This window comes from Arachis stenosperma, chromosome 5 (genome assembly GCF_014773155.1).
Source record: "Arachis stenosperma cultivar V10309 chromosome 5, arast.V10309.gnm1.PFL2, whole genome shotgun sequence".
Classification (NCBI taxonomy): domain Eukaryota; kingdom Viridiplantae; phylum Streptophyta; class Magnoliopsida; order Fabales; family Fabaceae; genus Arachis; species Arachis stenosperma.
This window is the reverse complement of record NC_080381.1, coordinates 21,122,669-21,194,757: the sequence shown is the minus strand read 5'-3', so window position 1 is coordinate 21,194,757 and position 72,089 is coordinate 21,122,669. Positions and strand designations below refer to the sequence as shown.

The 72,089-nt window shown below is 33.0% G+C and overlaps 5 protein-coding genes and 1 pseudogene across 7 annotated transcripts; 2 read left to right on the top strand and 4 right to left on the bottom strand.

Annotated features, from left to right (window-relative positions):
* Nucleotides 1-6,701: 6,701 nt before the first annotated feature.
* Nucleotides 6,702-7,166, top strand: LOC130980548 (uncharacterized mitochondrial protein AtMg00860-like). Its single transcript, XM_057904214.1, has one exon. It carries the CDS (start codon nucleotides 6,702-6,704, stop codon nucleotides 7,164-7,166), a length of 465 nt encoding a protein of 154 aa, XP_057760197.1.
* An 8,390-nt stretch (nucleotides 7,167-15,556) lies between these two features.
* LOC130982585 (eukaryotic translation initiation factor 3 subunit C-like) lies at nucleotides 15,557-19,426 on the bottom strand. Of its 2 annotated transcripts, none has more exons than XM_057906621.1 (4): nucleotides 19,270-19,426; nucleotides 19,032-19,070; nucleotides 17,138-18,934; nucleotides 15,557-16,677 (listed from the first exon to the last, which is right to left on the bottom strand). In XM_057906621.1, exons 2-4 carry the CDS (start codon nucleotides 19,053-19,055, stop codon nucleotides 15,703-15,705), a joined length of 2,796 nt encoding a protein of 931 aa, XP_057762604.1. In that variant the 5' UTR covers nucleotides 19,056-19,070; nucleotides 19,270-19,426; the 3' UTR covers nucleotides 15,557-15,702. The 2 variants fall into 2 exon arrangements, with proteins under 2 accessions (XP_057762604.1, XP_057762605.1); XM_057906622.1 differs by having other exon boundaries at nucleotides 19,032-19,138; nucleotides 19,270-19,419.
* A 36,152-nt stretch (nucleotides 19,427-55,578) lies between these two features.
* On the top strand, nucleotides 55,579-57,541 carry LOC130979508 (40S ribosomal protein S3a). The gene is made up of 6 exons (XM_057902963.1): nucleotides 55,579-55,760; nucleotides 55,848-55,953; nucleotides 56,289-56,426; nucleotides 56,512-56,697; nucleotides 57,011-57,211; nucleotides 57,310-57,541. The coding sequence occupies exons 1-6, from the start codon at nucleotides 55,702-55,704 to the stop codon at nucleotides 57,403-57,405; spliced, it is 786 nt and encodes a 261-aa protein (XP_057758946.1). The 5' UTR covers nucleotides 55,579-55,701; the 3' UTR covers nucleotides 57,406-57,541.
* A 4,685-nt stretch (nucleotides 57,542-62,226) lies between these two features.
* Nucleotides 62,227-62,958, bottom strand: LOC130981078 (uncharacterized). Its single transcript, XM_057904712.1, has one exon. It carries the CDS (start codon nucleotides 62,908-62,910, stop codon nucleotides 62,305-62,307), a length of 606 nt encoding a protein of 201 aa, XP_057760695.1. The 5' UTR covers nucleotides 62,911-62,958; the 3' UTR covers nucleotides 62,227-62,304.
* Nucleotides 62,959-63,717: 759 nt separating this feature from the next.
* Nucleotides 63,718-65,771, bottom strand: LOC130981079 (uncharacterized). Of its 2 annotated transcripts, none has more exons than XM_057904714.1 (2): nucleotides 65,540-65,771; nucleotides 63,718-64,472 (listed from the first exon to the last, which is right to left on the bottom strand). In XM_057904714.1, exon 2 carries the CDS (start codon nucleotides 64,441-64,443, stop codon nucleotides 63,865-63,867), a length of 579 nt encoding a protein of 192 aa, XP_057760697.1. In that variant the 5' UTR covers nucleotides 64,444-64,472; nucleotides 65,540-65,771; the 3' UTR covers nucleotides 63,718-63,864. The 2 variants fall into 2 exon arrangements, with proteins under 2 accessions (XP_057760697.1, XP_057760696.1); XM_057904713.1 differs by having other exon boundaries at nucleotides 65,414-65,647.
* LOC130981080 (uncharacterized) lies at nucleotides 64,685-65,988 on the bottom strand (annotated as a pseudogene).
* Between the last annotated feature and the right edge of the window lie 6,101 nt (nucleotides 65,989-72,089).

Genomic DNA, 72,089 nt, shown 5'->3' with positions numbered 1-72,089 from the left:
GGAAAGGCGAAGGTGGTCACAGACGCATTGAGTCAGAGATCTTTAACAATTACTTGGATGAAAATCAAAGAAAATGAGCTAGATGATAAGTTTTTGGATCTTAAGCTGGACATTGGTGAGGTTTCCAGAAGAGCTTGTTTGAACCAGTTGCGGATTTCAAGTACGTTTAAGATGGAGATTCAGAGGACTTAGCAAAATGAGCAGAAGCTTCAGCAATTGTTCCAACCATTTGGTGATAAGAGGCGTGAGGATTTCACTAAGGATGGTGAAGGATTGTGGAGATATAACAGGAGGAGTTGCACACCGGATGTCGAGAGTTTAAGGGCAAGGCTTGTTGTCGGAGACTCGCCACAGTGGATTTTCTATTCATCCCGAAAGTGCGAAGATGTAGTATGACTTAAAGAAGATGTTCTGGTAGTCTGAGAAGAAAGGTGACGTAGCTACAGTGGTATCTTAGTGTTTGATTTGTCAGAAGGCGAAGATAGAGCATCAGAAGCCGTCAGGAATGATACAGCCTCTTGAGATTCCTCAGTAGAAGTGGGAAGGAATTGCGATGGATTTTGTGACCGGTTTGACGAGGACCAGGTCAGGATTTGATATTGTTTGGGTGATCGTGGTTCACTTAACCAGATCTACTCATTTGTTGCCAATCCGAATGAACTATTCTATGGAGGAGTTGGCAAAAGAGAACATCGACACGGTAGGATGATGGTGACGAGATGATGTGGCAACTTGTTGGGTTAGCAGCGTCGAAAGTAGGATGCTTCGTGGAGTTACATCGTGTGATTCGGATTCTCGAGGGCAAAAATCTTTTTAAGGAGGGGAGGATGTAAGAACCGAAATTTCCACGAATAAAATCATTTAAATTCCCAAATTGAAATTCGGAAATTTAGGATGAGAATTTGGGGATTTAAATATGATTTTTGAACTCAGTAGGTCCTTCCGAGTCAGAAAATGTGTTTTCTGTGAAAAACCGTGAAAAACTGTGAACCGAAAGTCGAACCGATTGAACCGGTTCAAGTCTGCTCGGTGCTGCATGAGAAGCAGTGAAAACAGGCGAAAACCTTAGAAAAATATTAGAGGTGAAAAATCAGGCGTTAGTGTTAAAAGTTTGGCCCGAAGTTGGGCCAAACGGGCAAAAAACGCTAACGGGATGAACCGAGCCCAAGTTGGGCCCAAGTCCAACATATATAAGGGTTCATTAATGAACCCAAACAGCCATAACACACTCACAAGCACACCCATCAGCTGAGAAAGAGAAGAGGGAGAAGAGACTCCATTAACACTATTCATCATCTTCTTCTTCCCAAGCTCATATCTTGAGCTACGGTGTTCCGATTTGCGTGCCGTCAGCGGCTACGCATTTTTTGTGAAAAGCTCTACAAAACCCTTGTAAGAAATTGGTAAGAAAAGTTCTAAATTTTCCTAGTTCCTCTCCTCTATATTTTGGGTTTTTAGGGTTTTGGATTAAGTAAGTTTTTGTGATTTTGGATGTTTAGGTTCACTCTAATCCTTGCTTAGCACTGGGTTTTGGCTACCAAAACTATTTGACAAGGTAAGAGTCTTTGAACTCTTGTGAAGTTTTGATTTATGATTAAGCCCTAGGTTGATTTGTGATGGTTTATGCATATATAGCTTGTTTGTTGTGAGTTTGGGAGCTTTTGGAGCTTGTTGGTGCTTGTTGGAGTCCTTGTGGAAGCTTGCTTGTGCTCTATTTGGGGTTTTGGACATATTGGGGATCGACCAAGGTATGGTTTTGATTTTGTCTATGTAGTATATAATATTTATGGACACTTAGACTAGTTGACCCTAAGATAGGATTGAATATTGTTGGTGTATGAATGATTATATGTGAATTGATGTTAATTGTGGGTGTCATTGGAATATTATGGATAAGGATGATTATGGGAAATTGTTGGTATTTAATGATTGATGATGAGTAATAATATTGTTGGAATTTAATGATTATAAAGGTTGGTGGGGAATGTCTGATTTATTGTTTGTTGATGAGGGTTGTTGATGTGGTTGATAATGAATGGTAAATATTGATATTGTTGGTAATTGAAGGAAAGTGTTAAGGTTGTTAATAAATGGCTATATTGATGTTGATAGTATGATGTTGGAGTTTGATGTTGAAATTAATAATGATAATGGTTCGTAAGGGTATTATTATGTATTTGATAGTGAGAATTGATGATTATATATGGTGGAGTGGTAACTTGGAGTACGGCAAATGGTAAATTCTGATATGTGAAAGAATTAATGTGGTTTTGGATGGTTTGGGTTATGAAAGTTGGTAAATTGAGATTTTGTGAGTTTTGGTAAAAGTTGACTTTTTGTGAACTTTGTCTGATCATAACTGGTGCCTCGGTTTTCAAAATCTATTGAAACTAGTTTAGAATTAAAGTTTATTGAAAACTCTTCGAATCGATATAAAGTTTGTAAAAATTGAAATTTTATAGAGGAAGCTATGATCATTCAAAGATTAGTGTAAAAATCTGAAATTCTGCAAAGTTGCAGAATTTCATGATTTCTTATGTGTGCGCACGCACACCTCTATGAAAATTTTAAACTGTGCGCACGCACAGACCTGTGCGTCTGCACACGCAGAGGGAGGCTCACTGTTTGCAGCGTTATCATAGCTTGTGCGTGCACACACCGACGAAGAATTGCAACCTGTGCGTATGCACAGCCCTGTGCGCACGCACACGTTGGGAAGGCCAGCCTGTTGGGAGCGCTGGCACAGGTTGTGCGAGTGAACAGAATTTACATATTTTAGTACCTATGCGTACGCTCACTCCTGTGCATATGCACACCTCTATGCGTACGCACACTTTCAAAATCTTCTTGAGCATGCGCACGAACACCCCTGTGCGAACGCACACGCCCTGTTTCACAATTTTAAACTTTCTTTTCAATTAATTCACCTTCCCAACAAGATTGTAAGCTTCTATAACACCATTTTAAGGCTTTTGGGCTTAATTTTGAGTATTGAAATATGGGAAATAGGCTAAGGATTTTAGTTGATGTTTATTATGAAAAATTAGAGAAATAGAGGTTTAGGTTTCTGGTGTATTGAGGATGGGTTGGCAAAGTTAGAAGAGAAATGGGAATATGAATTGGCAATGGTTGAGTTGAGTCGAAGACTCTGAAGGAATTGAAGGATCCATGACATATTGAAAATATTTTTTGAGAAACACTGATGTATCATTATATATTGAGATTATGAGACGCTATACGCCCGATAGGGGCCGAGGTTGGATCCTGCCTGTTGGAGGTAGCGGCGGCGGCATAAAGGCGGTGGTTCATCCCGCTTGCGCTTAGATGTGAGGTCGGTGGCAATAGATCCCGCTCGCATCCCTTCGGATCTCCAATGCGTACAGGCGCACAATCCTGGATAGTGATCCGAGCACTATATCTCGGGGGTACCCATATGATGATTCCGAAGGGCGACGTCTCCATGGAGATGTGTCGGGTTAGTATTTGAACCGACAATGTGATATCACAGCCAGTAGGGCAGGCATTCATCATATGCATTTTCTACCTGTTTGTATGCTTTACCGACTTGATATTGTTTTCCCTATCTGTATAACATGTCTAATTGCTATTTGTATTAATTGCTAAATATGCTTCTACTTGTGTTTTACTTGTATTGTATATACTTGTACTGTTACTGGGATTGAGGATGTTCGGAAGGCGGTAGCGATTGGATCGCACGGCAGATCGGTTTGTGAAGGCTATGGGACAGCGGTGTTTGATTAGAGTAGAAATCCCTTAAGATAGATTACCCTTTTATGGCGCTACGGCTTAAGTTTTGTTAAGGTTTTACATATTATGCTTATTTGGTTTAGAATGCTTTAAGCTTGAATTCTTGTGATAGATATGGAGTCTAGAATTTTCTTTGGCGTCCTGGAGTCTTATATCCTACATCACTGGGCACTGTTACCATACTGAGAACCCCCTGTTCTCATACCATATTTCTGTTATTGTTTTCAGTGCAGGTCACAACCCACCACGGTGAGTTGTCTGGTTGGTGACAGAAGCGGAGGATCTGGATACTCCTTTTGGGTCTTTTGATTTATTTTGAATATGTCTCTCATTTTTGTATTTTGTTTCGCCTAGAGGCTTGTATCTGAGAGAACAAAACTTGTATAAGCTATTTTTACTGTCTGGTTTCATGTATGGTCTGTATATGGCTAGCCGGCTTAAACTCTGCGAGCCGTGGCTAGGTTCTTATGACATTATACTACTATATTTTGTTATATTACATCTGTTTTCTTGTGCTTTAAGTTAGTAGCTTCGTTAGTACATTTTGCGCTTTTCAAAACCTGTTTTTGGACTATATCCTTCATCAGGATTCTAGATAATATTATTCCTCCTATATATCATATGTATGAGCTTAGAACTATCGTAATCTTTTATTAATCTTTGCTTTATGACGTGAGGTAAAGCTTAGGCTAATTGGGGTGTTACATTTAGTGGTATCAGAGCAGTTTGTCCTCGTGAGCCTGAGGGATGGACCGATTGTGCTTCATTACATACTCTGTGTGTCTTTTCTTTGATGTTAATAGGTTATCTACTTGATATTTCAAAGCATGCTTGTTTGTGAGTGCCTGTTTGGGATAATTGAAACACTAAACTTTTGATATTGAGACTGATCACCTCGATATCGATTGTTTGGTGTAGACAGGAAACCCAATGGCCACTCGCGGACGAGGTCGAGCACGTTCACGAGAGAGTAGGAATGAGCAACCGGCCAATAACCATGCCGAGTTCATGGCGGCGATGGCAAGTTTGACGAGCACCATGGAAGCAAATGTTGCTGCAATTCTGCAAGCTGTGCAGAGGTTAGCTCAACCGGCCGGAAACGGAAACAAAAATGGAGAAGGTGCTAAGGACAGCTTGAGAGGTGTTCTGAGAACTCTAGTTGGTTTTCCGAAAGCTGACTCGCTGGTTTTCAATGGTTTGACATACCATACTGAAGTAAACAACTAGTTCCAAGCTGTGGAGCGTGCATTGCTAACTCAACATGTACCGTATGACCAATTCGTGGAGCATGCGGTTTATCAACTAGTGGGAGAAGCTCAGCAATGGTGACAAAGAGAGCGCCAACTACTATACCAACAGAACGTGAATATTTCCTGGGCGTTATTCGAGGAAGCTTTCTACAAGAGGTACCTTCTTGAGTCAATAAAAGAGGCCTGAGAGTTGGAGTTCTTACAGCTGAAGCAAGGGTCCAAGACTATAGCTGAATACACTAGTAAGTTTGAGAAACTTTGTAAGTTCTCGAGAATAAGTCAGGTGCCCTTAAGTCCTATAAAGGCTGGAAATGCGTCAAATATGAAGTAGGGATGAGGGAAGATATCAGGCATGTTGTGGCTCCATCGGAGATTACGGGATTCTTAGAATTGGTGAACGAGGCAAGAATGGTGGAGGATTGCATTAAGAAGCAGACTTTAATGAGAGATACTCGCGGGGGTACCACTAGCAGAGGTCGTGAGAGTTATTTTCCACCAAGAGGCCAGATCTTCAAAAGGGATGGACATGCCATTCAACATCCTCATGTTCAAGGAAACTTCGGAAGAAGCAACAATTCCCAGTTTCGTCGGTCGAAAAGAAATGGTCAATGTTATGCATGTGGAATACCTGGACATATTGCCAGAAATTGCTGTCGTGGGAACAGGCAAGATGAGGGTCAAAATCAACAGTCAGGCCGTGTGTGTAATTTGGGTGCACGCGATGCGACGGGGTCGGATCCTCCGACAAGAGGTAAGCGTATGTTTTGAGAATTATGTTGCCTGGGCCTAAGGATAACTTGGTCCTATCTTTTGCAAAGCCATCGTTAGGGTTACGAGTGCTTAGGGTTTTGTTGGGAGTAAACCGTGGGAAAACATGATTCTAGTGGCGGTAGCCGAGGAATTCGAACTTGTGATGACGGACGATCAGAGTGGACGTGCCGAAATGGGTTACAGGTATGGCTACAAGTCTTGGCGGTTCCCTGGATGGGTGATAGGTGCGGTTCAGCACTAGTGGCAATGGAAGTACCGACTGACGCCTTTGCGGTTTTTAACTATGATTTTGCAGTTTTAAGGTTTAGAATGATTTCTAATTTAGTTTGGAACTTTGGCTTAAATAATTTGGTTTTGAAAGTTAGTCGGAACTCTTGATTTAAGAGATATGGTTTAAACGAACAGTAAGTTCTTTGATTTTGTTCAATTGTGAAAATGGTTTCCCACTTCTCTTATAGAAAGGGATTCAATTTGAGAAGTTTTAATTTAAGGAAATCATGATTTGAAGTAGGCAACTTCCGAGTAAACTATTTTGACTCCTTTCAGGAAACTCAACTGTAATCTGGTCTAGAATGAACTGTTTTGAATGATTTGGTTTCGAAACTAAGATTGGAACCTTGATCAAATGACACGATTTAAAAAGAAAAAGTGAGTCCTAAGATTTTGTTAACTTGTGATTTTGGGTTGTAAATTTTAATTTAACAAAAGGGATTCAAATGGAAAAGGTTTTGATTTAAAGGTTTCAATGAATTTAGGCAAATTATGCTTTAAATTGTTTGATTTACAAATAAATATTTTTTGACTCTTTCGATAAGGTTTAAATAATGGACTCATTTAGATTGAAGTTGTTTTAAAAGTTTTGACAAATATTACAAAATCGGTATTTGGTTTAAGAAAAATTTTGGATTCTTAATGACGATAATCAGAGTGACGCAGCAGAAATTGTACGCTAAGTTGTCGACGTGTGAGTTCCAAAATGAGGAAGTGATGTTCTTAGGTCACGTGGTGAGCAAAGGAAGGATAACCGTAGATCCTTCTAAGATGGAGACGGTGATGGAATGGAAAAGACCGACAACGGTGGTGGAAGTCAGAAGCTTCGTGGGTTTAGTTGGATATTACCGAAGATTCATTGAAGGATTTTCCTGGATTGCATTACCAATGACTAAGTTGACAAGAAAGAATGCGCCTTTTGTTTGGACGTTGGAGTGTGAAAAGAGTTTTCAAATTTTGAAGCAGCAATTAACTTCAGCACCTGTTTTAATCTTGCCGAAACCGTATGAATCGTTCGAAGTATACTGTGATGCTTCTCTGAAGGGTTTAGGTTGCGTGTTGATCGCGTCAACTGAGACCGCAAGAGGTGAACTACCCAACTCTTGACTTGGAATTAGCGGCGATTGTGTTTGCATTGAAGATTTGGAAGCACCACTTGTATGGAGTGAGGTGTAGCATCTTTCTTTGATCATAAGAATCTCAAGTACATCTTTGATCAGAAAGAGCTTAATATGCGTCATAGAAGATGGATGGAGTTGCTTACAGACTATGACTTTTAAAATGCGTTATCACCCTGGAAAGGCGAAGGTGGTCACAGACGCATTGAGTCGGAGATCTTTAACAATTACTTGGATGAAAATCAAGGAAGAGGAGCTAGAGGATAAGTTTATGGATCTTAAGCTGGACATTGGTGAGGTTGCTGGAAGAGCTTGTTTGAATCAGCTGCGGATTTCAAGTACGTTTAAGATGGAGATTCAGAGGGCTTAGCAAAATGAGCAGAAGCTTCAGCAATTGTTCCAACCATTTGGTGATAAGAGGCGTGAGGATTTCACTAAGGATGGTGAAGGATTGTGGAGATATAACAGGAGGAGTTGCACACCGGATGTCGAGAGTTTGTGGCAAGGCTTGTTGTCAGAGACTCGCCACAGTGAATTTTCTATTCATCCCGGAAGTGCGAAGATGTAGTACGACTTAAAGAAGATGTTCTGGTGGCCTGAGAAGAAAGGTGACGTAGCTACAGTAGTATCCTAGTGTTTGACCTGTCAGAAGGCGAAGATATAGCATCAAAAGCCGTCAGGAATGATACATCCTCTTGAGATTCCTCAGTGGAAGTGGAAGGAATCGCGATGGATTTTGTGACCGATTCACCGAGGACCTGGTCAGAATTTGATACGGTTTGGGTGATCGTGGTTCGCTTAACCAGATCCACTCATTTTCTGCCTATCCGAATGAACTATTCTATGGAGGAGTCGGAAAAAGAGAACATCGACACGGTAGGATGATGGTGACGAGATGCTGTGGCAACTTCTTCGGCAACGTCGAAAGTAGGATGCTTCGTGGAGTTACATCGTGTGATTCGGATTTTCGAGGGCAAAAATCTTTTTAAGGAGGGGAGATGTAAGAACCGGATTTTTTACGAATAAAATTATTTAAATGCCCAAATTAAATTCCGGAAAGTTAGGATGAGAATTTGGGGGTTTAAATATAATTTTTGAACTTAGTAGGTCCTTCCGAGTCAGAAAATGTGTTTTTTGTGAAAAACTGTGAAAAATCGTGAACCGACAATCAAACCGGTTGAATCGGTTCAAGTCTGCTCGGTGCTGCGCGAGAAGCAGTGAAAACAGCCGAAATCCTTAGAAAAATATTAGAGATGGAAAACCGGGCGTTAGTGTTAAAAGTTTGGCCCGAAGTTGGGTCAAACGGGCTAAAAACGCTAACGGGTGGAACCGGTCCCAAGTTAGGCCCAAGTCCAACATATATAAGGGTTCATTAATGAACCCAAAGGCCAAAAAAAATTAATGAACCCAAACAGCCATAACACACTCACAAGCACACCCATCAGCTGAGAAAGAGAAGAGGGAGAAGAGACTCCATTAACACTATTCATCTTCTTCTTCCCAAGCTCATATCTTGAACTACGGTGCTTCGATTTGCGTGCCGCCAGCGGCTACGCATTCCTTATGAAAAGCTCTACAAAATTCATGTAAGAAATTGGTAAGGAAAGTTCAAAATCTTCCCCGTTCTTCTCCTCTAAATTTTGGGTTTTTAGGATTTTTGATTAAGTGAGTTTTTGTGATTTTGGATGTTTAGATTCACTCTAATCCTTGCTTAGCACTGGGTTTTGGCTACCAAATCTATTTGACAAGGTAAGAGGTTTTGAACTCTTGTGAAGTTTTGATTTATGATTAAGCCATAGGTTGATTTGTGATGGTTTATGCATATATAGCTTGTTTGTTGTGAGTTTGGGAGCTTTTGGAGCTTGTTGGAGTCCTTTTGGAAGCTTGCTTGTGCACCATTTGGGGTTTTGGACATATTGGGGATCGACTAAGGTATGGTTTCAGTTTCTTCTATGTAGTATATAATATTCATAGACACTTAGACTAGTTGACCCTAAGATAGGATTGAATATTGTTGGTGTATGAATGATTATATGTGAATTGATGTTAATTGTGGGTGTCATTGGAATATTGTGGATAAGGATGGGAAATTATTGGTATTTAATGATTGATGATGAGTAATGATATTGTTGGAATTTAATGATTATAAAGGTTGGTGAAAAATGTGTGATTTATTGTTGTTGATGAGGGTTGTTGATGTAGTTGATAATGTATGGTAAATATTGATATTGTTGGTAATTGAAGACAGGGATGGATTTATTTGTAGGGGTGTGGGGCAATTGTTCCCATTGAACTTTTAAAAACTAATAATAAGTATATATATGTGTAAAGAATTGCCCCATTATGTGTAAGAAACATTTATATTATTAGATATTAATAAAATTATTGTATTAATATAAATTCAAAACAAATATTAATAATAACTAATAATAATTTAATTATTTAATTGCCTAAAATTAAGCTTAACTTTTTAAATATAAATGAGATTATTAATATTTAATATTTTTTTATAATATATATCATTTATTTACTTTTTATTATTTTGTTTAATTTAATTTTGTTTATACATACATATAATATTGTTTTTGTTAAAAAATTATTATAATGTTATAAAGGCTTTTTTATTTAAATAAATTAATAGGAGAACCAAATTACTCGATTTCCCTAAATAGATTTCAAAAACGTTATTTTCTTAAATCATATAATATATAAATCGTCTTAGACTTTTGTGTTTTAAATAATATATGAATCATGTTACCTTGGGACGATTTATGCATGAAATGCATTGCTCAAAAACACATAAATCGTCCCAAGCCTTTGTGTGTTACAAAATGTATATAAATCGTCCTAGGTCACCATGAGTTAGGTTTTTTATCCTAAAGCTCATTACCCTAGCACGATTTTCGTGTAAACTAGTCACCCCTCAAGATCCTAGGACGATTTATGTGTTACTATGGTAAGACACATTAGGCCGAGACGATTTACATTAAAAAACACAAAATTCATGACCATGGAACAATTTATATACTAAAAGATGCTATAAATAAACGAAAACGTTGTATATGGAGCCATAGTTAAGTTGAGAATTTTGGGAAGATGATTGGGAGTGTGTTTTTGCTAATTTATTATCGGAGAAAAATTGATGAAAACACAAGTGATGAGGTGTAACGTTTAGTAGTAAAAAGCAGGTTGGAATATTCGTAAATCCTTCAATGAGTTTAGAAGATTTACAAAATAATATATTACAGAAGTAAATAAAATTACAACAAAAAATAAATAAAATTCATATGAATAAAACCAAATAGAAAAATAAAAAATTTTATATACAACATAAATATAATACAATAAAAGATAAACAAAAAAGAATTTATATAAACAAAAAAATAAAAATTAATAAAATTAATAAAAATAAGAATTTATACAACAATATTTGTTATATGAATAAAAAATACAATAAAAATAAATAAAAATTATATGAATAAAATCAAATAAAAATAAAAAAATTCATAAAAAATATACGTATAAAAAATAGTATAGTAAATGATAAAAAAAATGATATGAACTAAGAAGTAATATGTATTCTAAAAATATAAGATCAGCACACTAAAAATAATATAAAAAATATTTATCATGTAGATATAAAATACAATATGATCTTATATTTTTTATATTATTTTTTTAGTGTTCTAATCTTATATTTTTAGAGTACATACTATTTTTTTAATCATTTATTATACTACTTTTTATATGTATACTTTTTATAAAATATTTTTAAATTATTTATTAATTTTTATGATACTTTTATTTTTTTGTTTATATAAATTCTTTTTTTATCTTTTATTGTACTATATTTATGTTGTGTATAAAAATTTTTATTTTTTATTTGATTTTATTCATATGAATTTTATTTACTTTTTATTGTAAATTTATTTACTTCTATAATATACTATTTCGTAAATCCTCTAAATTCGTTGAAGGATTTACGAACACTTTGACCTGCTTTTTACTGTTGAACGTTGCACCCTCACTTTTTTTTATCAATTTTTTTTTGGTAATGAACTACAAAAACACATTCTCAGCCATCTTCCTAAAACTCTCAACTTAACTATGGATCAATATTTATGGTTTTTATTTATTTATAACCTCTTTTAGCACATAAATTATTTCATGGTCATGAGTTGTATTTTTTAATATAAATCGTCCCAACCTAATGTGCCTTACCATAGTAACACATAAATCGTGCTAGGGTCTTAAGGGGTGACTAGTTACACATAAATCGTACTAGGATAATGAGCTTTAGGATAAAAAACGTAACTCATTGTGGCCTAGGACGATTTATATACATTTTGTAAAACACAAATGCCTGGGACGATTTATGTGTTTTTGAGCAATGTATTTCATGCATAAATCGTCCCAGGATAACATGATTTATATATTATTTAAAATACAAAAATCTAGGACGATTTATATATTATATGACTTAGGGAATCACGTTTTTGAAATCCATTTAGGGGAATCGAGTAATTTGGTTCTTCTATTAATTTATTTAAATAAAAAAGCCTATTATAAAATATTAAATTTGCAATTAAAAATCAAAAAATTATTTGATATTCGTTTAATAGAAAAAAATATATTATTTTGTCTATACCTACATATAAAGATAATTGTGATTGTTTAATTTGAATTTTTATTTTTTTTCACAATTTTTTTGTCGCTCTTGCATAATTTTAGAAAATATTCAGACACCAAAATAAAAAATAGTCAAAATTCTAAATTAGTTCATTCGAGTTATATTCTTTATAGATTTTTTATTTTTTTTATATCATATAAAAAAATCAATATAAATGTAATTTGATGGATATTAGATGTTTGACTAAGCGCAAGTATTAATAATAAATGTATTACTCATGCAATATTATCGAAATATTGAAATGAAAAAAAATTAATTAAATTACTATACTTTTAGATGTATTAATTATATTTATTTATTAAAATTTTGATTAGCTAATATATTACAAAATTTAAATATCTAAATATATTAATATTAATATATATTTTTTATTATTTTATTATATTATTTTGCCCCACTTCTAAAATTTTCTAGATCCGTCACTGATTGAAGGTGAGTGTTAAGGTTGTTGATAAATGGCTATATTGATGTTGATAGTATGATGTTGGAGTTTGATGTTGAAATTAATAATGATGATGGTTAGTAAGGGTATTATTATGTATTTGATTGTGAGAATTGATGATTATATATGGTGGAGTGGTAAATTGGAGTACAGCAAATGGTAAATTCTGATATATGAAAGAATTAATGTGGTTTTGGTTGGTTTGGGTTATGAAAGTTGGTAAATTGAGATTTTGTGAGTTTTGGTAAAAGTTGACTTCTTGTGAACTTTGTTTGATCATAACTAGTGCCTCGGTTTTTAACATCTATTGAAACTGGTTTAGAATTAAAGTTTATTGAAGACTCCTCGAATCGATATAAAGTTTGTAAAAATTGAAATTTTATAGAGGAAGTTATGATCATTCAAAGATTGGTGTAAAAATCTGAAATTCTGTAAAGTTGCAGAATTTCATGATTTCTTATGTGTGCGCACGCACACCTCTGCAAAAATTTAAAACTGTGCGCACGCACAGACTTGTGCGTCCGCACACGCAGAGGGAGGCTCACTGTTTGCAGCGTTAGCACAGCTTGTGCGTGCACACACCAACGAAGAATTGCAACCTGTACGTATGCACAGCCTTGTGCGCACGCACACGTTGGGAAGGCCAGCCTATTGGGGGCGCTGGCACAGGTTGTGCAAGTGAACAGACTTTACATATTTTAGTACCTGTGCGTACGCACACCCTTGTGCGTACGCACACGTTTAAAATCTTCCTGGGCGTGCGGACGCACACGGCCTGTTTCACAATTTTAAACTTTCTTTTCAATTAATTCACCTTCCCAACAAAGTTGTAAGCTTTTATAACACCATTTTAAGGCCTTTGGGTTTAATTTTGAGTATGGAAATATGGGAAATAGGCTAAGGGTTTTAGTTGATATTTATTATGAAAAATTAGAGAAACGGAGGTTTAGGTTTCTGGTGTACTGAGGATGGGTTGGCAGAGTGAGAAGAGAAATGGGAATATGAATTGAAAATGATTGAGTTGAGTCGAAGACTTTGAAGGAATTGAAGGATCCATGACATATTGAAAATGTTTTCTGAGAACCACTGATGTATCATTGTATATTGAGATTATGAGACGCTATGCGCCCAGCAGGGGCCAAAGTTGGATCCCGCCTGTTTGAGGTAGCGGCGGCGGCGTAAGGGTGGTGGTTCGTCCCACTTGCACTTAGATGTGAGGTCGGTGGCAATAGATCTCGCTCGCATCCCTTCGGATCTCCAAAGCGTACAGGCGCACAATCCTGGATAGTGATCCGAGCACTATATCTCGGGAGTTCCCATATGATGATTCTGAAAGAGATGCGTCGGGTTGGCAGTTGAACCGATAATGTGATATCACAGCCAGTATGGCAGGCATTCATCATATACATTTTCTACATGTTTGTATGCTTTGCCAACTTGATATTTTTTCCCTATCTGTATCATGTCTAATTACTATTTATATTAATTGCTAAATATGCTTCTACTTGTGTTTTGGTTGTATTGTATATAATTGTGCTTTTATTGGGATTGAGGAGGTTCGAAAGCCGGTGGCGATGGGATCGCATGGCGGATCGGTTGGTGAAGGCTGTGGGACAGCGGTGTTTGATTAGAGTAGAAATCTCCTAAGATATATTACCCTTTTATGGCGCTACGGCTTAAGTTTTATTAAGGTTTTACATATTATGCTTATTTAGTCCAAAATGCTTTAAGCTTGAATTCTTGTGATGGATATAGAGTTTAGGATTGCCTTTGGCGTCCTGGGGTCTTATATTGTACATCACTGGGTACTGTTACCATACTAAGAACCCCCGATTCTCATACCATATTTCTGTTGTTGTTTTCAGATGCAGGTTACAAACCACCAGGGTGAGTTATCTGATTAGTGACAGATGCAGGTCACAACTCCAAATTCTAGCAAGATTTGTCATCTTGAATGAATTAAAATAAAAAAAATTATTGTCAATAAGTTTGTTAAGAAAAAAATACAACCAAGATTTTTAATAAAATAAATAAATTTATAAATAAAGTATACTTCTTCTAAAACAATAAACTTACCAACAAAATAGGTGTAATCGTACCCAAGAGTATTGAGAGTGTCAAAACTCACAAAATTAAATCTATATCGTGGGATAGTTGACGATTCTAGAAGTATGTGGACATCGGTACGTTGGTTTAAATTAACCACATACTCATGATGTGTAGTCTTGAAGTTACCCTTATTGAGTCCAACAACAAAATATTTTATTTGGTAAAATATTTCTTCTCTTAGCAAATTCACGAATCGAGACACAAGAGTCCTTAGGCTTGTATTTTTCCTCCCTAGAATTGATAAATAAAAATCAAAGAACAATTAAATGGGGACAAACAAACAAATTTAAAATATAAATAATATAAATTTAAAATAATATAAAAAAATTAGTAAGAAACTCACGTCTTCATCGAGTTAAATCATCTCAATTGAGTATGGCATTGGAGAATTTTCGTAATTTCATAGTATCCATAACCGTATTATTCATATATGTATACACAAATTATCAATTGTAGGATTGATTTTTGCAATTTTGTGAATACCAGTCATTGGAATAAGTAGAATAACTTTAGATTTTGGATATATGTAAAGAAATGGATGATGTATTTTGAATTGTGATGCTATACATATCTCATAACTTATACTTTTATAATTGACTCATAACTAAAATTTTTTAAATTTAATTGACTTTAATTTAAATTTGAATTAAATTTGCAGAGATAAAGTAAACATTGGCAAGGTGGTCTTTGTTTCTTGAGTCGAAACAAATTTCAAAACCGGTGATGCTCCATGGTTTTTAAAAATTCTAAATTTAAAACTTACTAACAAATTTTAAAAAAAAATAGTCTAAAAAAATCAACAAATTTTTAAAAAATAGTGTTAAAATTTAAAAAATAACAACTTAAGTAAAACAATTCAAACAAATAATTTAAAATTTGAAAATAACAACCTAAATAAATAATAATTTATAATTTATAAATATAATTTTTAAAATTTCTAGTGACGATACCTAAGCAAATAAACTCCCAAACTCAACGTATGAGCACCACGTCAGCATATAAGCTCCCTGTTTGTATTACTACTAGTGTTAAATGCGTGCGATGCACGAGTTTACATTTTAATTTGTCATAGTAAATCAAAAATAATATTTTATAATTATAAATTTTTCAAGTTTAGTATAACAATATCATTGTCATTATATAGTAAACGTATTGGAATATGTTGTTTTATCTTTATTCAAAATAAAATATAAATAAAATAGTTTAAAATCTATAATATTCTTGAACCATAACAAAAGAAACCTGAAAAAATAGTTTCAAATTATTTGTTGGCCTCTATCCATGCTAAGCACGCACACCCTTGAGGCTAACCATGCGCGATGATACATCACCATGCGATCCCCTCAATGAGATACCACCTTGCGTCCTGCCTGAACCTCCATACGCAGAATCTTGATACCGACCAGATCCACGTCCTGCTCGGTCCCTTGAATATCCAACCCCACCTGCTTGGCCTAAAGCCAACGGCCTTCCACCTCCACTACCATATCGCCCACCACCTTGTCTTGTCTGAGAACCCAAGTCCTGCCACCTGCCACTCCCAGTGTTGGTTCCACCAGCAGCAGCAGCAGCATAATCCTGGCCATCCCTACGCCTCATAGGAAGATCCAATCCACCACCACCTATGGTTGCCTCCATTGCTCTTTCATTACTCTCGGCAAGGATGGATAACTTCTCTGTTAACTGGAATGCCAATGCCTGCAACCTAGAGTGCTCCACATCCTGGAAAACAATGCAGCCAGTTGGCTGGTCCCAGCTTGCATGAAGCTCTTCATTGATCATCATCCTACTAACAATGCTATGAGTATGAGCAACAGAGAGATCAAAAATTTTGGTGAGTTGATCAAGGCTCAAAGAATCATAAGATGATGAGAACGTAAAGAGATATGTCCTCAATGCCTCCTCCTTGATCTTATCTTTCAGCATTGCAAGTACAGTATCTCTGTTTCTAACAAACTTCCAAACGTCAAGAGACACAATGATGTCATAAGCCTTGTTGAAGTTTCCTTTGGCAAGAGCCCTTGTGGCAGCCATAACATGGTCTCTGACCTTTTCAGGTGGACCAGTAAACGTTTGCTTGTCACTCACCTCAAGTAAGCGGCGGAAGTTCTTACTAATGACTTTGCGCTTTGCATCATGAACATTGGCTGCTATATTGGGAACTTCAAGAAGCATAGCGGTTGTAAGATGCACTGCCTCCAGGAGCTCAAGATTTATGTGCATATGATATGGCATCTGACGCCTTCTTTCCAACCTTTCCTGGAAAAGGGGGAAATAGGGTATGATGTCAAGTATAACTATCGAAGTTCTACAAATAAATAAATAAATGATGCCTCGGGAAATTAGAAAAAAACTACAACAATTTGCAAATATGAGTTTTTGAAAGATATAATGCAAGCAAATCATGCAGAGACAACAATGTCGAAGTGTCGAGCAAAAATGAAAAGCACTCATTGAAGTAGTTTAAAAATTAAGCAGTTTTACTTTTAAATAAATAACCAAGAATTATTCCTCACAAAACAACTTGCACATTTATTTTGGGGAGTGGGCTTGAACAAATATTTGTTTCCCTTGTGAAGTTTTGGCAGACTTATGCAAACACGTTATGCAGTGCAAAATAATAGTTCAACAAAAAAAATGGAACATAATATTTTGCAGCTGAAAATAATCAATTCTGCTTCTGAATAAGGAACTACAGAGCTCTATTTTTAACACATACCTGTTCTGGGGTCTTTTCATGATAACGACTCTGTGACACACCTTGTGCAAGCAACTCCTTCACCCTTCCACCAGAATAAAGTTCAGATAAACAGCCATGTGCTTCGGAAATCAACCCAACCCTAAAAGCACATAGACCCAACTGTGCCATAGCCCTGTTAAACAGTATCTGTGTTGATATGTCCATATGCTGAACGCTGTCTTGCAAGTGGCTCATGAGCAGCAGATCACGGGATATTGAGAACTCGTCAAGAAGAGCATGGTGGTATATGTCACAAAGCATTGCCCGTGCTTTAGTGCGCTCATCACCATACTTGTATATCAGGGTAACCAATATGTCCATTAGAGTCCTGCTGTTCTCAGGGAAGGTAGGTTTGCGGGGCACAAGCTCAGGAGTAGCAATAAATGGAGTGGGAATTCTTGTATCCTCAAACCCTTTCTCCTCACCAGCCCCTTCATTAACCCCATCTTCAGCCAACTCCGCCAATTTTTTCATTGCAACATAAACCTCCTGTGGTTTGTAGTAAACGAGTTCAACCCTCCTCAAGGCCACCTTAGAAGCAGCTTTGAAATCTCCAACCCTTTCAAGGTATTCCTGGACATTCTGAGCAAGAACAAGAAACATTGGCTCATCCCTGAGTCTCTCAACATACTCACGAGTATGTGGATCTATGCACTGCAAACTCTTGAAAAACTCGGCATCTATTCTTTCCAAGAAGGCGACCAAGTTTCCCCAAATGCGAATTGGTCCATTATGGTCAGGGCCCTTCTGTGTTTCATTCTCATCTGGCTCCACAGCATCATCAACAACTATGTTAGGGTATTGCACTAAAATGTCAAGAATGACCAGCAAGTTATTCACACATTTTTTCCAAACATTAATGGGCATGTGCCCACTTAGGCCAGGGTTAACATCAAACTGGGCAGATACCACACTAAAAAGGATCTCCAACTTCTGTGCAGGTGTTTTAGCAACTTTTGTAAGGAAAGTAAGCTGCTCAACCTGCTCAAACCTTCCAGTTCCCTTCCTGCCCCTTGCTGCCACAATCTCCTTGAATTTCTTGTTGACGGTGTCCCAAGTGATCTCACTAGGGTCTTTCATGAATTGCCTATCCATAAGTCTGTCTCTCTTGCTAAGTTTTTGGTCCCAGGGTCCCTCACCAGCATCGACCTTTTCATCTTCATAGTGAGAGACTTCAGAATCTGATTTCAGGTCATCTCTTCCCTTAAGCTGATCCGGCTCGATAATCTCACCATCACTCTCGTACTCATCCTCGGATTCCTCCTCTTCTTTCTCCTCCTCACTCTCAGGGCTCTCCCTGCATTTGTTAATCAGTTCCTCATATTGCTTATTGTTCTTCTTCAACTTCTGCTTCATCGAGTTCAAAGCCTTAGCATTGCTACTACTCATCTTCTTTTTGGCATCCTTATTGGCCAAAGCCTGAGCCAAAAAGTCTTCCAACATCACCAGGGCCTTGATGTAGAGACTGGGGACCTTCTCAGACTCGGTAACACGCATGACCTTCTCAAGCTGCTTGTTGATCTTATCAAAGCTCTCCTGCAAGCTCACCCAATCATTGATCTTCATGGCATTCTTCATCTGATCAACGGTAGAAGCCATCTCCTCGAATCGCTTATCCTTTGCCGACCGGACAACCCGCCGTTGGCTATCCGAGTCATCACTGTCACTCACCTCAGTTGTCAAATACTTGCTATTGGCAGCGGGATCGACCTCACCAGCCGTCGTCTCTTCAACCTCATCAAAGTCACTGCTTTCTTCCTCAGAATCGCTCGCACCCTAGTATTATTAAAAAAAATAACATAAGAAACGGAGTGTTCTTCAATCCCATGAAATTACAAATTAAACCAACGAGGCACTGAAATTCGAAACAAACCTGGGTCCAAAATCTTGACGCCATCGTTTGTCAAAAGCTCTGGAAAAACGAATCTATTAGAAAACAATGAAGAAAAGCGATATATGCATGCAGGCTTCCGTATGTGTCTGCACACTCAGATTAACAGAAAGAAGCGTTTACGGAATTTATACAATACTCGGATATTTATAACTGCGAAAATAGATTGGCGGGAAAAAAAAGAGAAATTGAAAAATTAAAAGTGAAAGGATACACAAACCTGAGAAATCGGGGGCAGATTAGGGTTTTGCTGGATGATGGATTTCTGCCGCTGAAGCTCGACACAGTCGATAGTGTGGGTTGGCGGAATTCAGAAAAAATGAAAAGATTATAAAGATAATTTGATCTGAGAATAAGATTTGATTGCGGAGGAGGATGACACTCTCGTATTGAATGTGTTATTTTGGCGTCATTAAATTGATAAAAACAAAAATTTAATAAAAATTATTTTTTTAATATATTTGATAAATTTTTTATTTTAAAAATAAAAATATTTAAAAAATAAAAAAATATTTTTTTTAAAGTTGTATTTTATTTTTTTAAATTTAAAAAATATTTTTACATAATAAATGAATAAAAAAAATTTTTTATTTTATTTTATTCGAATATAATTGATAAAAAAAATTTTACATAAAATATTTAAACATAAAATTATTTTTATTTTTATAAAAAAATTTTAAAAAAATATTATTTAAAAAAAGATCTTTTTAAAAATAACGCCCAAACAAATCTCGCGAAGAATAAGAAAAAATAAAATTTTATTTTGTTGATATTCATTTTAGACAAAGGGCTTGTTTGGGTGAGCTTTTAAGAAAAGATCTTTTTTCGAGTTATCTTTTTTTAGAAGATCTTATAGAGAAGTAAAAGTAATTTTATGTTTGAATATCTCATGTAAAAAGATTTTTTATCTATCAATTATGTTTGGGTATAACATTATAAAAGTATTTTTTTGTTTATTTATTACATGAAAAACATCTTTTTTTTTAAGGAAAAAAGATCTTTTAAAAAAAGATGTAAATTACAGCTTCTCAAAAAAGATCTTTTTTATTTTACTAGTGCTTTTACTTTTACTACTAGAAATTCACCAAACACGTTAAAAAATAAAAAAAAGATCTTTTTTCATTGAAAAAAGATCTTTTTTTTAACAAAATAATGGCACCCAAATATACACAAAAAAAAGAGATTCATTCTAAATTTTGCAGCTTTTTTTTAATATTTATTATGTTTAAATTTCTTACATTTTAAATTTATTACTAGTGTATGTTCTGTATCTTGTACGAAATAATACATAAAATTATATAAAAAATTAAATAAAAAATATATAATAATTATTATTATAAATATTTTACAAAGTTTTCATTAATATTTATCTTAACTAATTTGGGTTTATTAAGTGATCATCTCGCTGCTTCGCTTAAGCAAGTATTAGAAATTCGAATCATGCGCAATAATTCAATAGCTAGCGATTGATCATTAATATACAAAATATATGGTTAGACTTTATAGGAATACCAAAACCCGCGAGTATCCGACCCGTCTTTGCCTGATCAGGATGGGTAATAACCCGACCCGAGGTGGAGGTGGCTTTCGTTCGGGGCGAGTGTTCAAGCGATGCATGACGGGGTTGTGTTTAGGGTGTACCCTCTCCATGATATATACATAAAAACACTTTTTAGAAATCAGGATTTGTCTCACATCACATATTCATTGATTCATAGTTTCAGTCCATTCTCCATAGTCATGCTAGAGAGACCCAATCATTTTCAACCATAGTCTTCTTCTTCTCAACTCCTCCGTATAGAGCTTCACAGCTCCTGTTGTCTCGCTACTGAACCCAACATTGTCGCTACTGAGCCCGTCACCGTCTACCTTCACAGCTCTCGTCGTCGCCGCTGCTGTGCCCATCACCTTCGTTACTGAGTCCGTCGCTAATCAATGAAACATTCATATTCATGCTTTCTCATTTTGAGTACATTTATACATAAAAGAAATTATACATAAAGAAAAAATAAAAAAGAAGAGTTGAAATAGTAAGAGCGATAAAAATGATGATTTTTAAAGCAACTTCAATAGGAATCAATTTTAGGTATCAATTTTAACTTGTATAGTAAATGAACTTATTTAAAATTGAAACTTGTATTGGATATCATTTTTGAAATGACACTGATGAGCAATGCTAGGGGGCCAACAATTTTTGTGATTGGTATCCAACAAATAGCCATCAATGATGATTTAATAGTGTGAGATTGGTGTGAGATTTCATCCAATGACTCACCTTTCTCTGCTGGTTATATGCTGGTCAAAATTCAACAAAACTGCTGGCCCCCTAGACTTTTTCTGACACTGATATCAATAAAGAGATACATATTATTTTAAAAAGAGAAAAGTGAAATGTTGCCACTTGTTTAAACTCATCCATTAAATAAACACTAATGATATTACTGTAACGTTGTAACGTTATTTTATTGTAATGTTGTAACAAAGACTCAATTAAAATTTACTCAAATAAATTAGATGTACTTTTTATACCTTGTATTTTATTACTTTATTTTTTTTATTATCTTATCAATTTGATAAAAAAAATAGATCCAAATCAATTTAATGTAATTTTTTAATTATTTATAAAATTCTATTTTTTCTCTCAATCTAAGTATAGTACATAATTATTAATTTTGTAATTTTATATTTTTATTTTAGTTCAATTTTCACAATTTAATTAAATTTATTTAAAGTAATAAAAAATTTAAAATTAAAATTAAAATAAATCTAATTATTGGAGTGACAAATTTTATATTAAGTTCAAATCAAGTCTTATGATATATAGTTCACAAATATTTGTGTGGTATCTTGTAAAACCTAAAATAAAATTAAATTAATATCAAGTATTAGAGATGCTCTTATAAGTTTTTTTGGCTATTTATATATAAAAGACCAGAAAATCATGATTATCTAATAAAATTAATTTATATTTATTACATTTAGTTTAAATAAGTAAGAATCATCTTATTTTAGTTTGGTCATTAATTCACATAATTTGAATTTGACTCAATAAATATGATTTGATTTGATTTGATTTAATATGGTTATTAATTGAAAAGATCTCAATTGCTTATTTTATTCATAAATTAATCAAATTAATTAATTAATACACATAATTAGTATAATTAACAAGTGTAATTAACCGTGCCATGCACGTTATAAGATTGAAATTATAATTTTAAATTATTTTTTAAAATTAATTTAAATTATAATAATTTGATTAATAAAAAATTAATATGTTATGGATTGTTTGTTTTTTTTTAAATTTAGTATTAATTGGATTAACTCTAAAATAGTCATTAATCGATTTTAATAATCTACTTTCTTCAATAAATCAGACATATATACTGAATGTGATCATAAATAATATAGTAATAGTTAAATCTACCCACAAATATATTGGCTATTATCACACTCTAAAACAAATTAAATATAAAAGCTATTAGCACGCACTTATAAATCTATAAAATCGCACTATCTTTAATTCGTGCAAGTGTTTATTTATCAAATAAACTTAAAATATAAACAAAAAATATTTATAAAATAGACCTAGTATCACTTGAAATAATTATGAAAAATAATCAACCTACCTTATCATCTATAAGAACCATTTCTATGTAAGTCGTGTTGTTCTTGTCAAATTTGGATGAGACTTTTCATAACCTTATAATTCTTGCCTTTATTTTTCAAACTTTTTCATTACATAATCTATCATAGCTAATACTATTGATAGAATCATAGTTAGTATCCTTTAGGTATGAAAAATAATAAACAGAAGAAGTTCCATGTCTGAGATACGAATTTTCTAGATGATAAATAATTATAACAATTCACTATTAATCCTTATATATATATATATATATACACACACTAATTATACACGGTAATAGTTAACAAATATTTTCAATGGAGACACTTACTCAATATATATGTTATCGACATTAATTATATGCCAATATTTTTAAGAAAGAGCTAAAAGAGTAGATATATAAATATATATAATATTATTGCTATATAGAAAGCATACATAAATTGCTACATTTTTTTATTATATTATACAACTTAAAATTATACTATCATGTTATTATTAATCCTAGATACTTGCTATAATTATATCAAATTTAATTATGAATCTAAATAAATAAAATAGATAACATTCAATATTATTTTTTTCTTTTTTACATTCAATATTATTGTAAATATAAAAAGTAAAATAATTAATAAAAAAATATGAGCAGAAAATAAACATATTAATTAAAATTCAATTTGTTATCTAATTAATCTTGTGTCCATACGATATAACTTTACAAAAATGTTATGAATCATAACCTTTTTTATTCTACAAAAAAGAAAAACACTATATGTAGTCTTTAGTAGTACAAAAAATAATTATAAAAATTAATTATTGATATTGATATTAATCATAATTGATTATTAATACTATAATTTTTTAAAATATGTTTTACCTTTTTAAAAAATAATGCATGTACCGTGTAGACTTTATTATTATCCACTAATTGATATCAAATTAAATGGGTCACTATTAATGTGTGCTTCAATTATCTCCTAATAAAATTATTGCACTTGGATGAGAATTAGAACTATATCAATTGATATAATTAGAATGATTAAAAATATCGATAATTTATAAGTAGTTTAATAACGCATTAAATATTAATTTGATATAATTATAATAAAGATATTTTCTTAAATTAATATAATCATGCATTATTTATGAGCTAATTATAATATAATTAAAATAAATTTATTTGAGAAAAAAATTCATGTATAATTTTCAGAAATTATAATAATTTTTTTATTTATATATACGTATATATTAATTTTGTTAAATAATTCTATATATATATATATATAATAATTATATACATATATAAATAAAAAAATATATGAATTATTTTTGTTAAACTCCATGTTACCAGCTATTAAAAATATTTAAATCACATGTATTAATTTTTTGTTATAATTATTTCGTTTATATATATGATTATTTTTTTCTACAATCGTGCAATAATATTTTTTATAATATTATTGCTATATATGAAGCAGCTTTATATTACTATAATTATATCAAATTTAATTATGATGGTAAATAAATAAAATAGAAAACAATCAAAACTAATTTTTTTATAGTCAAAATTTACTGTAAATATAAAAAATAAAATCACTAATGATTAAAAATTTGAGTAGAAAATAAAAATCTATAAGCTAAATTCAATTTGTTAACTAATTAATTTTATGTTCATATAATATTATTATTGTTATATTGATTAAAACTGCGAATACATACTAATAAAATTATTACATACAAATGAGAATTAGAACTATATCAATTATATTAATTATATAAATTATTATTATTATTATTATTATTATTATTATTATTATTATTATTATTATTATTATTATTATTGAGAAATGATGATAATTCACGTGATAATGAATATTACCTATAAAATATCTAAAATTAAATAATATTCAAGTATAATTATGTGACAATTATAATTAAAAAATTACTGTATATGAAGTCACGTGAATTATTATTATAATTGATATAATAATTGCTATAATTGCTACATATTCTCAATCTTATTGGTTGTATCAATTTAACTATATCAATTATATTCAAATTAGTAGTCAATTATTTTTATGAAAATTTTTGCTATAATTAGATTATACTTATGAGATTATCTTGTATTAATCGTTATAATTAATTTAATAAAGATATTTATTAAGTATATATGTTATCTATATTAATTATATGCCAATATTTGTAAGAATGAGTTTAAAAAAGTGATATATAAATATATAATATTATTGTTATATAAAAAATAAATTTAAATAATATATTAAATATTAATTTAATATAATTATAATAAAAATTTTTCTAAAATAATATAATCATACATTATTCATGAGCTAATTATAATGCAATTAATTAAATGTATAATATTTTATATTATTTATTTACCGTCATGATTTGATTTGATATTTTCTAGTTATTTACTTACATAAATGATTAAAATATATAACATAACTATCGTAATTATTATAATTTTATGATATAATTATAATTAACATATTTTATTGTAATTAAATATTGATTTGATATAATTATAATGAAAAAAGTTTCCTAAAATAATATAATCATACATTATTTATGAGCTAATTATAATACAATTAAAGATATTATTATATCATAATGTCTATTTACTATATTAATATAATATTAAAAGATACATGTTTCATTATTTTTATAAATAAAATCGATTTTTATTAGCAACTAAATTGTATTTAGATCAACCAAAACTATATGTTTAGGTAAAGATTTTTTGTCAAATATAATGAAAATACAAATAAAGAAATAAAGGATAAAAATAAACTTAAATAATATATCTGGCACCACTTCATTTTATTAATTATTAAATTATTTAAGAATAGTACATCCACGAAAAATACTCATAATATATAAATCGAGGCAATAATTTAAAATTTTCTAATTATAATTTAATCAAATACTAATATTAAAACCAAATTACTTAAACAATATTGAATCTATTCTAGTTCTTAGTCACGTATAATATAGAGTCATTCTCGTAACGATAACCAACTGAAATAACGTCGTAAATATCAATATTTAGAATTCGTGCAAATTCAAACCATCCTCATGTTAAATAAGCTTCATCATCCGCTATTCATGCAATGCGGCAAGGTATAGAATTGCCATATCGAGAAACCAAACTAACCCTTATTCCTCTCAATGGCATTGCATGCATGCAAAAGAAAGCCGGTAATTTCTGAAAAAAATCACAATATGTTATAAAATTATTCTAATAATGAACAACTTAAAATAAGAAAATTTAAATATATTACCAATCGTTGAAATTGCATATCCGAGTTTGTCACGAATTTAGCATAATTGAACTTAAACTGAGAGAATTAAATCTCATTATGTGCTCCACTTTGAAGATTTTCGGGCAGACGTAAAAAGTATGGAGGGGATGGAACTTGAACTTGCCTTATAAAATTTCGTGGATGCAATTCCTTAATCAAAAATTGAACTCCTCCCAAGAAAGCTAACTTTAACCACATTCCATTAGGTTGGTCATCATAGGTGAGTAGATCCAACCATCTTTTGGTAAAGTAGAGATTATTGTCCATTCTTTGAACGCTTACATCCATGTAGTTTGAACCTGAATTAGTGAAGACAACTCGATGAGGTATTTCATGGATGTGATGCATTGTAAACGATTGTGGTAAAAGACAATCGAACTGGAACATTAGACGATAAGAATAACTTAGAGTAACAACAATTAATAAATTATTAAAAGAATAATATAATAGAATGAGTATATGAAAAATATTATAAAAAATTATAAATTGTACCTTAAAAGGATCAACTTCAATAAAAAACGAAGAATACATTCTTATTCTATGAAGTAGTAAAAAAAATACTAAATATAAAATTATGAGCTGACTCTCAAATTTAGATTCATGTACCACAGAAAAATACTATTTATAGACCTTAGTAAAACAAAAATAAATATATAAATTACTTATTATTAAGGCAATTTTTTATTATATACTGTAATTACGCATCATAATTAATAAGTAGTTTAATAGTGCATTAAATATTGATTTGATATAATTATAATGAAGATATGTTCCTAAATTAGTATAATTATATATTATTCATTAAATATTAATTATAATATAATAATATAATTATAATAAAGGTATTTTTTATAAAATAATTTAGAATAGATGAAAATTTTCATTTGTTTTGAAGGGAAAACAGACTCACGAGAGATTGACACGTCACCCTTATTAGTTGGGGGAAAACCCAATTTTAGTATATTAAGTAGATTTGATTTAATAAATTAAAAGAAATAAATTAAAAAATACAACCAGAATATTAAAAAAATAAATTAGAAAATACTACCAAAATAAATTGATATAGATTATAATAAATTGTGTGATATTTAAGTATCTAATCAAATCAATTAGTTGATATAATTAATTTATCGTAGTAAATTATATTTAATGAGCTAAAAAAATAAATCGAACAACACTCCCAAAAACATACCACATCAGCTCCATCATTAAGTGTAAAAACCCAATCTTTATATAATAGAATAGATGTTTTAGTTTAAATTATACACAACTGTTAAAATTGTCAATTAATTTATTATCATCTTCTCAAATTTTAGTTTAATGTTTTTCATTTTACATTTAAAATTTATTCTATGCTTCAAATTCAAATTTGTTTTATATATTGTAAATAACTTACCATTAAAATATTAAGGACTTGTTTAGGTGCACTTTTATAAAAAAAAAAATATAATACTATCCATTATAGTTTTTTTATGAACTAAATTTAATCAAATTATACAATAAGACTTGAAATCATGTTAGTCATAACTGATTTTTTTGTTATGTTAGACTAATTTGATAAAAATATTTGGATGTGTAACATTATTTTTTTAAGTGATGTCTTTTTAAATATTTAAAAAATAAAATAATTTTATATTTTGATATTTTATATAAAAATATCTTTTTATTTAATAATTATGTTTGGGTATAATAATATAAAAATATTTATTTAGTTATTATGTTAAAAATATTTTTTGTAAAATAAAAGATTTTTAAAAAAATATAAATTATAATTTCTAAAAAATATATTTTTATTTTTTTAATATATTTATTTTTACTAATAAAATTTTACCAAATACATGAAAAAAATATTTTTCATTGAAAATTTTATTTTTTCAATAATTTAATAACACCTAAATAAAAATACTAAAGATTAACTCTATTAACTTTTATATTATTAGTTTTCTTCCATTATCCTTTGAAATATACTATAATAATGTTATAGCCGTATATTATTATAATATGATCCGAAAGGCTGCGAGCGGGATACTCTGTCACAGACCTCACATCTCAACGTAAACGAGATAAATCAACCCTACTTACGCCGCCGTCGCGACCTTAATAAGTGGGATTAACCAACCGTCCTTGCCAAACGCATAGCGTCTCAACAATCTCAATATAAAATAATATATCAGTGGTTTTCAGAAATCATTTTCAGTGCTCAGTAAGGCCATCATTCCACTCCGAGTCCTAGACTCGTCTCAAACATCATCAAATCTATAACTCCACAATTCATCATACCAACCGTCTTTATAATACTCTACCACCTTACTCAACTAATCCACACTCAGTACTCTAGAAACCTAAGGCTCCGTCTTCTAAACTTTTTACCAGAAAATATTTAGTTAAACTCACTTAGAGTATTCTCTATGTTTCAAAGCCTAAAAACAAGTTAAGACACCCTAGATAAGCATTACGAAAGTTTACAAGCTTTCCGGGAAGGTAAAACGATTAAAAATGAGGTTTTCATTGAAAAATAAGATAGTGTGCGTACGTATACAAAGTAAAATTTTCCATTTTGAGTGCACGTATGAATACATGTGGACGTCCTCAATAGAATGCACTTATCAACTTGTGCGTACGTATGATATTGTGCGTACGCACAACTTGCAAATTTTACAGAGTGTATGTGCGCACCAGAGTGTGCGAACACTCTCAACAGTAGGCATATCCCTGTGTGTGCATGCGCACCATAATGTGCGTATGCACTTTTTCTAAAAATTACAGGGTGTGCGTGCACACATAAGTGTGCGTACACACAAGTTAAAACATGGCCCTACTCAGAGCAAGCGTACAACAGTGTGCGTGGCCACACAAATCAGAACTCAATTTCTACAACATCACAGAATTTAGATTTTGACATCAACTTTCAACGTTCATATCTTTTTCTACAAAAGTCTGATTTCCACAGAATCTATACCGTTTTAAAGCTCTTTAAATTATATTTAATTTGATATAAAATTCAATCAATTTTAAAAATTGTAGCTCAACATATGATCCGCCAAGTTGGCCCAAAATCCATTTTTACCAAAAACCTTAAAAACTCAATTTCACCAAATCTCTCAATTCAAAACCAATTGCTCTACATCCAAACCAGTCCTAATGTATCTAAATTACATTCATATATCTTCCAATTTATTTCATAACCTACAAATCACATTTTCATTATTTCCACACCTAATCATCATTCAATTTATTAATCTTTCAAACAATACGTAACATCACACATTAATGATTCCTCATACATACATTCATCACTTACCACCCATCATTATCATAATAGTCATCCACCACCAATCATAGCTCAACATCAATAATTCATAATCATGCAACATTAACTCAAAATCAACACCATTTGTGAACAACAATCTCGTTTCAACAATTATCAACAATCAATCCAATCCTATCCTACTAGCCTAACTGTTCAGAACTATTACATATTATATAGAGAAAACCGAAATTATATCTTGGCCGATTTTCAATATGCACAATACACCAAAATTTGATCCTAACCAAGCTTCCACAAGTTTTCGAGTTCAATCAAGCTACCATACACAATCCAAAAGCTCCAATAATCATAATTTTCAAGCTATACACAATTAATTGATCATAATTAATACTTAGAATTTTACCAAAATCATGAATCCATAAGGGTTCAAGACATTCTTATCTTATCCAACAGTTTTGGGGGCAAAACCCAATAGCAACCAAGTGTTAGAGTGTACCTAAACACCCAAAATTACAAAAATCTTTCAAAAATCAAACTTAAAAATTTTGAAATTCACAATGGCTAAAAAATAGGCAGGAATTTTCGAGAAGTTTACCATAATACCTAGCTAGAAGTGACGGACTCGGCAAGAGCTTCGCGTATCCGTAAATGGCACCCAAAAATCGAAGTACCGTAACTCGAGTTACGGCCACCGGAAGTGGAGAATGAATAGTAACTTTTCCCTTCTCTTCTCTCAACTTATCCAGCTATGATTTTAAGTTATGTGGTGAAATGGGGCTGAGTTAGCCTTACTTAAGGTGTTTTATATGTTGGGTTAGGCCTAATTTGAGTCTGGTCCAATCTGTTAGCGTTTTTTGCTAAACTTTTGGCCAAACCTTTAAATTTATCGCCCGGTTTTTAATTCTAAATGTTTTTCTAAGTTTTTCTTCTGTTTTTATCTTTCTCGCACAGTACCAAACAGATTTAAGCCGGCATTTTCAACACGCATTTTTACGTAATTTTTCACAAAAAATTATATTTTTGAACTCAGAAAGATCTATTGAGTCCAAAAATCATATTTAAATTTTCTAATTAATATTCTAAATTTTTGGATCCTATTTTAGATAATTAAATTAATTAATTAAGCAGTTAATTAATCGCGATTCTTACACCCTACGTGTTGAAGGAGCAAAAATTTCTTGCATAATTTCAAAATATTTTTAACAGTGATTCCTTGTCATGTGTCGTGCAACAGACAACACGCACCCTACGTATTGACCACTTGTTCAGCTGGTCTCCATGCACCCGACATGTATGCTCTAAAAAGGTATTTGAGAGAGATTAAGAAAAACTATTTGAGAGAGATTAAGAGTGGAAGAAGGTAATTTTTGGTGAAAGTGAGAGTAAGTAGTTTGTTTAATAAAAATGGTACATTTATAGAAATGCAACAGAATGCGTTATAGTTAGAAATGCAACAGAATGCGTTATTAACTATTTGGGACAACCTAATTATATAAGTTTATTATTTTTGTTAATTTAGAGCTTAGTATTTGAAATGTATAATTTTTAGTGGAATTAATTTAGTTAATATTATTATTAACCATTATAATTAATTAAATAATTTAAATACTTATTTTTATTTTTCTACGATAATATTAATAATTTTATTTATTTTTTGTTATTAATTCTTTTTTTGTTATAATATTATTGTAATTTAATCTGTTAATATGTAATTATTAAAATTAATAAATGATAAAAATATTATTATTTTTTTAGAACTTCCGCTATTATATTTTTATTTCTTTTTATGTTAAAAATTATTTTTATTGAAATTAGTAAATAAGATAATTTATCCTATAATTTTTAAAATTAATAAATAATATAAATCACTTTTTTTGAATTTTTTGTAATTATGTTTTTTTTTTCTGTTATAAAATTATCATTATATTCTAATTTGCATAAACTTTTTTTATTTTATGTTATGATATTATTATTTTTTCAATCCATGATTAATAAAATTAATAAATAATATAAGTGGATATTATAAACTTTCAAATTTTTTGTAATTACTTTTTATTTTATTTTATGTTATAAATTTGTATTTTGTAATAGTTAGTAGTTATTAATATTAATAAATAATATAAATATAAAAATGTGATTTTTCAAATTTTATATAATTATTTTTTATTTCTCTTTTATTGTTATTTTTATTTTATTATAATTTTTATTTTATTAATTTTAATAAATAATATAAATACTAATGCAAATGATCTGTAATTATTTTTATTTTATTTTTGTAATTATTTTTTGAATTTTATATAGTTATTTTTATTTTATTTTTGAAATTAATTTTTATTTTATTTTTTTGAATATTATATAATTATTTTTTATTTTTGTTTTCGGTTGTCCTGTACTAGACTAATAGAAATTTTCTGTCCTATAAACTTGATCCACTGAAGATGTGGCATCCGACGGATGACTAAGCCTTACGAATAACGGGATTCTACCATATCTCAAGAGTTGGAGAGACCAGAGGACATTTTGCGTTGCTATCTGCTGGGAAGGTGGAGGCCGGAGACTCATACATTCGTATTGCCAGTCAATGAGGTTATAGTGACACTCGATGAGTGTTACGCATATTTGGCCTACCGATTGATGGAGAGATTGTCACCGGTTGGATCAATATTAGTCAGAACTTCTTGGTCACCCAGAGTTTGGCAATTTTTGATAGCGAACCCGTTGAGAGTAGTTCCTCTAAAACTACATAAAGCTTGCCTGGGTTCACCATATCAGAGACACACAACCTTTAAACACTTGGAATTTTGTTTAGTGATACACTAAGTATCACATCTTCTGTCTGATGGGTACCACCCTCATCGCAGATAAGTCGACGACATATGCACATGCGAAGTATCTACCACTGCTCTAAAAGTTTGAGCAAATCGGCATCTACAGTTAGGGGTCAGCAACTCTCGCACATTTTTGTAGGTCACTGTGTCATGCATTATGATACGATTAAAAGGAGATGGATGGCCTGCTTGATTTGTTGTTTGTTTGAGCGTGGGAGTGAATGCCATAATTTGCGCCCATTTCAAGGTAGTAGCTTCCACCGGCTGATATACCACTTGCATGCAGGTAATATTACATAATTTATTTGAACTTGACTCGTATTTTATTTATGTTTAACTGGCAATACGTAATTTAAATTCTGTTATAATGTTGTGTATTGTAGGTGGAGTCATCATCCATGAACTAGTGCCTGGATGTCGAGGAGAGCAACGTCTATTAGGCAAGACAAAGACTACATGGATAAGGTCAGTATGGGTATTAATTTACAAGAATAATTTACGGTGTTAGTAATTTAATGCCCCATGCAATATTTTGTAGTTTGTCTGGTGGTCGTACATTGGCATCATCGTATCTGCCGAACTACATGCACACCTTGATGTGTGTGACACGATAGGACCGTTGTTTTCATTCGAGTGTGTCGAATGGCATCCTGCAGACTGAGTGGTTCTTGCAACCTTTTTGTAGTTGATGTTGTACTCCTCCACTGTCCTTGAATACCCAATGTTGACCACAAGCTTTTTAAGTATGGAATCTTGAATTCTCTTAAGAAGTTGCTACCAATGTGCCGAATACAAAACATCCACCATACTCTTGGAGGTTTCCAATCACATCCGCTACGATTTACTGCTTCCCAGATTGACTCATGACGATCTGATATTATACCCACACTGTCTCTTTTTACAACATACCTTCGTAAATTACTAAGAAAAAGTGTCATGCATCAGCGGTCTCACCCTCCACGATGGCAAAAGCAATCGGCACGATGTTTTGATTGCCATATTGTGCAACTGCAAACAAAAGGCAACCTTTATATTTTCTATATAGGTGGATGCCGTCAAGCTGAACCAGCGGCTACAATATTTGAAAGCTCTTATGCATGGATTGAAACTCCAAAATACCCAATAAAGTATCCTAATACCGTCCACCTCTTGACTCCCATTATACAAGGATCGTATTTCTATTTGGACTCGTGAACCAGTCATCTTCTGAACCATTGCCAAGAACCACAACGGCAAATTTTGGTAAGATTCTTCTCATCCACCAAAAATTTTGGCTATTGACTTATGCTTTGCCAACCAAAACCTTCGGTAACTAACAGTGTAGTTGAATCTTGCTTGGACTTCCACAATTATAGATTTTACTTTTATAGATGGGTTGGATTCAACCAATAGTTTCATAGCCTCAGCAATCGTGTCCGAGTCTAACTTGGGGTGATATTGTGAAATCATTTCCATGAATTTGTTGGTGAATATGAAACATCTGTTGAATACTTGTTTCGTCAACAATCGACATAATCTCAAATTGTATTAGGCCGCCAAATATGACAACTGGACTCCTATAGAGAATGTTGCTCACTCTCTTTATAATATCACTCTCTATGATCTGATTCAGACCGTATTGTAGTTCCACGAATGTTATAGTACATGAAACCACAAACAAAAATGTTCACACGCACACTACAACAAATAAGGGTTTTCGCAACGGTCAAAAACTGTTGCTGTAGATTGAAAAACCGTTCCTAAAACTTTAAGCAACGCTTTGGCAACGGTTTTTGACCTGTGGTATATGCGGCCGTTGCCAATGATCAAAGGCAACGGTTTTTTACCTAAGACAACGGTAACAAAAAAACCGTTGCCAAAGTTACTGGCATAGACAACGGTTTTGAAATAAAATTTTAAACAACGGTTTTGAACCGTTACTCGATAAGCAACGATTTTAAACTGTTCTCTTTCATGATCCAACGGTTTAAAACCACAACTGAATAGGCAACGGTTTTAAACTGTTGTAGTTTTATTATTCACAAAACCAACGGTTTTAAAGCGTTACTGTTAGTGTCATTTTTGACAACAGTTTTAATACCATTACCATTTTATAGTCTTCTAAGACAACGGTTTTAAAGTGTTACTATTAGTGTCGTTTTTGGCAACGATTTTAGTTTCAATTTTTTTAATTATTTAATGTCAATAAATAATCTAAACTATTTGAATAAAGTCACTAAAGAATAATAATTGAACATCTCCATCAAATTTGACTTATAAAAATTGTTGTAAGATCCACAATCACATATTACTTGCTAATAAGAATAAAATGTGTACATTTCCTTAAGTTTCTAAAAGAAACAAGACTAATATTCTCACTTGAACATATTCCCAAATAGCTTCTTTATCTTTAATCCCCTTGCAGTTTGTGAAAATTAATGGACAAACATCTGAATTCCTTGCCACTATGCCCAATTTGCTCAAGTGTTTACAGCTTCATCAGTAGGACCAATTCCCTCTCCTTCAATATTTAGAGTAATTTCTCTCTATCTTCCAACTATCTTGCATGAATCTTCAACCATTGTGTAGGTCCTCATGTTTTCTTCACGGTTGTCTCTATACAAAGAGAATAATTAAATTACCATAATATATTCAAAGAGACTAAAACATTAATATTTTTAGCATTATATACCATCCCTCTTATCGATTTATATATTTAATTGAAAATAAAAAACGCTTCATCCATTTAGCCAAATGAATAAAATTCCATAATTTCACTATTGCTAATGATTTATTCCAGCTGCGTAGACAGAGAGAGTTATTTATAGAAAATCACAGCAATTACAACTCAATGACATAGAGAGAGTTATTTATAGCCTAGTGCACCAAGTAAAAGTCACAGACTCTCACAACTGCTATAAGAAAACTATTTAACACTTGAGTCTTGATTTTCTTGTTCGGGTTTTGCTATTTAACTTGAGTCTTGATTTTATTGAAAGCCTAGCTCAAATTAATCAATTCAAGTAAATTAATCGTGCTCATTAATGAAAATAACAAAAAGCCATGTCCTCACATACAACCATTTTCATCATCATGCTCACCGAACACTCTTTTTCAGACCCCGCCCTGCTGCCCCCACCAATTAATAGATCCAATAAATTATTTATTAAAATATATCCCGATTATACAAAGAAGTCATCATATATAAATCTTTTACAGCAGTAAATTTAAAGAGAAATGATGTCATAAAATGTTTTTAAAGAGACCAAAAATTTACCTTTCACAGTATTGTCTATGACCTCAGCCTCAGTTGGATTAATATAATTCTCTTCTATATTATCTCCTTCATTCTCATCCAATTGTTCTTTACCTGTAGTGTAACTCAATTGTAGAAGATTTAAATTTTGGATTCATTGTGATTCAATATGATTAAAAAAAAGTTCAAATAGTAAAGACTATGATAGAGAATATAAAAAAATAAATAAATACGTTAAAAACTTATAATATAAATGCTAGAAGAAGCTATGAAAGTACTAGTTTTTGAAGAAGATAAAAGTATATACCAAGTCAATTTATGACTATTAAAGCCAAGACTTATTACGTACTCATCTTTTCATATATTCCTGAGTGTGGTATCTATATCCTTCTCGCAGTAAACAATCCAAAAGAAAAAAGATACCGTTTGATTTCTCTGCGACACTCATCAAGTACTAAGAGTTAGTTATAGCATTTCCCAAGGCATCTCTTGCACACTGCTACCTCTGATATCAAGGTAACGCAAGCTTATCAAATCACATATGAATCTGGAAGTGTCTGCAATGGAGTGTTAGAAAGGTCAAGAAAACACATGTGAATCAGTTTTCCAATACTCTTATCCTATTCTGACCAAAATCAGAATAGCACTATACCAAATCAATATTAAAATCAAAATAAAATCAAAATAGCATTTCCAGAGAACCAATTCCAAATCAAAATCAAACAGCATTATACTAAATAACATTAATATTAAAATCAAACAAAACCAGAACAACATTTTCAGAGACTTAATTACCAAATCAAAATCATAACAGTATTATAACATATTAATATTAAAATTAAAACAAAATCAAAGCAGCATTGACAAAGAACCAGTTACATACTAAATCAATATTAAAATCAAAATAAATCACAACAGCATTTCCAAATAATAATTTAGTGAACAAAAGCAATAGCAAAAGATTAGCAAATCCACATTACCATACTTTATTCCGTTCCCTAATCGCAACACCATAATCAGTTAATCACATCTCTCAAATCCAAACTCTAATCACTATTCAAGGACTGAAACAAACACAAAAGCAGAAGAAACTCACACACCGCTTTCCTTCTTTTCTTAACTCCAACAAAAATGGCCAACAGCCAAACACGCCCTAACTAAACAAAAGAAAATCAGAAAAAGACCACTTACCACAGATGACAACCCACAATCAGCCAAGGCAGTGAAGCAGGAAGCAGCGAAGTAGAAGTAGAAGTAGTGAAGCATAATTAATATAATAATAGTTCTCCCTCACCTTCATAATGATTTTCCAGTGAACAAAAAAGTTAGCAAATTAAATATAATACTAAGCCTAATGCTAATAATGTTTACTAATAGAGAGAGGGATGAGGAAAACAAAAGATAAACTATTAGGATAAAATTTGTGGAAAGAAGACTAAATAAAACATCTAAACAATTCGGCTACCTGGTGTTTCTCAGAGCAGTACCGCACTTGTCTGCAACTACTGCAGAGTTTATCTCCTTTCCATGTTCCACACCAATTGCAAAAAGTAGAAAAAGATTCCATTTTTTAATAAGAGTGCCTAATCAATAGAAGTACTAATACACCAATCTTAATGTGAAAACAGGTCATATATTAGTCATATACAAAGCAAAAATAATAGTAAAAATAATGCACAGTATAGCAACAATAAAAATACAATGTAAGAGCAGCTTGTTCAGGGTATCAAATTAAGTCTGACATTGAAATATAGCAAAGCATAGTGCTACAAAATCAAAAAGATGGATTGCATGTACTCATGAACTCTATAACTCATGCATAACTCTAGAATGCTACTCCTCAGAAGGAAATAGTCACCATATAATCCATCTCCATGTTTACAGTATCTTTAGGGTGGTGAAGTGTGATAATCCATCTCTATGTTTACAGGGAGTGTCATAAATCTTAATTTACATAAAAGTTGCATCACTCAATCACCTAGAATATTATCACTGAGAGAAACCCATCATTTAAACTCAGAGAAGCAGTGACCAAAACAGGCAGCATTATACCAATTAAAATTCAAATCAAAACAGAAACCAAATCAATTAAACCAACAACAGTGACCATGGTTGCAGCAAAATGGAGAATTCAAGCTCAATAGAATCAAAAACAGAAATGAATTCAATGGAATTCAAACAGAGATGGCTTACAATAAAAGAACAAGGCAGCAGCAACAGTAGAGGCAGCCCCCTTCTCTCCAGTCCGTGATTCCGGCGACCAGAGGCACGGCGGTACGGTGTGTTCTCCAGTGACAATCGACGGCGGCAGCGGCTCCTCTTTTGGTGGCGACAAGCATGAACGGCGGCTCCTCTCCACGGCCTCGGCGACGGACCTTCGACGGCGACAGTGGAGATCAGACGCGACGGAGCTGGCAGCACAGGCGGCGTCTTTTTTCTCCCCTACGAGCTTCCTTCCTCACGCATCTCTTCTCCCTCCCGACAGCAATGACATCACGGCAGCGGCGGTGTGACGGGTTCGACCGAGGCACAGCCACGGTGACGCCACGGTGCGGCTTCGACGGCGTTCGGCTCCTCGGCGGCTTCAGATCTGACGGTGACGTGACCTCCTTCGGCGGCGTGAAGGCATGGCGGCGCGGAATAGAGCCTCCCTCCTTCCCTAGTTCTCGCGTTCTCTTCTCCCTCACGTCAGACTCTCTCTCTCTCTCTCTCTCTCGGTCACTCCTCCACCTCCACTCTACGGCGACGGCGACGACGGTTGAACCCTTGCTGGCGCCGTCCCTTCCATCTCTTCCCTTTCTTCTTCTCTGTTTCTTCGCCCTTCTGGTTTCCCCCATTCGAGCTCCCTTTTCTCGTTTCTTTTCTTTTCTTTTAAGTTTATGTATGTAAAGATAATAGGAAGATTTAATAAAATTATAAGTAAAATTTATTCAATGGATATAATATTTATTCTAAAGTTATTTTAATTTATTTCTTTATATTAATATTTGTTATATATTTATAATAAAAATATATAATATTTATTATAAATTTATTTTAACTTTATGTTTTTAAAATAATATTTTTTATATTTTATAATATAATAATATATATATTATTATAATTTATTTTAATTTTATTTTTTTAAAATAATATTTTATTTTTTATAACAATAGTTTTTGAGTATTTTATAAATATAACAATAGTTTTTGAGTATTTTATAAATGTAGTATTTATAGAAAAAATAGTTTATATTTATATGATTATCTGAAATTATTTCTATTGGTATTGTTTAATTTGTATAATTATTTAAATAATATTAAAAAATGGTTGTTTCATAAACAATTGTTGTAATGGTTGTAAAACCGTTCTTTAAAATAGTCAAAGAGAACGGTTTTATTTTGTTACTATAGCGTAATGAAAAATGAACTTCAATAGCAACACTGTAAAAACCGTTGTTTAAGACCATCTAATAGAACAGTTTTAAAGTGTAGCATTTTGGTAACGGTTTTAATGCGTTTCTTTTGTACAATTCTTTAAACAACAATAAAAAACCGTTGCTTAAACGTAAATCATGGTAACGGTTATAAAACCGTTCTTTAAAATAGTCAAAGAGAACGGTTTTAATTTGTTGCTATAAATTGATGAAAAATTGAATTCAACAGTAACACTTTAAAAAACCGTTGTCTAAACCTATCTAAGAGAACGGTTTTAAGGCGTTGCAAAATTTGGCGTTGCTAAAGGCCATATTTGTTGTAGTGGCAAAGCTCACTCCTTCTTACGTATTTCGTATAACCTCATCGTTGTGGTAAATCACTATATTTGCAGTGTCCTCCATCACACCAATAATGCACTAAAATACCTCTCGCAATGAAGTAAAATGATAACGAGTTTCGATTTTTATAGGCATAAGACTTACTTCATAAGTTATGTGTTACAATGGCTTCCAACCGATATTTGACATATGTACAACACACAAAGGTGCGTGTTACTTGCATGCCTGACACATGTGCAACACGCATAATGCGTGTTACTTGGATTTACGCCACGTGAACAACACAAATAGTACATATTCTTTCTGTGTTGTCCATCACACTGCATGCATGTTGAATCACCACGTGACCTATGCGTTGCATCTACTATATCTTTAATTTTCATTCACTTGTATATATACCAAAAATCTCTATTTCTAACAAAAATTCACATTTTCCCCATGTTAAAAATTTTTAGCCACCATGCGACATAAGTCTATGGAAAAAGGGAATTATAAATATTAAATACATAAATGTTAAAGAAGCAAAAATGGAAACGCAAGAAGCAATTGATGATTTGTATAGTGTTTATATATGCAAAGCATAAATATAATGTACATTTTATTTTTATAATAGATACACTACACCACATCCGGCAGATAACAGCGATTATGTATAGGATTAGTAGCGGTTTTTAACTGCTGCCAAATAGATAGCAGCGGTTGATAAATCCGCTGAAAGATAGTATGCGGCTAAACCCTTAGCAGTGGTTATTAGTACCGCTGGTACAACCGCTGCTAAATGGTATTTTGCAGCAGAATTATTTTATAGCGGTTTCATCGGCTACTAAATCGTGAAAATATTATTTAAGGGAGATTGCAGCGGTTTACAACCGCTGCAAAATGCCATACGTTTACTAATCATGTTATGAATATAGCAGCGGATTTAAAACCGCTGCCAAATGTTGAGTAACACTTTAAAAAAAAAAAAACAGAATTTATAATAAAATATGACAACTCTTTTATTCTTTATATGTTCATCTACTCAATTGCGTTAATTTATTAAAATAACCAACAACCTATCCAAAAACAACACACGAAACCAAACATAATTAATTTTGCAAAGGTGAATCATTATAATGATAATTTACATCCAATGCATCCATCACTGTAAACTACAAATAAAGTCAACAAAAAAAACTACAAATAAATATCTCAAAAGTCATTATGAAAGTAAATAATAAAAGATTATTCTGATTCCTACACTGATAAGTCAAATCATTAGTGTCCACACATCATCTTGCATGGGATGAGGTTGGTGCACTTCTCAAAGAATCCAAATCCGCAGCTATTTCAGGTGGCAAATTACCTCCTTGCTGTTGGATTACGTATATCAACAAATTTTCCATTGTCTGTATTTTTGCCTTCCCTTCAGCTGCCTCTATCTCCATTATCTGTCTCTTTGCCTTTTCCTCTGCTGCTGCTGCCTTGAGTTCTGCTGCCTCCGCCTTGAGTTTCACAATCTCCATCTGATACTCCTCAATCTGTACACCGTAGTCTGATTGCTCTGGAATGTTACGAAAACACCGACTCGGACATGTACCAATACCGAGTCCACGAACTCTTCCTGGGTGCTCCTTTCCAAGCACTTGTGCAAGGGAATCATTTTGTGAAAATTCCTTGCTAGAGGAGTCTTGGCTCTCAATAAGTTCAATTGCTTCATGCAAACATGTGAGGTCCGGATTTACACTAATCTAAATTCAATGATAGTAATTACAAAGAAAAATTTGAAAAAGTAATGAAAACGATTTACCCCAACCAAACGCACTTCTTCATTCATATACTTTTCATTCTTTTTTTTATGACTCATGGTCCATCCCTCTCCTCTCCCAATAGGCCTTCCCTATCGTTGCTCCTATAACAATTATCAACACACATTTGTATTAAAGACAACACTGTATTACCAGAAACACGTCAATATTCTTGAACTGAAGTTAAATTAATTACTTCTTCGTGTCTCTTTCTTGCCATCATTTTAGAACCTTTGGTATGTGTGTATTGTTGCTTTGAATGATTAACGGCATTTTTTCTACACTTCTCCTACACACAAAACGAAGAAAAATAAATGTTATCGGGATAAATTACTACACTGTTAATGATTTTATAGATCAGCCTTGAGCGTACAACTTCAGGAAACAAAAAAATATAAGGTGATGAACTTTTGGGTAGTAGTTTTTCCACTATCACAATAAATTTAGCATATTTAGTAGTAATTCATTACCATTTAAAATCGCATACAATGAAATTTCAACTACATATTTGTTACCTTCGTGTCATCGTCCAACCGATATTGAAGAAACTTTTTTCCAGTGATTTGCCTCTATTCCTGCTGGCTTACGCTTGATATTTTCCTCAAAAGTTAGTTCTTCGTCATAAACCTTATGGAACAAATGATTTCTTGAATTCCTCCAGCAGCTTCCTATTCTTTGTACAATTTCCCGCTTTATCCACCCTCTTTTATCGTCCTCATAGTGGAAGACTCGCTACAAGTAGTTCAGATCAAAAGACAACATATAATAATTAACCACCTCAAACAGACTTATGTATTATTAAAAGACATACTTTATGACATCAACAATTCTCGACAACAAAATTCACAGAAGTCAACTACAAGAAACCCAACATGCACTATCCTTCTCTAATTTACCAGACTAAAACAAATAAAATAGAAAACCAAAGAAATCCACCTACTAAAGGAGAGTTGCATCACCAAAAAAACAGCATCCCCATAGAAAGGAAACAATGAAATAATCTCTCAAGAAAAAATTAAAACCACATAAACATTCAAAATTTCAAAGTTAGGACGGTAACATAATCAACTTGTGCAAATGTGTTCCAAATTTATTTTCCTCAGACATTTTTATCTAACCGAAAATCATAAATAATAGTTAGTCACTCTCTAATTAATAGCAATAGGAGCAGCTTTAACATTTTCATGAGGTTTATAAGTTTTTTCATTATTATTGTTATTATTATTACTACAATTATTAGTTACATTGCTATATACGAAGGATCAGATTAATTGGGGATTAAGCTGTATAATTATATACTGTAATTTAAACTATACAAAAAATTCCTTAGAAATTTATCGAATATTCTATAAAAATCCGTATGGTCGATATCATGTGTGTGCGCGTCTTAATCTTTCCTTCTATTGTTCATTTAATATGTAAAAAAATAGCAATTTACATCGAGCATTGGTAGCGCCTTACTTTATCAAACAAAAGAGTAAACATTACCTTAAACTGGTCATATGTATGCTCCTTGGAAGCCTTGCTCATTGTCTTCCAACTCTTTGCATAAATTGGTAATTGTTGAAAATCAGACCCCAATGTCCCCAAGAACCCACTCAATAAGCCCGCTGCCTGACCAACTTGTTGCAACTCTCTGTTTTGGTGTAGAATGATCTTCTTTTCAGGAGGAAGTGCTAATGCCTCCTTAATAGTCAGCTCCATAGAAGAGATCACACCATTTTCTAACAGCAATTAACAAACTTCAAATGTTAGTTTACTAAGAGAATATAATGCACGGAGAAGAATCATTACATTTACTAAGAAGCAAGCATCAGAAGAATACCTATGACATCAACAACCCAATAATCAGTGTCTTTTTTTTTGCTGTTGGCATTGCATTGACGTTCAACTTCATGTGCGGCAAACATGTTGTCTAGATGGTCATCAAATGACTCGATCTCATCCGCCTCCGGGTCATAGTCTGCATCTTCTGAATGGTCATCTACACCTTCATGTGAATCCGGTGGATGCTTTCTAAACCTCTTTTCATTTTCTCTTTTTGTACATGTTGGTAATTAGTTTAAATTCGTGTTTTGATTAGTTTGTTGAGTATAGTTGGTAGTTTAGTATGTTAAATAAGGTTTCATGGTGTTTTGGTAGCTGTTTGGAGGTTTAGAATGCTTGGATTGGTGCAAAAACATAGAAAAATTTTGAAAAATAGAGCACCATCCACGCATACGCGTACTGTGCATGTACGCGTTCATCAAGCGTTTTGGACCATCCACGCGCGCGCGCCATGCATGCGTACGCGTGGATTGCAAAACTTCATGCCTCCATACATTGACCCGAGAGTTATGCTGCACTGTGCGCGCACTGTGCCTTTGGCACAAAACCACTCGCGCGTACGCGCACCTGGCGCATACGCGCCACTCTCAAAATAAGCCATCGATGCTGATGCGTCTTGTACGCGTACACGTCATATCCATTGCACCACCATCCGCGCGCGCGCCATTCGCGCGTACGTGTGGACTCCCTTATTCCAAGCATTTCTTTTCCTCTCTTCTTTCCATCTCTTTCCCCCTCCTTTCTTCTTCCCTTCTCCTACCCTTCATCCAATACTTCCAAACACCATTGATAACCATTTATTTTAGTTAGTTAATTAGTTAGTTTTAGTTTAGTTTTCATTTTATTTTCTCTATTTTCATTATAAGTGTTGGATTATTGACTTTGTTTACTATGCATTGCTGCCACTTTATTGCCTAAATGCTATTTTAGCATGAATGTTTTGAGATAATCTTTGTTGGATTCTATTGTTGAGATTATATTTTGCTACTTGGTTTTGAGTTTTTTATGCTTACCTTTTGAAAAATACCAAGTGATGAGAATTGCCTTCGAGCTTGTAACTCTTCTTGAATTGCATGATTTGGCCACCATGTGATTTGAGCCTTATTCTATGATTAGGCAACCTCTTGATGGATGATGTTGAGCATTTATCTTAATGCATTGTGTTCATGATTATATACATCCATATATGTTTGACTTGAATGCTTTCACGCTTCTTTAATGCTTATTTTACCTTACAAGTTTACTTAAAGCATCTCAAGCACACTAGAATGAGTGAAGTGCGTGCTTCTTCTATGACATTGCTTTTTATGCTAATGTGCGTTCTAAACTACGCAATTTATAATTCATACACTTATTTGTCATTAATATCACATCAATTCACTCACTCAATCCTAGTGATTTACCTCATTCCAACAATGTCTGCTTCCTTGCTTTCATATCTTCTCATCTTATGGTGTTATATTTTTGTTTTTTATGATGGATGCACCATAAGCAATAACGGAAGCAAGACTAAGAACATACAGCAACCGGTTGACCTACCAACTGAAGGTAGCAATTCGGAGAGTCGCCGTATCCCCTTACTCATCTTTGAGTGCACTGAGGATAGTGCAAACTTTTAAGTGTGGGGAGGTCGTCCGACCGGTCGACGATTTTGGGTGACAAATTTTAATCTCAACACTTTTGTATTTCATTTTAGGTTTTTAGGATTTTTACTTTCATTTTCCTATTTTTGCATATGTATACACAATAAGCTTAGTCAAAATAATAAAATTTTTCAAGATTTCTATCTATAGGGCACCTCAATTGATTTGACTAAAAAAAATTTTCATAGAACTTGCTTGAATTATATATTGTGGATCATGTTTTCGAGCTAAGAACACAAGCAAGTGAGATTTGAGCCTAATAGTGTAGTTACATCTTACAACCACTTATTTTTCCTTCTTGTGTGCATTATTCTCTTTTTATGATTGTAATCTTTGATTTGTTTGATTCTCTATTTCCATTATTTTGTGTATTCATGCATTTATATGATTGAGACCCTCATTTCATTAGCTCACTTACCCAAATAGCCTTACCCCTTATCACCCATTGTTAGCCAATTTGAGCCTACGATTAACCCATTTTGTTCTTTAATTTAGCACATTACAAGTCTCAAAGCGGAAAATAATAAATGTTCTTATTTGGATCTTTGATTAGCTTAGGCTAGTGTGTGTGTAACATTCAAGTGTGAAAAATCTTGGGACATTGGGGGAATAAAAGGGTAGTTTTGTATTGTTATTGAAAATATTGGGAGTGGGGTACATGTTCATGTATTGATCAAATGTAAAACCTTATGCATTGATGCTCTTGTATATGGAAAGAAAATAAATGAGAAAAACAAAAGAAAAAAGGAAACAAAAAGAAGAGCATGGAAAAGAAAAGAAAAATATATAGATAAAGAAAGAAAGAAATAAAAAGAAAGAAATAAAAAAGGGGACAAAATGCCCCAAGAAAAGATCAATAAGGGTCAATGCATAAGTATTATGAAATGAAAAAGAAATGCATGAGTACGTGAAAAAGTGAAAATGGGTAGTTAGGTTAGCACTTAATTGTATAGGATGTCATAGGTTAGGTGGGAAGTTTAAGCTTATCAAAGATTCAAATTTCAATCTCACTTAACCAAATATGCATTCTTACCTTGACCCTAACCCCATTACAACCTAAAGAAAAGACCTCATGATAGATGTGTGCATGCATGAAATAAATGTTGATTGTTAGAAGAAGAACAAATATTGGAAAGCATGATTAGGGGGAGAATTGAGTGAATCAACCTTAAACACCTGAGTGAATAGAGTGCAAACACATCCGGTAAGGGTTTGATGCTCAATTACATGTTTTCACCTACAATCATCACTTTTTATGCAAGTTTGTAAAAATATTTAATAACTCAATTCAATTGTGGATGAGACTTGCTAGTCCTTAGCCCTTGTGCATATATGCTTCTTGGGAATTGATTTATTTTGACCAAGCAATTGCATTCATTTAGATAGTTGCATATAGGTAAATTGCATTTAGTTAGTTTCTATTGAATAAATGCCATACCCTTACTGCATTCTTGGTTTTAGCATGAGGACATGCTTGGTTTAAGTGTGGGGAGGTTGATAAACCCCATTTGTAGGATTTATCTTGTGCTTGATTTAGGGGATTTTATAACCTTTTACCCACATTTATCTATTGAAATAGCATGGTTTTATAACTTCTCCTTTAATTGTGCTTAAGACTGAAAACATGCTTTTTAGGTCTTAAAATAGCTAAATTTAATTCACCTTGATTCCATTAGATGCCTTGATATGTTTGTTAAGTGATTTTAGATTTAGGAGGCAAAGATTGGATCAAGGAAATGAAGGAAAAGCATGTAAAAATGGAGAACTCATGAAGAAATGTAGGAATCGCAAAAGCTATCAAGCCGACCTCTTCGCACTTAATCGATCATAACTTGAGCTACAGAGGTCCAAATGATACGGTTTCAGTTGGGTTGGAAAGCTAACATCCGGAGCTTCGAAACGATATAAGATTTGTCATAGTTGCATCACGTATAGGGGCACGCACATGCACAGTTTGCGGACGTGCCGATGGTTGCACATAATTCACTTAATGCAACTCGTGGCCAGCGATTTTAGAAGCTTTGTGGGCCCAATCCAACTCATTTCTGATGCTATTTAAGCCAAATATTGAAGGGGAATCAACATACTTGTCATCATTAGTCATAGTTTAGTTTTAGAAGTAGTTAGAAGTAGTTTTAGAGAGAGAAGCTCTCACTTCTCTCTAGGATTAGGATTATGATTAGGTTAGTTCTTAGATCTAGGTTTTTAATTCATCTTCTTCTACTTCTACTCTTCAATTCTTTGTTGTTACATTCATCATTCTTCTATTATTTTGTTGTAATTTCCTTTATGTTGTTCCTATACTTTGTTGTAGATCTACTCTTGCTCCTTCTCTTTTCTTTCCATTCAATTAGAGGTAATTCATAATAATTGTGTTTCTCTTAATTGTTGTTATTAATTCATTGCAATAATTGTTGTTAAATTTTATTGTTGTTGTCAATTTACTATGCTTTTCTTTCATGCCTTCTAAGTATTTGATAAAATGCTTGGTTGAGTTTTAGTGTAGATTTTGTTCCTCTTAGCTTTGGTTGAGTAATTAGTGACTCTTGAGTTATCTAATTCCTTTGTTGATTGATAATTAGAAGTTGCTAATTGATTTGAATGCCTCTAAAGCTAGTCTTTCCTTTAGGAGTTGATTAGGACTTGAGGAATCAAATTGATTCATCCACTTGACTTTCCTCCATTGTAGAGGTTAACTAAGTGGTAGCAATGAACAATTTGTGGTCACAATTGAGGAGGATAACTAGGATAAGACTTCTAGTTCTCATATATTGCCAAGAATTTTGTTAGTTGTTAGTTTATTTTCTTTGCCATTTATAATTCTTGTCTAAAATCTTAAAAACCCCAAATATAACTCACAACCAATAACAAGACACTTTATTACAATTCCTAGGGAGAATGACCCGAGGTTCCAATACTTCGGTTTATAAATTTAGGGGTTTGTTACTTGTGATAAACAATCTTTTGTATAAAAGGATTATTGTTTGGTTTAGAAACTGTACTTTACAACGAGACTTCATTAGTGAAATTCTAAACCGTCAAAAATCTAATCATCAGTCGAGCGTCCCCAATGTCACCTGACGAAGCCAGCCGTGTTTCATTGTGAGGTGGTCGAAAGGGTACAGCGTTAACACGGGATTGTCGAGCACCGCTGTCGGAACGCGGAGGTGGAGGGGCTCTTGCACGTCGCTGTACACTTGAAGTATCTGCTCCCGTATCATGCGTTCCATCCGTTTGCTAAAAATAAAGTAGTTAGAACATCTATTTATTTTATTCGATTTTCCCACAAATTATATTAAAGAAGTGTATACACTAAAAGACAAATGAACATTTTAAATAACTGGTGCATTAAATAACTCACCGGAGTAGCATGGGTTTGACTATTAGGGCCAGCTACAATTCCGGCTGCATTACTAACGGTGTACCGAGGTTTCTTTGGCATTTGATTATTCCTTTACACAACAGAAGGTCATTAGAGAACCAGCAATAGAACGATAATGGAAAACCAAATAGTGCACAATGACTATACCAATTATATCAATCAAGTTTCAAACAACGTTTAAGACATTATATAGCAATTTTGTTGCTGAATAATAATAAAAAAATGAAATTAAATAATCATGAAATGTTTGTTATCAACTTTCAAAGGTGCTAATAAAGGAGACAAACTCTGTGGTGTTAAAGATGACATGGCAACAACTTTTCATCCCCAACAAATATTTGTCTAAGTAAAATGAGAAATTAATATAACCTTAGCAAATTAAGCATTAGAGAAGTTGTTAGAAACATTTGAGATGTAAATATCTATCGTATTAAATTTTCCCTAAACCAGTCATGCCCAGTGTTGAGGCCGTAAACCAAAGATGGGGGGTAAGACTCATTAAAAAATTGATACTTATTCAACCTTTCTATAGCAACAACTTTTTCAGGTATCTCTAATTAATTTTGTAAATGTTGCAAACGTCTGAATGGTATGTAACAGGTCTATCTTGCATGTAAAGAAGCAGATCATCAATAACCAAAGGGAGAAAAATTCAGTATTATAACATTTGGGTAGGGGTCGCCATGGTTTGGATTTTCAAAAATCCAAACAAGATCCACTTTAGAACCAATTTTAGGTTCATGATACCAAACTGGAACCGGATTAAAAAGAGACACCGACTTAAAACGGGTTTGAAGAAACAAAAACCTATTTCATAGCGGGTTTAATATTTAGATCTGGTGTCATTTATTAACCTGATGTTAAATCCAATTTTTTAATATCGAAATTAAAAATCCGATTTTAAATCTGGTTTTAAAATATCCAAATGATAAATCTGGTTTTATTTTTAACATCAAATTTTAAAACCAGATTTTTTAACCAAAAATCCAGTTTTAATCAAAGTCTGATTTTCTTATCCCTCCCTGTCCAAACCAAAGGAACAACCAAATCCAACAAAAGAACAACAAAGCTTCTAATTAGCTTATAATTTTCATGTGGACAAAAAGTTACAACCGAGAAAAATCCAATCTTTAAATGGTGCATGAGGCATTTAACTTCACAATGCCTCCTGGAGGTGAGGAGACCACAACAGGGGATCCTGTAGAAGACGATGATCTGGAGTTGCCGTACTTGTATGATGGTCTAAGTCATGAGGCACAGGATTTTGCCGATCTTCTTGCGAATGGAGCGGAGGAATTATATCCCGGCTACTCGAAAATTCAAAATTGTCTTTTCTGGTGAAACTGTATCACATTAAATGTATGTGCGGTGTGAGTGACAAGGCTATGTCGATGATCTTGGACTTATTGCGGGATGCATTCGAGCAAGCCAAACTCCCATCCACTTTCTATGAAGCGCAGAAAACTATACGAAAGTTGGGGATTGAATACAAAAAGGTTGATGCATGCCCGAATGATTGCATGTTGTATCGGGGTGATGATGAAGACGTGACCAAATACAAGCAGTGTGGGACTTCACAATGGAAGCAAAAAACGCGAAAGGGTTCCGTTACGAAACTCAAAATACCGGTCAGGAAGAACGGAAAGCCTCTCCCAGCAAAAATGCTCCGTTACTTTTCTCTTATACCACGACTGCAACTGTTATTCATATGTAGCAAGACTTCAACTGACATGGTATGTCATAAAGAGTTTGATAATAATGATGGGTACTTGAGGCATCCAAGGGACGCTAAAGCATGGAAAGAATTTGATGCAAAGTATCCATGTTTTTCCAACGATCCGCGCAATGTTCGTTTAGTTTTAGCTAGTGACGGATTTAATTCTTTCAGAAATATGAGTACAAAGTATTCCATTTTGCCTGTGATTCTTATTCCGTACAATCTTTCTCCATGGCTTTGCATGAAATAAACATCTTTTATCCTATCTATGATTATTCCCGGTCCTAAAATGTCGGGTAATGACATAGATGTATATTTGAAGCCCTTGGTGGATGAGTTGAAGCAATTGTGGGATAGTGTTGAAACTTATGATGCTAATAAGAGGACCACTTTCAAGATGCGTGCGGTGCTAATGTGGACTATTAGCGATTTTCTGGGGTTGGGAAATTTATCTGGATGGAACACGTACAATGGGTTAGCATGTCCGAACTGTAATGTGGACGTTAAGCCTCAGCGACTAACATTCAGTCAAAAATTGTGTTACATGGGATATCGCCGCTTCTTGACTCAAAGCCATAAATATAGACTAGATCGTAGTCGATTTGACGGACAAGCTGAAAGCAGGGATCCACTGAAGAAGTATTCTGGAACAGATGTTTGAAGGCAGCAGTGTAACATGCAAGTATCGTTTGGGAAGAACTCAACTCTGACAGCCAAAAGAAGACGCATTGGTGAAGATGCAGATCAAGATGACTCGTATTGGAAAAAGAGGAGTGTGTTCTTTGATCTCCCATACTGGAAGGATCACATGTTGCGTCATAACCTTGACGTGATGCACATAGAGAAAAACATTTGTGACAATGTGGTCTTTACTATCTTAAACAACAGCGTCAAATCAAAAGATAATCTTAAAGCTCGCAAAGGTTTACAAAGCATGGGCATAAGGCTTGAATTGTGGCCGGACGAAGGTGGTAAATATCCTTCAGTAATCTTCACAATGTCGAATCCACAGAAGAATGTATTCCTGAAGACTCTACAGAACGTGGTCTTTCCAGATGGTTACTCGAGCAATATTGCTCGTTGTGTTGACATCCGGCAGCGCAAGTTGTATGGGTTGAAGAGTCACGACTGCCACATTCTAATGGAACAATTACTTCCAATTTTGAAGAAGAATGCATTGCCAAGTCCGGTATCGACTGTGATTGAGAATCTGTCCTCATTTTTTTTAGAACTCTGTGGAAAGGCTGTAAATCCTATGCAGCTTGGTGCCCTTCAAAATCATGTTGTGCAAACTCTGTGTCAGACGGAAGTGATTTTTCCTCCATCCTTCTTCACTATCATGGTTCAACTTACGGTGTATTTCGTTGATGAACTAAGACTTGGTGGCCCGGTACATTATCGGTGGATGTATCCAATAGAAAGGTTAGCTTGCTATTAAACGCATTTAAGACCCTTTTTTTTTTAAATTTTGTTACGTATTTACTAAGCGTTATGTCGTATTTATGTAAAAGGTACTTAGGACGATTCAAGCAATATGTGCGTAACATGGCACAAGCAGAAGGCTCAATTGCAGAGGGTTATTTATCCGAGGAGATTTTGACATTCTGCTCCAGATATTTAGATAATATTGAGACTAGAATCAACCGACCAGTGCAAGTTGATGATCAACCTATGGATATTACAAACAATACAGGAAGTACTATGTTCCCAGAAATTGGAAAAACTTCAGGGGCTGTTTCACATTTTGTACTGACCCCAATGGAAAGAGATCAGGCACACTGTCATGTGCTAGTCAATTGCGAGGCCGTCGCTCCATTTATTGAGTAAGTATGCAGATGTAATCATTAAGCACGAATATAACCCATTTCAAACACTCAGTCGTTGGACTAATTTCTTGTTATGTCATAAAGTACATTTAAGGCAGAAACCAAGCAAAAATTACGGGATCAAACAAGGTCGCAATCTAAGATAGACCGTGTTGTGCATGCAGAATTTTTTTGCCGGTTCAAGCGTGAGGTTCGTAGAAATTTAATCTGACCAACTTATTTGTGCCCTAGTATTATAAATTATGAATTCTAATGTTTTATACGAACAAACTATAATTTATGGTGCTAGGTTCGAATGGACAATACTGTACATTCAAAAGAAATGAAGTTGTTGGCTTTTGGGGCGTACAACGTCAATGGGTACAAGTTTAGAACTATCACAAAGGAAGACAGGCTAAAAACATAAAATAGTAGAGTTTATGTCTCATCTAATACAAGAAGTTATGCCAGCATGCGTGACAATAGAGTGGCTGTTGGTAGTGTTCCATATTATGGAAAAATTGTGGACATAATCGAACTGAACTACAGCTACCATTTCACAGTGGTTTTGTTCAGATGTATTTGGGCTGATACAACTACGGGCAGAGGAATCAAACAAGACCATCTAGGCCTTACTAACGTTAATTTCACTCGTCCAATTCACACCGGTGATCGAAAAGAGGATGAACCGTACATATTGGCATCAGAAGCCAATCTCGTGTACTATGTACGTGATGAAGTAGATCAAGAATGGAGTGTAGTGGTTCATGTAAAACCACGAGACTTGTATGACATGGGAGGAGAGAATGAAGAAGTTGAAGTTACTTTTTTTCCACAGCCCGGGTTGAACATGTCAGCAGCAGGTGACATCAGTGATTTATAGTTGACAAGGGATGATGATATAGACGACCCAACAGAAGATGTTTCTGATAACATCGATCATGTGGCATAGTGAAAATATGGCAAAACATGTACATCATTCATAGAATATCTGTGTGTGTCTAATAATTTTAACAGTGTTTATGATGTATGTAGTTTCCTAGTAACATTAGTATCTCTGTTTTCGTTTTTGAATTAAGTTTTCATTTCAAGTTGATTTTCATGAATACACCGGCCAGTTCCTTATTTCTTCCAACGATTTTTTGCTTTTCAAAGTTAGTTGTCAAGGCTTTGTTGTTCTCATCATCATTGTTATTGTTCTTAACTTCCAATAAAGAAAATTATGACATCGAGTAAATTATCTTCAATTACAGTATTGTTATCGTTGACAAATATAGTTAATATAAAATGATGTTGTAACAGGAGAAATGAAAATGGAGGATTTCTCATCATGCTGTGTAGGCACAACATTCGCTAATGAAATGGCTATTGGCCTCTCCATTCTCTTCATTGGAACATGCAATTACGGTTGCCAGAGACATATGGTCACGTAAGTTGAATGTTAGGTCTTGGTTGGATGCTATATTAGGACGATCTTGTTCTAATGAATACTTGGAAACGACGAACGAAGCTACTGTGCAGGTCTGTTCATTAGCCATACCCTTAAACACTTGAGTTAAACATTATTTGAATGATAAGTATTTTAAGTTGCTATATGCTTACAACATTTAACCAGTGATAGTTGTTACGTTCATGCTAAAATTTTTTAGAAACTTCATAAATGGGGATCAAGGTACGAGAAAAATTTTGGCTATGTTTTTGTGATATTTGTAGCTGGTAGGACATCTAAAGACATACTTGCTGAATTAAAGGTTGGAAATAAATTTCTAGCACAGAAAGTGAATTACAGAGACACAATATGCTTTACAAAATTGACCTCAACTATACATTTTATTATGGTGCAGATGCGCTTTAATAACTCGCATGGTGTTGAGCTGGAGATTGCTTCAAAAGAGGAATTGAAGTATATAGAACATGCTATTAGAGAGCTTCTTTCCAAGAAATCTGTCCAAACTACCGACGAAGGAGACGGTAATAGTTAATTTTGTATTTGTTATTTTTGAAAGTCCTCTTTCCATAATTCCATAATTTTTTTCCTTACTAACTAGAATGACTTGGAAGTTATCATTATCTTTTAATTAAGTAGATTTATATGTTGTTGGTTGCATGTTCATATATTCAGTGTCAGCTGAATATTCAGGCGAAATAGTTGCTGACACTCTAGATGGAGCAGACACTGATTCAGAAGACGATTTAGATGCTATCTCCTCCGGTGGAAATGACATCTCCAGGGATGTTGAGCTTAATAAGGTTCCAGAAGAAGACAACGAAACTTTAAACACCCAACATAGAGAAGATGTCGTACATGCTGCAAAAGGGGTTTCGATCTGAATAAGTTGCCATGGTTTGGAGATGACTTATCAGATCTGTTATCACGTCACTGCAGTGCTTTTTTGACAGAGTATTTCTGGCCAGGTCAATACGATGTTGATGATAAATTTTGACTCAAAACTTGTTTGTCTACTTTAGTAATTATGATTTTTATGCTTCATTGAACTATGTTCTGATTATATGAATTCGGACATTCACTTGATTTTTATGTTACCAGTTATGGTTAAATACAAACTCAAAATGGATGATACAACAAGAGAAAACCTGATTCATAAATTCGTGTTTTTAGTTATTCATGTATAAATATATTTTTTAATAACTGAATTATTTTTTAACTGAATTATTTTTTATGTAACATAAAATTGAAAATTTATTTAATGCATTAAGTTACAGTATTTGAAACATGTGTTTTCATTAAAAAAAAGCGAGGACTAGAATAGTTATAAGAAGGCGATAATATTTATACGAAAAAAATTCAAGTTAAAAATAATATTGCAGCGGTTGGAAAAAAACCGCTGCAAAACGAGTATCAATGTATTCAATAACTGGACATTTAGTAGGGGTTACAGAAAAAGCGCTGCAACATGAGATTATTTAGCAGCGTCCCCTGAAACCGTCACAAAAACCGCTGTAAAACGGGTACATTTTGCAGTCGTTACCGAAAAACTGCTGCAAGATAAGCTTATTTGATAGCGTCCCCTTAAACCGTCACAAAAACCGCTGGCAAATTCTATTTAGTAGCGGTTGAATAAAACCGCTGTTATCTGCCGGTTTTCTTGTAATGATATGTATAAATTATCTACGCTAACATTACATATATATGATTTTAATATAGTCACCAAAAATACATGATCTTAATATTTATATATAATTATATTATTTTTTTAACATTATATATATATATATTAAAAAAATAAAATAAAATCTTAATATAATAATCTTAACAAAATAATAATTATAATAATAAACCAAATTTTCAAAACATAAATTCCAATTTGTTCATATACTCTTCTCATGTGCTACCTTTGCTTTTTTGAGATTTTAGATTAATATTTCATTTATTATTTTTTTATTTAAAATGACATTTTAGTCGCAATAATAAAAAAAATTATTTAATTTTTAACGAAAATAATCATATAAATATATATATATTTATAATTATTTATAAGAATATTTAGAATATTTTAATATATATTAATATAATATTTAAATAATAAATAAAAAATATGTAACAATTAAGAAAATATAACTCACATAATAATTTTTTGGTGAAAATTCAGGCGTAGAAGTTAATAGCCGAGAGTCATTAAATAATTTGATAAGTTTGACTAAATTATTATTTAACAATTTTGAACTATCAACTTCACCTAAATTTCTACCAAATTATTTATTTATTTATTTTCTTTTAATTTTTTTGATTTTCTACGACAACCTGGTAGGTAACCGCCAAGAACTAATCTATTGCTAATCGAAATTTTATTATTTATTTGGACTTACGGCATGTCACTTTTTCCATTAATTTATTTCTAAATCAGTTGTAGTTTTACAAATTTTACCAAAATTATAGACGAAACAATAGATTCATAAAAATGTGTAAAAATTAGAGTCGCATTTAAAAATCGAATACTCTACCATTGAGTTAACAATCTATTCCCCTTTCTTCTTCTTTTTCTTTTTTATCACTTAAAAGTCGTATGAGATGAAAGTCTCATAAACGATTTTGAATGAGAGAAAAAAGTGAGGAATTCTCTTTTTAACTCTAACTCTCTCACTCCCCGTTGTTTTTTTTTCTTTTTTTTTTCTATTACTTTGAAAGTAGCTGTTTTAGCTTTAATCACTCGAATGATTTATTTTCTTTATCGGTCCTATGAAAACAGTTACCGTAAATTTTATTTTTTGGCTATACGGCTGGTTGAGTATTCTCTTTTTGGACAGAGGCTGGTTGAGTTAAGTGGGGTGCTTATATATATCTTGAAAAGTAGGTCCAAGCCCATGATGTGTAGAGGCCATACCCATACCCATGTTATATATGTTGGAGCGGGGAACTAACACTAGCACCACCAATAGGGTTTGCTGAGGCCGTCACTGCAAGAGAGGCAATTGAAGCTCTACACTTGAAGAACAATGGCCGTCGGAAAAAACAAGCGCATCTCCAAGGGAAAGAAGGGTGGCAAGAAGAAAGCGTATGTGTCCCATTCTCCTCTCTCTCTTTTCTAAACAATCTTTGAGTTTTCTGAATATGAATTTGTTTGTTTCCATGGGTTTTGCAGCGCCGATCCCTTTGCCAAGAAGGATTGGTACGATATCAAGGCTCCTTCCGTCTTCCAGGTCAAGAATGTGGGCAAAACCCTTGTCACTCGTACTCAAGGCACGAAGGTCTTTGTTTTTTTTCTTTTCTTTTATTTACCTTCATTTTAGATTTAATTTGTAATTCTCTTTATATTCATTCACGCATGGAAATTAGTAGTTTAGACGTGTATAATTTTTTTTCTCTATTGTTGAATGATTGTTCAGTTGGATAGTTGGATCCATTGTTTTATGTACGAATATACTGTAGCATTACTCTGCTTGTGAACCCTTAGAATATATTTACTGTGCTTTGCCGCCTGCTAGAATAATTTTTTATTTAGGGTGTTAGTAGTTGAAAGGATCTATTAGTACTTATGCTCTTCATATTTTGATGGTTGCGCGAATGTTTCTATAAATGATAGATTGCCTCTGAAGGACTCAAACATAGAGTGTTTGAGGTCTCACTTGCTGATCTTCAAGGGGATGAGGACCACGCCTTCAGGAAGATTAGGCTGAGAGCAGAAGATGTACAAGGAAGGAATGTGCTCACAAATTTCTGGGTATGTTATATTGCTTAACCTCCTTTAATCTATTTATTATCTTGTATGGCTGTAAACTGATTGAAACTTTTCCTTTAATCTGCAGGGAATGGATTTTACTACTGACAAGCTGAGATCGCTCGTAAAAAAATGGCAAACTTTGATTGAGTCTCACGTCGATGTGAAGACCACGGATAATTATACCTTGAGAATGTTCTGTATTGGGTTTACCAAAAGAAGGTTTAACCAGATGAAAAGAACCTGCTACGCACAGTCTAGCCAGATTCGTCAGGTGTGTTAACTGATATGGCATTAAGCTATGTTTGTTCTGTGTTGAATTTGAAATGTTTTTGCTATATAATTACAATCCACTTTTATGAGTTATTGAAGATAATATTAATAGGAGTTTGAAGGGTGTGTACTAGACAGTTTTTTTTAGTAGTAATTTGTTGGGACATAGTATTTGAATTATTGCTATAACCTCAAATTGTTCACCAAACTTGATAATTCATTTGGCCCTTTTGATGGATTTGGAGGATTATAACATTTATATGAACACAGTTTTGCATATTACTAATGTTGTGTGCCCTTATTTGTCTCCTCAGATTCGTAGGAAGATGAGAGAGATCATGACCAACCAGGCAACATCCTGTGATCTCAAGGAGTTGGTCCGTAAGTTCATCCCAGAAATGATTGGTAAAGAGATTGAGAAGGCTACATCTAGCATTTACCCTCTTCAGAATGTGTTCATCAGGAAAGTTAAGATACTCAAAGCACCCAAATTTGATCTTGGGAAATTGATGGAGGTATGTCCCTTTAAAGGATTCCATGTTTTTACACAAGTTAGTTTTAAATCTGATCAGTAAACTAATTGTACGTTGCCGTTGTTGTTGGTCTTTTGCAGGTTCATGGTGATTACTCCGAAGATGTTGGTACTAAGGTGGACAGGCCTGCTGATGAACCAATGGCTGAGGCTACTCCTGAAATTGTTGGGGCTTAAGTGATAAATGGGGTTTTAGATTGTTTTAGGAATGCTCCTGCATTTACTAGTATTTATTTACCAGTTTTGTTTTGACAATGAGAAACATAATTTTGCTTTCAATCTAAATTTTTGATTTTTTGTCTGCAAGATTTAATTATCATGTCTTTTGACCTCCAATCTATCCATTTGTTGGTTTTGAAAAGGCAAAAGAAGATCGCGCAATATAAGCTAAGCTCTGTTTATTTGTGCTTGTAGTTAGAATTTTAATAGTATACAAAATTTTTATGAAGATTACTTTGAATTTAAGATAATCTAATGATACAATTTATTGTTATTACTGTAAAATTTTGAATTTGAGTAAATAATGACTCAATTTTATAACATTTTAGTAATTCATGTATTTTTAATAAAACCAAAGAGAAGATAATGCAAAAGTTTATGGAACCTATAAAAAATGGCAACAGAAAAAGATGAAATTGTGAAACCTATTTGAATATATCAATATATTCAAAATGATACAACAATGTTGTTTCCAATTAGGGAATTATCTTAATAATTATCTGGTTTAAGGCGTTTGCACACAAATATTTTTATTTATTTGTATGTTTTTTAGATCAATATTATTATTTTTTTATTATATCCAAAAATATATATCTATTTTGAATTTTTGATTTCATACATTAGTTTAAGGCTTAATTTGGTAAAGTTTGATAAAGTTTTTTAAAGATATACTTGTGAATAAAAAAGATTATTTATTTGTACTTGTATCTTTTAAAAAATTGGAATATTTTTATTTTTAAAGATAATTTGTATTTATCAAAATTAAAAAATTTAATATAAATTTAATAAATTAATATTTAAATTTAATTTTTATATTAATGTCTATTATAGTATTTTTAATTTTTAAAAATTATTTATTAAATACACTTGTTTATTTGTGTTTATTAAAAATAATTTTTAATTTATCAAATTTAGATGCTCTAACTTTTAAAATTTTATCAAACCAAATTTAAAATATAGTTTTACATTTCAATTGGGCTACACATCCATATCATTTTTCATCTAAGTCCATCCAGATTGGCCCAACACTAAAAAAACCAAATCTCATTAAATGAGCGCGTATTCATGCACCGAAACCCCGAAACATTTAACATTCATTCGCGCCTTCATTATGAAACAACGTTCCTTCTTCAACCTCGAAACCGCCACTGGAGAAGTTCAAATCTCTCTCAAAATCTCTCAAACCTCCATCGTGTTCTCTGCGAAAACTGCTCCTACTCCAGAATCGCGTCAAGCTTTCGAAAGGAAGAAGAAAAAACAAACAAAAATAAGAACAGAGACTCCGCAAGGTATGAGAAAAACTGTCATTATTATGTTCATTTAATTTCTCTCAAAACTCGCGTTTCTCCTAGTTCGATTTAAGGTTTAGTGATTGAGTTGTTTCGTTTAGTAGATTGGCTTATTATGAATCCATTTTTATTACGTAACTTGGGCATACGAATAGAAAATGTATTGTTATTTTCTTTCTGTGATATATTGATCAGTTCATTGGTGTTGGTCATTTTGATTTACTTGATTGTTAGTGTGTTCAGTAGATTTCTTTTGGATGTAAAAATATTTTTCTTACTGATTGAATGTTATCACATTTTATTCAAAACATGAATGGAATTCGGTTCAGTGGAGTTGCTTATTTTGATGCACTGTTTAGTTGAGTCCTTGTACATGCAGAAATATTTTTATTGATGATTAAATGTTTATCACGTTTTATTCAGTACATGAATGTTATTCGGTTCAGTGGAGTTGCTCGTTTTGATTCACTTGATTAAAATGTGCATGCTTGTGCTTGTCAGTGTATTGAGTGAATTATTGACCAAATTTTTTTGTCCTTACAAAAAAAATGAAGACAATGGTGACAAAGAAGAAGAAACCGCGCTATAACGTAAGCATATGTACGTATTAAATATATTTATCGCCTTTCATTCAAATAAAGTCTATTTTGTAATGAAATTACAAAAAAATAAAAATAAAAATAAAAAATAAAAATGGTTAATTTCTTATGCAACTGTTATGATTGATGCAGCCTCTTTGCTCTCGGCTGCTGTTGGATCTGAGAGATATGTTGCTGAGCTAGTGAAATTCAGAAGGGATTGTACAATATTTGCATATTATTAATATTAGCAACAACTGCATAAGTTTGAGGATTTTATTTTTATTGGCTTTAACATGCATACGTTTGTTTTGTGTCTCTACTTTATAATTTTATCTCTGTTGTAATTAGTTTATATTCAACTTTTTCTGTACTTACTGCTTAACGCCTTCTTGTTGTGTTACCAATAAAACTACATTTTTTGAGTTTTTACTATTTTATTTTATTTTATTTTACCAATAAAATTATTTTGGGACAAATTGTTCCTCCACAACACACCTGGTCTGCAGAATAAACTGAACATATTATTAAGGTGAAACAATTATATAGTACTAAATGAACGAAACATTATCCATTGTATAAAATCAAATTCAAAACAGCTTTCTGCATAATGAACTGAACACGTTATTAAGGTGAATCAACTGTATAGTACTAATGAACGGAACATTATCCATTATATAAAATCAAATTTAAAATACATGTGTCTGCAATTTAGAGATTATCAATTCAATTCAAAACACCTGCGTATATTCAATTCAATTCAATTCAATTTAGTAATTGTATTTCATTCAATTCGATTCAAAAAATAATTCAAACCTCATCCACTTGATTCATTTCAGAAGAATAATCCAAATCGCTCTTATTCACTTGATTTGAAGTTGAATCATTCATTGTTTTGATAGAATATTAAAATCTGAAAACGAAGAAGATAAATCCACAAATCGAAGAAGAAAACGAAGAATAGGAAGAAGGACGAGCAGCAGAGAAGAACAACGAGCAAAAGAGAAAAAAAAAGAAGAAGAATGATGAGCAGCAGAGATTGCAGATCCAAATCGTTTATGTAATTTTGTTACGTTAATAGGAGGGAGAGGAGGGCGCGCATATATTTCACGTAACTTCGGGGAGGAGAGAAGCGCGTTAATAAAAAAGTGTTTGGATGACTTGGTTAGATTTTTTATATGGATGTGGAGCATTAGTATTTACATTTTGCTAAGTTGACAAGAGAAGACAATGTTACGTAAAAGTTTGATTAAAAAAAAAGACTAGGTTTTGCATACAGAAACCGTCCCATAAAATAGATTGATAAGCTAGAATATGGAAAACAATAAAGCTTTACATCCAAGCAAAATACTTAATCAAATCTAACCAAGTTGTTATAACAACTTTTTAAATCGTGCGCCTCTTTCTCCTTTTCCTTTTTCGTTTCTTTCTCCTTCTCCTTCTCCTTCTTTGCTTTCTTCTCCTTCTCCTCCTCATTCTTCTTCTTCTTCTTCTTCTTCCAAATTCACGCATGTAGGTTCTCCTCGTCCTCTTTCTTCTTCTTCTTCTCCAATGTTGCGTCTTCTTTTTTTTTTTGTTATTGTTATCACCAATAACACCAATATTTCACAAACTTCTTTATTAGTTCTAATTTTTTCTGCTGCCATCGTTAAATAATTTTGGTTCATTTGTGTGTTAATTGATATTCATTTGATGTTGTTGATAAGTATTTACCAAATTTTTTATTTCTTAAGTAATTTTGGTTTATTTCTTAGTTTAATGGAGGTTTATTTAGATCTAGAAATAAATTTGATGTGTTTTTGTTTATGATTGAGTCTTTTTTAATTGTTTGTTCAAATCTGAACTAATTTCGATTCATTTATGTGCTAATTGAGGTTCACTTGATGCTGCTGATAAGTATTGATCAAATTTTTTATTTCTTAAGTAATTTCGGTTTATTTTAGTTTAATTGAAGTTCATTTGAATCCACAAATGAATTTGATGTATTTTTGTTGATGATTGAGTTTTTTTTACTGCTTGTTTAAATATGAACCAATTGAATAGAATACAGTGAAATCTAATACAATTGAATAAAGTGATAATGAATAATTTCACTCTTCTTTGCTAAAAAAATTTGTCAATATTTATCAGTAGCATCAAGTCAACCTCAATTAATACAAACACATCGAATTCATTTCTAGATCCAAATAAACCTCAAATAAACTAAGAAATAAACCGAAATTACTTAAGGAATAAAAAACTTAGTCAATACTTATCACTCTCAATTAATACATAAATGAATCGAAATTAATCACAAATGAACTGAAATAAACTAAAAAATAAATCAAAATTATTTAATAATAACACCAGAGAAAATCAGAACCAATAAATATGTTTGCAAAATGTTAGTGTTGTTAGTGATAACGATATCGTGCGAGAAGAAGAAGAGGAACATGCTTGCGAGAAGAAGAATCTTACATGCGCAAATTTAAAAGAAGAAGGAGGAGGAGGAAACGGAGAAAGAGAAAACAAAGACGAATAATGATATGTTTTACGTTATTGAAAACGAACGTGATGTAATGAAAATAATTTTTGTTGAGTTTAGAACAACTTGATTAGACTTGATTGCTAAAAACATTTGGATATGTAACTCGACTGTATTGAAAATATACACTACTTGTTTGTTAGTTTTCTTGGAGTAACGTAGCTATAAAGAAACATTTAGAAAGTTTGACAGCGATAATACTAAGAAAAGAAAGACGGTAACAAGTGGTTGATTAATTTCTTTTAAAACAAGATATGAAGTGTTAGTGTGTTACGGATATCGTTGCCATACTCTGTTAATTCTTGCAGTTGTTGTTGGCTAAAGTAAAATTAAAATCCTAAATTCGATGAACATGAGAGAAGGGTTATTGGAAGATGCAGTTTCAAAATTGCGGAGAATCAGGAAATGCAAATTGTTTTATTAATTAAAAAATGGATTAATAGCAATGATATTTTTGTAAGAGAAATCAAAGCTGGGGATGAAGATCAGATAAGAGGACACTGAACATGAAGGTGTCTCTGCTCTTCCCCTTACGAACGAGATATTTCCTGAGGAGTCCCTCCCTTTGAAAACCGGCCTTCTCCAAGACTCTCTGAGACCCTAAATTTTCAACATCAACCAAAGCTTCAACCCTGTCCAAGTATGGGAACTCGATGAATGCAGCCTTGATAGCTTGCTTTACAGCCTCAGTGACAATCCCTTTGCCCCAGTAGTTGGAACCCAGAACATAGCCAAGTTCCGCCGATTTTTCCCTTGCTTTGTCGAAGGCAGCATACGAGCTCAGAGTAATACAGCCGATGGCACGATCGTTGAGGCATATTGCTCTGCGCCATAGAAAGCTGGCTGCAGCGTTTTCAATGAAGTCAATGCCTTGGTCTTTGCTGGTGTAGGGTTCCCAAGAGCAGAAGTTGGCCACTTTTTCGTCACTGGTCCACACCATGAGATCATCGAGATCAGAAAGCCCAAGGGGTCTAAGAGAGAGTTGGGTCAAATCAATGACTTCTGGTTCGGAAAGACAGAGTTGGGAGAGATCAATGGCATCTGGTTTGGAAGACGCAGAAGCAGCCTCCATCGTGGATAGGTTTAAGTGTTGTGTTGAAATTGGTCAGCAGTGTTGCATATTTAATTATTTATATAGTGTTGGAAATTTGAATAAGGGCTGCTGCTGGCAACCATACTTGACCAAGTCAAGAATATCAAACTATCAAAGTGTTTACAAACATTTTCAAGATAAAAAATATATATAATATATATAACTAACATCAATAGTTAAAAATAATTGAAACATTAATATACTGATATAGGTAAAAAATTTTCAAATATTTATACTTAGTTTTTTTTTTCCCCTAAAGATTATATTTAGCTTGTTGATTGAGCAAATAAAAGTAGTTTTTTTTAACCTTTTTGAATACATTTTTTGCATTATTTTCTTTTTTCAAACAGTTACTTTTCTTTTCATTAAAATTTTTCAATCATGATATATGCTTAAATATCAAGTATTGACATCTATAACATTATATTTTCATTTTCGCGTTAAGGCTTAAGTGACCATGTCAAAGTCAATGTTAGTGCATGTCAGCATGTGGTGCTTCTATGTTCCTTCGGTTTTCTCACTTCATCGTTTAGCATTATGATTTTTTGTTTTAAATAAAATTATATGATAGTAATGTCAGAGTACTTTGAATAAAAGTATTAACTGAAAATGCACGGTTAGAATACTATAATATGCAATGGTCATTTAAATTAGTTTTACTTGAGAAATAAAAATACATTATTTTAATTTTATTTACGTATTTTTGGAGCTTGAGGCAAAATTTTTCCTAGAACATTTTAAACATGATCATAATTAGAATAATTAATAAATAACTTTAGATAGATGGAAACATAAAGATTGCCTAGCCAATGGCATTAATTTAACCGAATACAAAAAGACAAAAATAAATATTGAACATATCATCGAACACTATAGAGCTTCAAGTCTTCAAGACTCAAACTCTTTGTTTTGTAGATTAACATGCAGAGGTAGTTAAAGCTTGAGAGAAGCAAATTCTGAGTGAAGATCATTTGGAAGAAAACTATAAATGGCCACATCTCTGCTTTTGCCCTTAACATACACATAATTCCTAAGAACACCCTCTCTTTGGAAACCAGCTTTCTCCAAAACCCTTTGAGACGCCAAATTCTCATTGTCAGTGAGAGCTTCAAGCCTTTCTACCTGAGGATACATGCTGAATACAATCTTAACAACTTGCTTTAGAACATGTGTAACAATCCCTTTTCCCCAGTACTCTGAAGCCAGAATATATCCGACTTCAGCTACTTTTTCTCTGTATCTATCTCTTTGCAAGCACACAGAAACCGACCCTATTGCTTGATTGTCAAGGCAGATGGCCCTATACCATGAAAATATGTTTGGTATCCCATTGATGAAGTCTATGGCTTCTTCTTTGCTGGTGTATGGCCCCCAAGTACAGAACTCTGTCACCTTTGCATCGCTTGACCACACCATGTGATCTTCCACATCAGAAAGATCCGTTTCTCGAAGAGTGATCCTAGTTAGATCAATACTCTTACTCTCTTCTTTGCAAGAAACCCCTTCACTCATCTTTATGCTTTGAATTGATCTTTCAACTGCTGCTCATATATATGGATAAAAGAGATCATTATGTAACTTAGAAAGAAACAAAAATATTTGCGAGACCCACTACCATACAAAAATTATCTTATTTTACATTCTTTAATTATTATTTATTTTATTTTATATTTTTCAATTATTGATGGAATAATTGAGTAATATCAGATATAATAAGTGTAAAATATAATGATGATCTTATATATATATAAAATTATAGATGTTAAATAAATAATTTTGGTTCGGAAAGAAATCTAGTAGTTGATGTCACTATAGTTGGCTAGTTATGGACAAAGATACCAATAGCCGCCTTAGTTGAATATGTACAAGGAAGCAATTCCACGACAGAATGCTTGATATTTTTTATGAGAGTCATTTAGATAAAGTCTGATAAAGATGTTAAAAATATCTTTTTTTTTTAAATATATTTTAATAATTAAAATTTAATACATATAATTGATTAAATTGTGTTATTTTTATTAAAATTAGACTGGTCAAATTAGTTTTGTCGAAAAACTAATAAATTAAATTTTGAATCAATCTAAATTTTTTTTATAGAAATAACTGAAATATCTCTATTATAAAAAATAACTAAAATATTCTTATTATATATATATATATATATATATATATATATATATATATTAATTTAAAAAACTCAAAATTCTAACTCTATCGCGGCAAAAAAGTAAAGAGTTAGAATTTAGAATTCTCAAAATTAATATATATAATAAGAGTATTTTAGTCATTTTTTATAATAAAAGTATTGTAGTCATTTTATAAAAAAATGACATTAATTTAGATTAATTTACGATTTGACTCACTATTTTTTTAGTCAAATTAAATTATTTGCCTAATTTTGACAAAAATAACACAATTTAACCAATTATATATGTTAAATTTTAATTACTAAAAAACATCTTTAAAAAAAAAAGTTTTATACGTTTTTTTTGTTTACTCAAACTTGGTGATCAAGATCAGTTTATAGAACACAGAAAATGATCGTGTCTCTGCTTTTTCCCTTGCGGAACAAATATTTTCTTAGTACTCCCTCTTTTTGGAAACCTGCCTTCTCCAGCACTCTTTGAGACCCAACATTTTCTGCATCAACTAGAGCTTCAAGCCCCTCTAAGTGTGGAAACTCTCTGAATGCAACCTTCTTCACTTGTTTTACAACATAAGTCATAATCCCTCTGGACTAGTATTTAGAACCTAGAACATATCCAAGTTCCACTGATTTCTCCCTTAATTTATCGGAAGCAGAAGACGAGGTCATAGAGATAAAGCCAATAGCATGGTCATTAAGGCATATTGCTCTGCCCCATAGAAACTCGCATGCTCTATTTTGAATAAAGTCAAGGCCCTGGTCTTTGCTGCTGTAAGTTTCCCAAGTGCAAAACTTGGTTACTTTTTCATCAGTGGTCCACACCATGAGATCATCAACATCAGAGAGCTGAAGGGGGGTCGAAGACTAATTTGTGCTAAATCAACACTCTCTTCTCTGTCTCTCTCCATCATAACTAGCTACTCTTGGTTTGGACTACAGATTTTGGAAGCAGTGTTGGCCTATTTATTAAGTGATGATAATGGAACAAAAGAGAATGCTATCCATAAAGAAAGTTCCAAGAAAGAAGGGTATACTTGGAGTAGCCACCAAGCAACGAAGGAAGTGAAAGGAACAATAAAATTATAACAATACTGCTTTTCGCCATGTTTGACTTGTGATTGATGAAATTATTTTACAAAAGCTAGCGTTATGCTTATGCATATTATGCCGATACCCATGTTTATTGTCATAATATATTTTTACATTATTTAAAGATTAATTAAATAATAAATAAATTAATGTTAAATTTAAAGTATTTTATATTAAAAAATTTAGTAAAATATTTATTTAATAATTTATATATTATTTCATATAATTATTAAACTAAAATATAATACAAATTAAATCATATTTATTGTTTCAAAAATTAAAATTTATTTATTTAAAAAATATAGATTTTTATATTAGAGTGGTACAAATTCATATTTTTTGTTGTTTTTATTATTTTAAAAAAAATTAGAAAAAAATAAATTATGATAAAAATATCAAAAATATAATATAAAATTTTGAATTAACTTTATAATCATGATATATTTAAATGTAATTAATAAAAAATATTGTGCTAAGTTTAAATTTATTTAGAGGAATTTTAAGTAATTGACTAATTGGAATGAGAGATTAAAAAAATGAAATGACAATAAAAAAATCGCATACAACATGTTTTATCAATAATAATAATAATAATAATAATAATAATAATAATAATAATAATAATAATAATAATAATAATAATAATGGTGTTAGTAAATAATATAAGAGTTAATAGTAAAAATCGTTCCTAAAAGATATCTCAATCTTCATTTTTATCTTCGAAAGATAAAATTAATCAAATTCGTCTTCGAAAAATAACTAACCTAGTTGCGTTAGTCCTAAAGGATGCAACAAGAAGCTATGTAGCAAGTGCTGGTTTCTTAACAGAGAAAATTGAGAGTAGAAATAGAGGGTAATGGAAAAATATTTCACATTACTTTTTACACTAGAATCAAATACACGTATCACACACATATATATATATACCCTGACTCCAACTCAGTCTTCTCACTCTTATCCCTTATACCCCCCTCAAACTGAGGTATGGACATGAGAATACCCTCAGTTTGTGTTTGAATCTGTCAAATAAGTGTTGGGATAATGGCTTAGTCAAGCAATCGGCAACTTGATTAGGAGATGGAATATGTGCCACAAAAAGAGATTTCTGATTGACTAGATCTCTAAGAAAATGAAGATCCAACTCTAAGTGCTTGCATCTACTATGCAGTATGGGATTAGCAGCTAGAAGACAAGCACTTTGATTATCGCAGTAGATAGTAGGCGGTAGGATGTGGTATATGTAATTCACTCAAGAGTTGCTAGACTAAATTGATTTCAGTTTGGGTTGCACACATAGCTTGGTATTCGGCTTCTGTACTACTTCTACTGACCTTTGTCTGCTTACTACTCTTCCATGATATTAGGTTATTACCCAGGTAAACACAAAATCCAGTGATGGACTTTCGATCCTCCAAGTCACCTCCCCAATCAGAGTCTGCAAATACAGGAATCCTGAAATTAGTGGATTTGGTAAAAACAATTCCATGTTCTACTGTACCTTGCACATAACGAAGTATACACTTCACACTTTTTCAATGTTTAAGGGTTGAATCATGAGTAAATTGAGACACTCAGTTCACTGCAAAAGTAATATCTGGTCTGGTCATCGTTAAGTACTGTAAGACTCCAACTATAGATCTGTACTTTGTTGGATTTTCAAATGGTTCTGAATCAGAGGAGTAGAGTTTGAATCTGTCGACATTGGTGTTGGCAAAGGCTTTGAATTATTCATTCCAACCTTGAGTAATAGTTCCTTGGCATACTTCATTTGAGATATTAGAAGATCTCCATGGGGAAGATAAGTAGCTTCAAGACCTAAAAAATAGTTGAATCTGCCAAGATCTTTTAAACACAAATTTTTCATGTAATTGAGATATTGAAGTTTTAATTTCCTGTGAATTATTCCCTGTGACTATAATGTCATCTACATATACTAACAAATAAGTCACATTAGAAGAATTGTGTCTAAAAAATAATGACACATCTGATTTAGTACTTTTAAACCCAAACTTGTAGAGAGTATCTGCTAAGGTCTTGAACCAAGCTCTAGGTGCTTGTTTCAAGCCATATATAGCTTTATTTAACTTACAAACTAATGAACTGTTATAATGAACATACCATTGAGGCTGAACCATGTAGACATTCTCTTCAAGTGTGCCATTTAAGAAGGCATTGTCAAAATCAAATTACCTTAATGGCCACCCCAGAGAAACTGCAATGGTTAATACAACTCTTACTATGGTTCTGGACTTTACTATGAGTTTGTGTGTTTTTCTGTGATTTCAGGTAAATTCTGGCTGAAATTGAGGGACTTGAGCAAAACTCTGAAAAAGGCTGACAAAAGGACTGCTGATGCTGTTGGAATCTGACCTCCCTGCACTCGAAATGGATTTTCTGGAGCTATAAAACTCCAATTGGCGCGCTCTCAACGGCGTTGGAAAGTAAACATCCAGGGCTTTCCAGCAATATATAATAGTCCATACTTTATTCGGAAATTGACGACGCAACTTGGCGTTGAACGCCAAGTACATGCTGCTATCTGGAGTTAAACGCCAGAAAAACGTCATGATCCGGAGTTGAACGCCCAAAACACGTCATAACTCGGAGTTCAACTCCAAGAGAAGCCTCAGCTCGTGGATTGAACAAGCTCAGCCCAAACATACACCAAGTGGGCCCCGGAAGTGGATTTATGCATCAATTACTTACTCATGTAAACCCTAGGAGCTAGTTTATTATAAATAGAACATTTAACTATTGTATTAGATATCTTGATCTTTGATCATTCGGTCTTGTGACCACATGGGGGCTGGCCATTCGGCCATGCCTGAACCTTTTACTTATGTATTTTCAACGGTGGAATTTCTGCACACCATAGATTAAGGGTGTGGAGCTCTGCTGTACCTCAAGTATTAATGCAATTCTATTTTCTTTCATTCAATTCTCTCTTATTCTTATTCCAAGATATTCATTCGCACCCAAGAACATGATGAAGGTGATGATTATGTGACGCTCATCACCATTCTCACCTATGAACGCATGTGATTGACAACCACTTCCGTTCTACATGCAACAGAGCTTGAATGTGTATCTCTTAGATTCCCCAACAGAATCTTCGTGGTATAAGCTAGATAGATGGAGGCATTCATGAGGATCCGAAAAGTCTAACCTTGTCTGTGGTATTTCGAGTAGGATCCTGGGAGTCCGGAAAGTCTAACCTTGTCTGTGGTATTCCGAGTAGGATTCCGGTAATGAATGACTGTGACGTGCTTCAGACTTGCAAGTGCTGGGCGTGATGACAAATGCAAAAGAATCAAGGGATTCTATTCCAGTAGGAGCGGGAACCAACCAGTGATTAGCCGTGCTGTGACAGAGCGCGTGAGCGTAGTTTTCACTGCGAGGATGGGATGTAGCCTTCGGTCAGGTGATGCCTCCAGACGATTAGCCATGCGAGTGACAGCCGCAGAGGACCATTTTCCCGTGAGGATAGAAAGTAGCCATCGTCGAACGGTGAACCCCTATACACAGCTTGCCATGGAAAGGAGTAAGAAGGATTGAGTTGAAGCAGTAGGAGAGCAGGCGTCCTTGAGCCATACAGTATCTCCATTCGCTTATCTGAAATTCCCACCAATGAATCTGCATAAGTATTCTATCCCTTTTATTATTTCTATTTTATTATTTCTATTTTCGAAACCATAAGCAAATTTAATCTGCCTGACTGAGATTTACAAGGTGACCATAGCTTGCTTCATACCAACAATCTCTGTGGGATCGACCCTTACTCATGTAAGGTTTATTACTTGGACGACCCAGTACACTTGCTGGTTAGTTGAACGGAGTTGTGAAAACAACCGATGCCATAATAAGGATTTCATACAAAAACAAAAGAACATGGATCACAATTTCGTCCACCACGGACCCACCAGCCTAGCTTGATACCTAAGAATCTCTCCATTTTGATTTTTCTTGATTGCAAAGACCCATTTGCTTCCTATTACTATTGCATTAGCTGGTAATTTTGTAAGAGTCCAGGTATTACACCTCTCTATAGCCTAAATTTCTGCATCCATTGCTCTCTTCCAATGAGGGAAGTTAAGGGCCTGCTTAACTGTAATTGGTATACTGTAAACAAGATCAACCACTTGTGTGTTGAAGGCTTTTGGCTTGTGTATTCCAAATTTGACCCTTGTCATCATGGAATGGGTGTTTATAGGTGTAATGGAAGGTAAACCTCTCTCTAAGCCACTAACAGGGATAGGTGAATGAGGTTGCGGCAGAGGTGGGGGGTCTGATGTTTGTGAAATTGAAGGTCTGATGTGAAAAGGGGAATCATTAGAGGTGGTGTTTGGTGGTTCTGACAGGACAGAGGATGCTAGAGAGAGGGATTTTCTGTAGAAGAGGGTGAGGATAAGGGTATTTATATTTCAAACTTAGTGGATTCAGGAATATAATCTTGTGTATCTACAGTAGACTTGATTCCAGAATTAGAAAACATAGAATGATAGGGGGAATAAAGTTTTAATAAAGCTAACATGCCTTGCAAGGTAAACCTTACTATTCTTTGTCATGCATTTATGACCTTTATGATTAGGATCATAGCTAAGAAAAAGATAAATCTCATATCTATAGTCAAATTTAACATTTTTATATGGTCTTAAGAAAGGAAAGCATGCACATCCAAATACTTTAAAGAAAGTGAAATCTGGTGTATGGTGAAATAAAGTTTCATAAGGACTTTTATTTTGCAACACACTAGTGGGTAATCGATTAATGATTTAAATAGATGTAATAAACGCATCTTTCCAATCCAAAATTCCATAGGAAGAGATGTTGTAGCTAATAGGGAAAGTCCAATTTCTATAATATGTCTATGCTTCCTTTAATTTCGACACTACCTTGTTGGTGATGTGTGTAAGGGCATGACATTCTATGTTAGATACCCTCAGTAACAAGAAAGCTAGTAAAAGGTTTAGAAAGAAACTCACCTCCCTTGTCAGTTTGTAGGGATTTAATATTGTGACCAGTTTGTTTTTCCATCAGTTTCTTGTAATTTTGAAAGGCTAATAAAGTTTGAGATTTATTATGTAAAAGAAAATAACAGTAAATTTTGAAAAACCATCTACAAAACAAGCATAATATTTATAACCATTTCGGGAAGTCACAGGGGATGGTCCCCATAGATCAGCAAAAGCACACTGCAATGGTGCACTATACAGAGTTTTAGTTTGGTTTAAAATACAATCTATGCATCTTTGCCAAAGGACAAATTTCACACTCATATTGTAAAGAAGATGCAGAATTTGTAATAGGAATGGAGCATTTATTCATGATGGTAAGCACAGTTTTCATGGCACAATGGCCAAGTATTTTGTACCATAGAACAACTATTCGCAATATATTGAGTATTGAAAGCAGTGAAATTAGAATTGTTGGTGACAGTAGAATTACAAAGAGCTGAATTGAAGTTGTCTAAACCAGGAACAACACTATGATGAAAATTAGAATTACAGCTTAAAGCAGTGTCCTGAGTATTAGACTTAGGAACTCTGAGAGTGTCAAAGGAGTAAACTCCATTTCTAGCTATGCCCTGTAGGAGAAAGTCCCTGGTAGCCTGATCATGGATAACACAAAAATCAGGTCAAAATTCAAAGAAAATCCCATTTTCAGCTGCAAACCTGGACACACTTAGCAAATTCTGGGTAATTTGAGGGATATGAAGCAAATTTTTTAAACAGAAAGAGATATTAGCATATTTATCATAAAGGATAGAGGAGCCAGAATTCTTGATGGCAATATACCTGTACCATTACCTACAAAGACTTGATTTGCACCTGTGTTGCTCACAGAAGAAGAAAGAAGATTTGAAAGGTCTGGTGTGAGATGGTGGCTGGCACCAGAATCTGCAAGCCAGGATGCATCACTCAAT

What these genes read in the sequence shown, in the direction of transcription:
- LOC130981079 (XM_057904714.1), bottom strand. Translation starts at nt 64,443, where the DNA reads ATGAGTGAAGGGGTTTCTTGCAAAGAAGAGAGTAAGAGTATTGATCTA.
- LOC130981078 (XM_057904712.1), bottom strand. Translation starts at nt 62,910, where the DNA reads ATGGAGGCTGCTTCTGCGTCTTCCAAACCAGATGCCATTGATCTCTCC.
- LOC130980548 (XM_057904214.1), top strand. Translation starts at nt 6,702, where the DNA reads ATGACGATAATCAGAGTGACGCAGCAGAAATTGTACGCTAAGTTGTCG.
- LOC130979508 (XM_057902963.1), top strand. Translation starts at nt 55,702, where the DNA reads ATGGCCGTCGGAAAAAACAAGCGCATCTCCAAGGGAAAGAAGGGTGGC. An exon ending in CTCGTACTCAAGGCACGAAG is followed by an intron (nt 55,954 to 56,288) that starts GTCTTTGTTTTT and finishes TATAAATGATAG; the next exon opens with ATTGCCTCTGAAGGACTCAA. An exon ending in ATCTTGGGAAATTGATGGAG is followed by an intron (nt 57,212 to 57,309) that starts GTATGTCCCTTT and finishes GGTCTTTTGCAG; the next exon opens with GTTCATGGTGATTACTCCGA.
- LOC130982585 (XM_057906621.1), bottom strand. Translation starts at nt 19,055, where the DNA reads ATGGCGTCAAGATTTTGGACCCAG. An exon ending in CGTCAAGATTTTGGACCCAG is followed by an intron (nt 18,935 to 19,031) that starts GTTTGTTTCGAA and finishes TAATAATACTAG; the next exon opens with GGTGCGAGCGATTCTGAGGA. An exon ending in ATGAAAAGACCCCAGAACAG is followed by an intron (nt 16,678 to 17,137) that starts GTATGTGTTAAA and finishes CCCCTTTTCCAG; the next exon opens with GAAAGGTTGGAAAGAAGGCG.